Raw genomic sequence first — 60,948 nt, forward strand, 5'->3', positions numbered from 1 at the left:
GGATGGAGTGCCATCACTCCAAAGATCCGCTACCCAGTGCTTGGGGCTACCCCACTAAGTGACACGTGACATTTGGCGTGGTGATCTAAGGCTCGTGTCCAGCTGCTCCAGAGCTTATTTCTGTCTCATCTCTGGGCTTCATGTTTCTGTCCAGGATGGAGTTCGCCGAGCTGATAAAGACCCCGCGGGTGGACAGTGTTGTTCTCCACCGTCCTTTTTTGCCCACAGTGGAGGGCACTCTGTGTCTCACTGGACACCACCTCATCCTCTCCTCCCGACAGGACAACACAGAGGAGCTCTGGCTGCTCCATTCCAACATAGACGCCATTGAAAAGAGGTTTACTGTCACATGAAATATGTGGCATATTTGCTTTCTCTTTACAAATATGTAACTGAGTAAATGTAAGTACCGAATGCCACCCACATACAGGCATAGGCAGTAACTCATTGCACTTGCTCATTTACATGTGCACTCTGGGGAAAACTGTGGAGAAGCCCATTTGTTTTAAGAATCGTTTGGTGATAAATCAAATGAACTTAATTAATCACTGACCCCCGATGCAATCCCTCGGCCAACGCATGTTTGATATCTGACATGTGCTTTCTTAGTTTCCAGCGGCAGATGTTAGACTAATGTTTTTTTTTGGCAATGACATGCTGATTTTCTGATTTTCTGCTGATTTTCTTGGCATTGTAACATATATGACTGTTTATAATGAAGAGTAAATGAGCAGAATGTGGCAGTTTGTTTGTGTTGTAAAATGTTAAACCAGAAGATTTGTAGTTTTAGGCAACCCAAACAGTTTTGTTTAACGCTGTTAAAGAAAGCGAAAGTAGAAGTAAAAAAAATATAGAATTAATTACAAATTATACAAATTAATTATACAAAACTCCTCTGTTTTAGGTTTGTTGGCTCTCTTGGCACAATTATTGTGAAATGCAAGGACCTGCGAATTATTCAGCTGGACATCCCTGGCATGGAAGAGTGCCTTAACATCGCCAGCTCCATTGAGGTGGGTTTTAATATTTGCTTAGGATAACTGTGGTCAGATTTGTCACTTTATTAATCGCCCAGACTGTTTAATCATTAATGTGGTCCGAGACCGTGACCTCTTTTCATTCTGTGAAAGTAGAGTTTATGTTTACACAAGGTGAACAGGTTAGTGCTTTTATCCCAAACTGGGGAACCAGCACTGAATAGAGTGAAAATCAGCATGTCATTAAAAAAACCTGACATGACAATACGACAAAGACATATTATCTGCTGTTTGAAATGTCTTTAAGATGATGTATCCTCACAGTGCATCAAAAATAGGAACTTGGCATGTGGCAAATAATACAACGTTATTTGTGGTGCTCCACATCAGACTGCAGCCTGGTGCCCATTTCTAGTGTAAACAGCTCAACTTGTGAATGCTTTTATGGGTTTTCAATATTGTGAAAATATTGTATTTGTATAAAAATATTGTATTTTATGAGTTTTTTTTTGTGCTATTGTTGTTTTCTTTGCTAGATATGCTTCCTGTTAGAACATAAAATATGTGAAGATCTGTGGGTTGTTATTGATTAGGCAAAAGCTTTATTTATTAGTCTTTTCCCCAAATTATTAACTGAATAAGTTAAGTAACTGGTATAGTACTAGATAACTAATATAATTAGTAATGACTGTCGTAGCAGGGATGCTAAGCCAAGATGTGGTTGTATTATTTATATATATATATATATATATATATATATATATATATATATATATATATACACACATATACACACACACAAAAAAGGATTGCCATTCCCTGATCTAACTTCAAGCCTTTTTTCTTGTTCTTTCTCTGTTTAGGCGTTGTCTACACTCGACTCTGTCTCCCTTATGTATCCGTTTTTCTACCGCCCAATGTTTGAGGTCATTGAAGATGGGTGGCACTTGTTCTCACCAGAGGAGGCTTTCAAAGACTTGGAGTCTATGGTACAGTTTTATACCATCTAAGGGTTTGTGCTCACAATTACTGCTTTTTTTTCTGAGGTTGGTTTTCTAGACCTGGATTAAGCCTCATCATGGAGTAATCAACAGTGCATTCACCCAAATAAATTCAATGTACTGTAGGCTTAGGCTCTATTGAGTCTCTGTTTGGTTCCTGAATGCACTTTTTCCCTTTTTTTCTGTTGACAGACAGATGAGTGGAGACTTAGTGAAATTAATAAAGACTTCGCCATTTGCCCCTCCTATCCATCACTGGTGACTGTGCCCAAGGACATAGATGATGACACTCTTTGCAAAGCTGCAGCATTTCGCCATGGGGGACGTTTCCCTGTGCTCAGCTACTACCACAAAAAGAACGGCATGGTCAGCTAAGAAAATTGTTTACTATAGTTTAGTTTGAGGTCTAATCAAGAACACACATGTATGTACAATATCCTCTCATTTGTCTTCAGGTGATGATGCGAGCAGGGCAGCCTCTCACAGGAACCAACGGACGCCGTTGTAAGGAGGATGAGAAACTAATCAATGCTACACTTCGTCCAGGAAAGCGTGGGTACATCATCGACACCCGCACCATTGCAGTAGCACAACAGGCTAAGGCCCGTGGAGGCGGATTTGAACAGGAGGCCAATTACCCACAGTGGAGAAGAATCCACAAAGCTATTGAGAGGTGAGTTAACACTATGTTTACTAGAAGGATAGTAAGCACAGAAGAAAGAAGGGTGTGGTTGCTTCAGAGAACTCTGCGCCACGGCTCAGTGCTGGGGGCTTAATACCCCTCTAGCCCACGCCTACCATTAGGCATGGTTCCAACAGGTTAATGTTTCTGCTCCTCTGAGTCCTATTCTATTGGTAGTGCTTCTCTACTGGGACTAGACAGGCAGTGTGTGCATTTTCACATCTGTGTCAGCAATAGGTGCAACTTTGGTGAATGGTGAATGTGCAGATATCCCAATACTTTTGGACATAGTGGATACGTGATTACACAGAAATCATACCAGCGCAGTTTCTTTAAAAAAAAAAAGGCTGATGTTTACGTTTAGCTGATACTTCAAACTGTTTAGCGAAGAATGTATTGGAGATATTGTGCTATTACAATAAAATGTCCATCTGGGTGATCCTATTCTTTATTTCCACATTTTATGAAATTTGTGCAACTGTCGGCATTGACAGGTATGTACAATATTATAATTGCCCCAGTATCGGTTAATCCCGTCCATACAGTGAAATGGGTTTGGGCAGGGGTCGTTTGGGCACCCCTGATTAAAATTTCTGTTCTTGTGAATATTTAAGTAAGTTAAATGAACTGATCTGCAAAAGGCATTATGTAATAGATGAAACATGATTTACAACATTTTAACCAAGATTAATTAATGTATTAGTTAAAGTAGAAAAAGGCTATAAGGAGACAGAAAGGTGTTTTCAAGTAGCCATTTCCTCAGTTTGTGATGTAATAAAAAAGGGACGTTAATAGGAAAACTGCTTCATATGATTGCTAAAACAAACAAAACCCCCAATTTATTTGCAAAAGAACTTCAGGAAGGTTTAGAAGTTTTACATTATATAGACATTATTTAACCTACATGGAAGAGAGTGGAAAGTTGGAATGAAGGACTGGAAGGACCTTTTTGTGTTTGTGAACTCTGTTTAGTCTGTAGATTTAACATAACCTATATACATTTGTTGTAATGTTGTAATCCTGTGGTCTTTCATAGGTCCAATATTCTACAGGAGAGCCTGATTAAGCTGGTGGAAGCCTGTAACGATCAGTCTAACAGCATGGATCGCTGGCTTAGCAAGCTGGAAGCATCCAACTGGCAGAGCCATGTAAAAGAGATCCTCACCACTGCCTGCCTGGCTGCTCAGTGCATAGACAGGTAAGTGTTTGGCCAGTCTTTGTATCTTGCATTCCCCCATTCACTTGCCCTCTCTTCCCTCTTTTCCCACTGTTCTGTTTTTTTTTTTTTTTTTTTTTTTTTTTTTTTAAGGATCTGCAGCACATCTGGACAGTCTGGAAATGTATGACTTTTAGAAGTGCAGATACAATTTTCAGATCTCGAAAAGTACAGAGCTTCCGATTGTTTTGGAGAAACATAATATGGTCCAAAGTCCACTTTAAAAAAATAATATTCAAAACTAATAAAAAAAAATCTAAATATTATACAAAACAATAAATATGTAGCATTGGACACTGAACAAAAACACATTAAAAATCTAACAAAAAAATGTAGAACTAATATCAAGAACAATAAAATAAACCAGGAAAAATACCACTGCAAAATAAGAGCTGAATTAAGTTGGAGATTAATTATGAGGAAAGGCAATCTGGAAGAGCCGAAAAGAACACACTCATGAATGTTAAGGGATTGTGTTCCAAAGTTTCAGACTTGCCAGTCTGAATATTAAATCCATCTATATGGACAGATATCTGTCACAAGTTACCCTCAGGCATTGTTTCGCTGTTTCACCTTAAGACTCATTTCAGAAGATACGTGTAACTAGTTTATGACTGTGTTAATTATTGTTTTCTCACTGGTTGTTCTATTCTAAGCTAATTACTAAGTCTGTTATTGCCTTGTTTCATGCTGCATTTGTTGCAAAGTGATAATTGCTAGCTGTTGTCTAGCCTGCAATCATCATTAAGTTCATGGAACCCTGGTACTGCTGTGCTCCATGCTGCTTTTGGCACACAGCTCATTACTGTGCTTTATGCTGCTGGGTCTTTAGATATGGGGTAATTTCTGTGCTTTGTCATGACTTTGAGCTAATTTAGGTTGTTTTTTCGTGCACATGTCCTTGTATATTTTCGTAACCTTTCCACGGAAGAGCTGGAGGTTGTTTTTTTGCTCCATGAGAAGTCTACAGATGTTTTATCTGTAACTTGGAGATATTACTGGTTCAATAAAGCCCTACTTTAACTGTTAGCTTTCTTTTCTGTGATATGAATAAGCTCTTATGAGCTTTTATCAAATTGCACATTTAGGGTTTATAAAAATGAATTCACTAAGATAAACATCTGGTTCTCTCTTTTCTAGGTCTTTGTTATTTAATAAATGTTTTGTTTATGTTCCCCAGTTGGCCCGTGTTAAGGAGGAGAAGGTTGTGGTGCCCAGTGATAGAAATGTTAAAGGCGAAAACCGTGTCCTTTCAGTTATTGACTTTGCTTATGTTTGTCCCTCTGGCTGTGTCCTCAGAGAGGGTGCGTCAGTGCTGGTCCATGGGACAGAGGGCACCGACTCCACACTGCAGGTGACCTCTCTAGCCCAGATCATCCTTGAGCCAGTCTGCAGAACTATCCGTGGCTTCCAGGCCTTGGTGGAGCGCGAGTGGCTCCAGGTGAGGGAAAACCTGGTTGGGTATTTCACGGTTCAAACATTCTTTGCTGAGCTGGACGATAAATGCCTTTAAGCTACAACAATTAACACAACTGAGGAAACTCAGATACAGATAAACACAGATAAAACCTTACTCATAATTGAGGAACTAGTATATACAGTGCATATACAGCATCATTTAATAGTTTTCATTTTGTTGTCATAATTATGATTGAGGTGTTTTTAAAAAATAAATATCTCCTCATCCTCAGTGTACATGTACCATGTTTGACATGCCTTCTGCATATTCATTTTATTAAATTTATTCTTTAATGTTTTACAGCTTTTGCAGTAGAATATGAGAATCTAAGAAGATATTGAGAATATTCAGTATCATGTAATACTTATGATTATATTTCTTATGTATTATGTTTTTATATATTGTGTTATTAGATTTTGATTTTGCTTTTATTTTATTGAACACATTGTTTCCTAGGTTTAAAACAGTGATTTTTAAACTTCAGCACCTGGGTTTTACATTCTCTTAATCACATTTCATCTTATTAATATCTGAGTGACCTCTGACTTCTAACATTTGACTGCAGGCTGGTCACCCATTCCAGCAGCGCTGCGCCCAGGCCGCTTATTCCAACGGAAAGCCACGGAGCGAGGCGCCAGTATTCCTGCTCTTCCTGGACTGCGTGTGGCAGATACTGCGCCAGTTCCCCTGCTCCTTCGAGTTCAACGAGCACTTCCTGGTCACGCTTTTCGAACATGCTTATGCTTCCCAGTTTGGCACATTTCTGGGAAACAGCGCCGCTGAGAGGTCAGTGTCTCTATCCCACACACACATCTGGTCGTATTTGGTCTCAGAAAAGTGACATCCTGTTTCCTATTCTTTCCCCCCCCCCCATTTTTACTGCTGCCCCTCCCTATGAAACTGTGTTAAATACAAGTGACCATGTATCACCCTGCTGTCATAGCAGCACTCAAACCTTTTAGGTGTTTAAACCACCTTTGAAGACAGGAGGTTTTCAGTATGCACTTTCAACAATAGTTTAGACTGTTATCTGTAAGGTGTGAGTAAATTATTTATTATTTATTGACACAATGGTGAGCAACAGGGTGGAAAAAAAAATCTTCATGTGTACAGTGGGGCAAAAAAGTATTTAGTCACCCACTGATTGTGCAAGTTCTCCTACATAGAAAGATGACGGAGGTCTGTAATTTTCATCATAGGCACACTTCAACTATGAGAGACCAAAAAAAAAAAATATCCAGGAAATCACATTGTAGGATTTTTAAAGAATTTATTCGTAAATTATGGTGAAAAATAAGTATTTGGTCAATAACAAAAGTTCAACTCAATACTTTGTTATATATCCTTTGTTGGCAATGACAGAGGTCAAACATTTCCTATAAGTCTTCACCAGGTTTGCACACACCGTTGCTGGTATGTTGGCCCATTCCTCCATGCAGATCTCCTCTAGAGCAGTGATGTTTTGGGGTTGTCGCTGGGCAACACAGACTTTAAACTCCCTCCACAAATTTTCTATGGCGTTGAGGTTTGGAGACTGGCTAGGCCACTCAGCACCTTGAAATGCTTTTTACAGAGCCACTCTTTCGTTGCCAGAGCAGTGTGTTTGGGATCATCGTCATGCTGGAAGACCCAGCCACGTTTCATCTTTAATGCTGTCACTGATGGAAGTAGGTTTTGGCTTAAAATCTCATGATACATGGCCCATTCATTCTTCCCTTAACACGGATCAGTCGTCCTGTCCCCTTTGCAAAAAAACAGCCCCAAAGCGTGATGTTTCCACCCCCATGCTTCACAGTAGGTATGGTGTCTTGGGATGCAACTCAGCATTCTTCTTCCTCCAAACACATTGAGTTGAGTTTTTACCAAAAAGTTCTATTGTGGTTTCATCTGACCACATGATATCCTCCCAATCCTCTTCTGGATCATCCATATGCTCTCTGGCAAACTTCAGACTGGCCTGGACATGTACTGGCTTAAGCAGGGGGACATGCCTGGCACTGCAGGATTTGAGTCCCTCTCGGCTTAGTGTGTTACTGATGGTAACTTTTCTTACTTTGGTGCCAGCTCTCTGCAGGTCATTCATCAGGTCCCTCTGTGTAGTTCTGTTTTTTTTTTTTTTTGTTTACTGCTCTCATCATTTTGACCCCACGGGATGAGATCTTGCATGGAGCCCCAGATCGAGGGAGTTTATCAATGGTCTTGTATGTCTTCCATTTTCTTACAATTGCTCTCACGGTAGATTTCTTCACACCAACCTGCTTGCCTATTGTAGATTCACTCTTCCCAGCCTGGTACAGGTCTATAATTTTCTTCCTGGTGTCCTTCGACAGCTATTTAGTCTTGGCCATGGTTAAGTTTGGAGTGTGACTGTTTGAGGCTGTGGACAGATGTTTTTTATACAGATAACGAGGTCAAGCAGGTGCCATTAATACAGGTAACGAGTGGAAGACAGAAGAGCTTCTTGAAGAAGTTGTTACAGGTCTGTGAGAGCCAGCAATCTTGCTTGTTTGTGGGTGACAATACTTATTTCCCACCATAATTTAAAAATAAATTCTTTAAAAATCCTACAATGGGATTTCCTGGATTTGTTTTGTCTCTCATAGTTGAAGTGTATCTATGATAAAAATTACAGAACTCTCATCATTCTAAGTAGGAGAACTTGCAAAATCAGTGGCTGACTAAATACTTTTATAAATTAATAAATGTAATATCACAGTCATAAATTTAATATCACAGTGCTTCAAGACATTTTTAATGATATACAGCATGTCTGAGTGTACATTTTAAGGAACTGGAATGGACTGAAAATAACACATAAAAGACACTTATAACTATTAAAAGCACAACTTTTGTTCTACATTGTACACACGGAACTAAACCCTGTTAAACAGCACTAATTACGCCCCCCCTTGTTAGTTTTTCATTGTGGTCATTGTGGGTACTGACGATATCCGTGATATACTATTGAAAAACATATTGTTAGTGATGTCATTTGTCATGATTACGGTAAATATCACGTTATCCAGCTCTAAATTGTAAGCTACAGTGAATGTATTTGTATTTGTAGTAATAAGTACACGTGTGCAATCTGTTCTGCCGTGCCAGGGTGAAGCTGAAGCTGTCTCGGAAGACGGTGTCTCTGTGGTCGTGGGTGAACAGGCCTCAGGAACTGGAACGTTTTGTTAACCCACTCTATGAGCCCAACAGCCTGGTGATCTGGCCTTCTGTAGCCCCGCAGAGTCTGCTGCTGTGGGAGGGTGAGAATCAGACTCATCTACTCTTAACACCTAACCCACATAGTCCTGCTGGCTAGCACTGCAGATACATCTTAATGTCTGACGGTGTCCCTGCTCCATCTGTTCTTAAACTTAATACTTATTCATACTGAAATTGGTTTATATGGATAGGTGCTGTAATTTTAAGTGCTTACTGATCTGCAGTGTGTATCATTTTTCTCAGGGATTATGGTTTTGCATTTCCTAACAGCGGGAAGACGTTATGTAAATTATGTGTCTGGATCATCTATGAAACCCAACTATCATATTAGACTGATATTGGCTGATGTATGTTGAATACATGGATTGTATTAAGGTGGGGCAAGCAAACTGGAAGTAGGGGTGGGCGATATGAGAATAATATTATATTACAATATTTAAAGACAATTTCACAATACACAATGTTTATGCCAATATTTTGCAAACAACATGCATCAGTAGATTGTTAAAAACTACTGTTCAAATACTCTCACGTACTCAGGTGATTTATATTCAAAATCTGTTACACTTAATTGAATTAAACCGCACTAATCACACTCTGTTATAATGTGCAGGTGGTCAGTGCTCTTTTAGCACGGAAATATCTATGGTATACTAATGTCATATGTTATATCACAATAACAACATTTGGCACAATTTCAAAAAAAATATATTAGATATGTATTATATTTATATATTAATAATTATATAATATCTTTGAATATTGGAATACTATTTTTTTTCCTCAAATCATTTAAGTCCTCATGATTTGTTAGGAGCGACAAAAATACTATATTGTGATGGTTGTGGACTTTTATGATGTACAATATGTATCAGTAGTTTTTATGCTCAGATAAAATGTACTGGTATTGTGATTCTAAAACAATCAAAAACTGCTCTTGTCCATAATTGGACTAATTATGCTTTTCTAATACAGCTGAAGGAATGTTATAAGCGGTTTGTTTTTTTGTTTGTTTTTTTGTTTTTGTTTCTCCCCCAATCCCCCAAATATACAGCTTGCTGACTTTTATAATTTACTGACCTTGTCTTAACATGTCAGTCATTTCTCTGGTTTAACCAACAGGGGGCAGCAGTGCATTTGTACAGGGCACTTATAGTGCAGATGGTCCCCTATGTGGTCTTTAATGTACTATAAATGCAAGGTGCGCAATTACTGTATGCTGACTACAATTACAGGAATTGCTACATTAAAAAACAAATGACTCTTATAATGAGAAATGAGTTTTAGGGTGAGCTGTTAAAGCCTCTTTTGAAGCTCATAAAGGTTTTTTATGTCACAGTTGACTGCTAAATGCTTTTTGTTTGTTTTTGTTTTTGGCAACACATGCTCTGTATGTTGTGTGTTCGAATGAGCCTTTTTTCTTTGTGTATACAGTACTGTCGGTTGCAACTCTTATTAATCAGGGTTACTTCAGGTTGTTCATATGGTGACAAATCCAGGAAGTAGAACTAGATTGGTTAGTATTCGTTGTCATTTTAAGCCCACAGTCAGCTCACAGACAGTTTGGTGTCCATTGTGTTGAGTGAAGAATACTGCAGTGTTTTTGGACAGTGTTAAAGCAAATTCTGGAAGAAACCTGTTAGAAGAGCAGTGAACAGTATTAGAGTCACTGCAATATATCATAAAGAAAACAGCACACGTTGTGACATGAAGTATTAGCTTAGCCACAACGCTCTTCAAACCCAAACCTTTTTTTTGGCCTTGCTAAGCAGGTTTAAAGGTATATTCAGAGATTAGTTTGTTTGTGTAGTGATAAGATATGAATTGATGCGTTGAGTGATTTTGCTTTCAGTTTAATTTCTGTTTAATTTTGATTCTCAGGATGAAATGTAACTTTAGTGTCTGTTCCTGTCTGTCCTCGATTCTCACAGTGAATGTCAGTGTGCTCATTTTCAACGGTCACTGAGTTTAAGGGGTATTTGGGCGGTCACTGGAGCAGTTTGCAACCCACTGGCAGATGAGTTTAAACCTGGATCCTACAACTTCCTCCATGAAAATTCCTCATGCTTCTCTAAATAGATGGCACACACATTTGGCACTTTGAGGCAGAGAGGAACCGTAAACATAAAGTTTATCACACAGGTACTATGTGGGAGGAATAATGAGGAAGTGTATGCATCATTGTGCTATCCTCCTCTGATCTTTAAGTCACTGGAGCATTTGTTCCTAGGCATCTCAGAAGTTCACAAGAGATCATGTACTTTAATTCTACAAAGAGATTCATGTTCTGGACCATTTAAACACATTTTTAAAAAGAGGGTATTTGTACTGGACACTTAAGAACATGTGGTGTTGTCTGTTCTTGAAGAGCAGGAAAAGTAATATGATACATTTTCCTCTTGGTGTCAGTGGAAACAGTGGTGTAATGAGTTGAGCAACTGGTAATGCCAATCAGGCAGCGCATTTCTTCTGTTACTCAAAAGGCATGACAGGTTTTGCAGGTCATTCACAAGACCCTAGTTACCATGGGACTGAGTAGTCATGTGCTTTGTGCCTCTGTCATTTTATTGCATGAATCTTTTTGCCTTGTCATAGTATCTGTTTGTTTGTCTCACGCAGCGTTCAATTGTGGCCTTGAATTGTGGATTGTGTCCAGTCTGAGTTTATCTACTGTTTATCTTCTAAAATGTCTTTTTATAGAATTAATTCTGAAGTAAACTCACTTTATTATAAGTATCAGTTTCTATAATGAGACATTGTAGACTGATTGATTTAATTTAGTAGAGTTTTCTTTAAATGACAGTTTTATAGTGTGTTTAATATCTTATAATAATGTGTGTGTGTTTTGGACTGACATCTGTTGTTGGTCTACTGGTGTGAAATTACCAGTAGACCAACAAATAAAATGGTTTATTGTGGTTGAGTGTGCTGTGATTAGGGTTTCTATAGCAGATGGGTGTATTAGCATTAGCGTTAGCCTCCACTCGGTTCTGAACGCTCTCTTCAGTGCTGGTTTAAAAACAGAGAAAGGTGAGCGGTTCTCCAGCCAGTAAAACAGAGCTTTTCAGTGATAGTTTCAGATATTATGGTATAGTTTCATGTTCCACTGTAAAATAGCTTCATACTGCAAACTATACACTCTTTTATTTACCTTCTGAAAACGTCGGCTGAGCTGTAATGGCTGTTAATGGCCAGATGACGCTCTGAAGACCATTGTTAAAACATAGTCTCTGAACTGTTTTGAGACTAAAATAGCCAATACCCAATCCATTACAATAGCCTGCATGAGATTGTGGCATCCCCTTTACAATTGTTACTTAAAAATAGACTTGGGTTCAGGTGTCACTTTGGAAATTTACATCTCAGGAGTAGAATACAGGACAGTTTTACGATGAGCATTTCATTTAAACAGTAAAACTATATAAACTACTTTCAACTGAAAACTTCATTTGGTCTTTTCCCTTCTCTTTATAGGTGTATTTTTACGTTGGAATCGCTCAACCAAGTGTCTGGATGAGGCCTATGAAGAAATGGTCCATATTATTGAATACAACAAGGAGCTACAGAATAAAGTGAACAGCTTGAGAAGACAGCTTGCTCAGCTGGAGACGGAAGACGGCCCTCTACAGTCTCCCTAAGACATATAGCGCCATCATTCAAAGCAGTTTCAACAAAGTGGTACTCTTGGGAGTTCCTCTTCAGCACTACTGAGATTACTCTTTCTAATGCATGTATGTCTACACATACAAACACACATATATACACACACACAAACACACGCTACCCTCTTTAATGTTTGCTACTACTTTTTTAGAATCTAATGCTACCCATGTGCTGCTTGTAAGGCCTAGCTATAGTCTTGTCTGTTTTACCTCTACTTTTTGCTCTTGCCCTTGGCCTATATTGTGCTCAGACTAATTGATTAGCTCTGGTAATGTGCCACTGCTGTGACTGATTCATTCTCGCACACACACTATACTAACACTATCTTATGTATTCATGCCTCTTGAGCACCTTTCACACACTAAGTGTTATTGCTGATAGAAAACTGGCTTGAGTGTAGTCACTACTTGCTTGAGATGTCCAGTGAGTAGTGGTTGTCTATGTGGCTGTCCTACACTAAACTGTTTTCAGCTTTTCAGAAACAGGGAGTCACTGACGGTGAATGATTGCTTCATTCTCTGAAATTGTGGCAAACCTTTTGTTGTCTTACAGTAGTGGATGACTTGAGAGTGAAATGTCTTTTAAAATGGAAAAAATTAGGACTTTGAGTTTAGGTGACCTCTACAAGCATGTCTATTGGTTTTACATGCCTTGGTTTAAAAGCTGCTTTTTTTTTTTTTTTTTTTTTTTTTTTTTTTAAACCAAAACAAAATGTTGTATAAATATACATTTGGGTCCATAAGTACAGTATTTAGATTAGGTAACAGGTTTTGTCATTTTGCCTCTGTACACCTCCACAATAGATTTGGATTGAAGTCATCAAGATGTGACTGAAGTGTACAATTTTCTTGTAAATGGTTACACAAAATTACACAAACCATTTAGGAATTACAGCCATCGTTGTAAACAGTGAATTTTAGTTTTTACTGTCTCAGAAATAACTAGTTAATTCACTGATAAGTGGCCTGTTCATGACAAATGAAGGAGGTCCATAGTCTGGAGTTGATTCCAAGTGCTGATTTTATATTTGGTAGCTGTTTATGGAAAGATCAGCAACCCCACACAACCTGGAAGAGCACTGAAGACAACTAAAGTAGATTGACAGCCATTATTCTTAGTCAAGGAAAGAAATCTGCAGTCACCTGACCTCAACTCAGTTGAACAGCTTTTCACTTTCTGAAGACACACCAACAAGCAGGAACTGAAGGTGGCTGCAGTAAAGAGCTGGTAAAGGACTCTCAGCAATTGATGTCTGTGGGTTCCAGTCTTCTGGGGAAATGGCTATAATCCCTAAATAGTTATTGCAACATTACTTAATTTAACATTACCTAATTAAACAAAAATCAATTGAGGCGATATACATTGACAATGTCACTGTCCAAATATTTATGGACATACTGTAAGGATTACTCCATACAGATTACTTACTGTTAGCAACTTTTTATTCCCCTCAAAAAACACTTCTCAACATACTGGTATGTGCTGACTGCAGTTAGATAACACAATGTGCTTTGCCTTCTGCTGACATGTCCATCACACACCAGTTTAAAGTGCCAGTTGATAAAGTAGATCTTTTACAATATAGTATGCATTTCATTTTACGAAATATGCTTAGAATATGCTCCTCTCTTAATCTGTAGATAGGATGTGTCCTTTCAGTACGTTATGATGTGTTTCTTGATGTTTTGAAGTGTCATACCTCAGTCTGGAATGACCTAAACCCACAAGAAGATGATTATAGTATCTGCTGTGTGTGAATGCCAGAATTCTCTCCTTCTCTCTCTGTACCTCCAAGAGCAGAATGAGAAGGAAAATCTTCAAGTTTGCACTGTAATGCTGATGAGTTATGTTTGATGTTCTTATTAATAGTATATTACTGATTTGTCTGCCTTTCTTTCAGACAGCTGTGAATTCCCTCAGATAGGCTAGAACCTATAGTTAAGGACAGAATTACATGTCCACCTGTAGCTGGGTAAGGCAAAACCTCTTTGATCAATATACACACATTCTGCAGGCCTAAGGCTCAGTGTCTTGGCTGGTTTTTCATAGTTGCGTTATTGCCAAACGGTAAACAGATAAAGCTTTTCACATTCTTATAAATGTGTTGGAATATATTTTGGGTGTTAAGCATAAACTGCCTAGTGCTGGTTTTAAGTCACATTTCCAAAATGCAATTGATGTTGCGGTCATGCTTTAACAAAAACTCAGTAGAGTTGCTGGGCAGTAACTACTGTTTTTCATACATTTATACCGTCTCTATGCCAGCGGTATGTGTGGTGTAAGACCCCACTAATCCGTGAACTCCCTGTAACCATAAAATGTAAATGCAACCTTAATTTGATAGTAATAATTTTAAGACACCATCTTAATTGTTATATACCACCTAATTACCAATATACTGCCCAACCCAAAGAAAAACCCTTAAAGCCTCTGTGTTTTTCACGAACATGGCCATATGGCCAGTTTCAGGACACTGATTTATTAAATATGTAATGAATAAATAAACTATTGATCTATGTACTTATTTACACTAATAAAATAAAGCAGAAATCACTCAAACAGAGCCCTTAGGAATCTGAACTCCTCAGAAAGGCCCTTGGGTCAGTTGTGTGGTTTAATGATTCAAAAATATCCTCATTCTGTTACATTTGCTCAGCTTATCATTTTAAATTGACATTTTACCCAACATGTGGAGTGCAACTGTAGTGGTAGCATCACAGCTGTAATTAGCCAAGATGACTCCCAGGAAAGCATGTTAACCAAATATTATGTGATGTACTGTATGTGTGCACTGTTCACTCAGAAAATACTTTATTTTAAATAGTAGAGACAGTTCTTCAGGTGTTCCTGGCAGGCTTGCCAGTTGTCACTTTATGATTGTTGTGAAGTCTGCTTAGTGTAAAGCATTTTTTGAGAAAGTGAAAATCTGTTGTTGTTTTTTTTGTACCTTTTTTGTTTTTTGGTCATAATGCAAATTTATAGATTTTTTTTTATAGATGTACAAATATAGGTATTGACGTACACTCACAAGCACTTTATTTTGAACACTGTACCGATATTAACTAGAGGCTTCTTTCAAAATGTTGGGCACGTTCCCTTAAGATCCTGGTCCATGTTGACATGGTTGTGTCACACAATTTCTGTAGATATTTCAGGAATTGTATTGACTTTCATGCAATGAGTCTTATTGTCATGTTTATGAAAACCACTTTTGCTTTGTGACTCAGTGCATTATCATGCTGATGTAGCCGTTAGCAGATAGTAAACTGTGGCCATGAAGGGATGCGCATGGTCAGCAACAAAACATTCCCCACACGATTACACCACCTCCACCTGCCTGGACTGGTTGTATTTGTGGATTCTTTCAGCTGACATCAAATGCTGACCTTACCGTCTTATAATTTATCACACTAGGCACGTTGTCCCAGTTTTCCACAATGCAGTTCTGGTGAGTCGGTGCCCTCTGCAGCCTCAGCTTTCTGTTCTTGGCTGACAGAAGTGGAACCTCACGTGGTCTACTGCTGTTGTATCTTATTCACCTCAAGGTTGGACGTGTTGTGCATTTTGAGATCCTTTCCTCTCACCACAGTTATATGGAGTGGTTATCTGAGTTGCAGAAGAGTTTTTTTTCCCAGTTTGGGAATTCTTTTTTGGCCTCTCTAATCAACAAGGCATTTTCATCTGCAGAACTGCCGAGGCTATTGTGCTGAAAATCCCAAACTGGCCGGTCCTGCAAAATCAGTCAAATCACTGATCATAATTTTTCCTCATTCTGATGGTTGATGTGAACGTTACCTAAAGCTGGCCCGCATTTTTATGATTATTTTTGCATTGCACTGCTGTCACACGATTGGCTGATTAGAGTTGCATAAATGAATAGGTGTACAGGTACAGTTCCTAATGAAGTGCTCAGTGAGTGTATGCTATGCTTTAGTATTTTATGTTCTGTGGGCATTAAAAATGAATGACTGTAAATGTTGTTTATTCACCCTTTACTTTAACAAGCCGTTAATAAAGACCAGTTACCACAACACTGTTTAAGGCAGTTTTAAGTGCAGTGGCTCTGACACACAAAGTGCACCGTCTTCTGAACAGAATTCTCCTGAAAGATGTATAAACCTCTGTCATTGAGTATATGTGAATTCTGTTTGCAGATTTGAGGTGAAACTATGACTAAAGGGATAACTGAATACTGAGTCCATGGTTTAGATAAGTAGCTCACCACGGGAGCACTTTGACTATTGTGTATTTGGCAGCTTCCTCATTTCGTGAAGAGAGGCTTTCAGTTTTCCTTGGGGGAGGGGATCCAGCAGTACAAGGAACCATTTAGAGGAGTGCAAGTGTGCACGTTTCACTTGGTCTGACGCCCTATCTCCCACGTGTCCCTGCTCCTAGCGCAAGTTTATCTCATCAGGGTGTCTGAATATTCAGTCATGTACTTCAGTTTTCACAGACAAAACTTTTTTTTAACAACATCAAAGTAAATTACATATTTCTTCATGTAGTCCAAGAACTATAAAATAATAAACTTGGCAAAAATAGGTAGAATTTCTTTCAGTGGGATTGAAAGTTTCAGCTGTCAAGTAGTTTTGCAATATAAGCGTGCTAAAAACATCCCCCCCCCCCCCCCCCCCCCCCATATACTGTGCCGTAAATGACGTGTGTTGGTGTCAGAGTGAATTGACCAATAGTAACCTGCTGTCGTAGCCCCATGTGCCAAAATGTGTCATTGTGAGAGACATTACCCAGTTTGTATTTTTGGGACGTCATTAACAGTAACTGGGTAGTCGGAATAGGTTCTCAAACTAAAACGTTAAAACATTTTTGGGACCCTACCTGAATCTACATCTATCCTAAAACCTAGCACAAAATCAGCCAGATTAGGTTAAAAGTAATGCCATGCTAGTTACACTGTACAGTGCCTATAAAAATATACACCCCTTTAGGATATTTACCCCATACATATATATATAATTTGGCTTTTCTACCAAAAAATTACAAAAGCTGTTTGGGTTAGACATAATTTACAATTTACATAATTTACTTCTTGCATGGTCACTCAGTTTGTGAGGACGGCCTGTTCTAGGCTGATTTACACACTTGTCCTATTTCTTCCATTTCTTAATAATGGATTTAGCTGCTCTCCATGGGGATGATCAGTTTACTGGGATTTTTTTATCCATCCCCTGACTTATACTCCCTAATAACCTTTTCTTGGAGTTTTGCAGTGTTTTGTCTTCACAGTGTATATGTAGCCAGAAATACTGATTAACCAGTGATAGGACCAGTCTACTACAATCACTTGAGACACACTCACTGCACTCAGGTGATCTCCATTTCATCTGTAGAAATCTGTTTTCAAGTTAATGTTAAAAATGTCTTTTGTAAATGCCATTTGCCACGATTCAATTCAATAACAGCAATAAAGGGGTGAATACTGTATATGCGATTGGGTGAGAATGATGAGGTGATGGGTGAGTGACCTGGACAAGGGTCAAATAGTCTAGAATAGACAACTGATTCCGAACATCTCCAAAACATCAGTCAGGTCTTGTGTGGTCTTTCTGATATTTTCAGTACCCAACAAAAGTGCTCATGGAGGTCATGGACGCCCAAGGCTCACAGATGCGACCCATGGAGGCCCCACCTCACAACTTACAGGACTTACTAACATATTTGTGCCAGATACCACAGAACACCTTCAGAGGTCTTGTGGAGTCCGTGCCTTGACTTGTACAGTATAAATGAGACAACAAATATTTGGTTTTAATGTTATGGGTGATATGCCATTACGCCATTTAGCGTTCATTGTTCTGATCATCTCTCTCAGATCTTGGAGTCTGAGTGCTACCGGTTGTCGCACATATCGACAGCTTTCTCTCTACACAAGGGCGTAAAGACAGTACAGTAAGTACAGTATTTCCTCATTGCTTCTAAGCGTCTATGTTTGTTGTATCTACTCTTATATGGATGCTTGAAAGTTCACTTTTCCACTTCCACTTCAACACATTCACATATGTCCTTGTCATTCACTCGGTCCTATTCCAGTCTCGTTCAGCAGGGCTGAAGTCATGCTTCAGTACTGTCTCGAGCCCTCAGCAGATCTGTCATGACGTGTATGTGTGGAGGCTCAACGGTAGACTGCGCCGTGTACGTGTGAGCGGGTGTGTGTGTGTGTGTGAGAGAGAGAGAGAGAGAGATTGAGCACATGTGGGGCCTGAGCGGTTTCTGTCGTGGCGCTGCGCTGCATTCCAGTGACGTCAAGGAGGCGTGGTCCGGGCCGCTGACCGCACCTCCGCGCGGCGACCAATCAGAGCGAGAACCGGCTTCTCTTGAAAGCAGCTGGCCCCTGATATATAACCTCCCGTAAGAGCTGATGCAATTGAGGAAGGAGATAATCCAGTCTCTGGGCCTGAGCCTAATTAAAGAAGCGGCAAAGAAGAGACGACAGTCAGTCAGTCAGTCAGTCAGTCAGTCATTCAGAGTGTTGTTAGCATCTGTTGGTAAGTCACGTTTACTGACATCTGTAGTTCTTTACACCGCGACGCCATCCGTTTGGGAGGGTGTGTGAGATAAGCTGCATGAGCTGTAGATAAGGGTGGAACGGTACCCTCGCTTTTTCTTTCCCAGCTCCATCTTTACTGCTGGTGGTTCCTCGCAGCCTTGACTGGGAACAATGGACTCTCTCGTGCTTCACTTAAAATACATTAGATTTTACCTCAACGAGCAGATTTGTCGAAAGGCGTCGAAGAAATGCTTGTCTGTGAGGTGGCACGGTGGGTGTAACCTCACTAAGAGGGCCGAAAAAACCCACGTCACCCATGAACGTATGCATGGGAGTCTCTGTGCACGGAGCTAAGCACGAGCTGACTGAGTGTGCACACGGGTTGACGAGGAATGCCTGGTCATATATCTTAAAAAAGTTGCAAGCTTGGCCACCCCAGTTTTATCCCACTATAGGGAACACAGCTAGTACAATGTCCAGCATATATCAGCTTAGTCGTGTTGTGTATAATCAAGCCTGGCTTAAAACTAGCTTCCAGTTGCATAGTAGGATTTGGGTGTAGGATCTAGGGGTGGTGGTTGTACTGCGGAGCTGAGCAATAAGCTGATACCCTCTATGCAAATGTGACCTCAAGCTTTAGAAAGAAAAATGCATACATTTCCATAGGTTATATCTGACTCACATTTCGGTTCTTTTCTGCTGTTAGTTGCACCTGGACGTATTTGCTGTTATTTGCTCTCATTTTCTTGTTTAACAATTTGATTTGCACCAGAAAATCGACAGAGAAGTTCTACGCTAGCAGATGCGAAATGCACTTGCTCCGATGTGTTGTTTTGTTTTAGGGGCTGTTTCACTTCTGTCGTTTCCTTATTCTGCTGGATGTAGCTACCGCACTGAACCCTCCGTGCTTCGAGCGCCTCTACCCACAGCTGAACGTGAAAGTCGTTGCCTTGCCAACTCGTGTCCAGTACTGGTTGCTGTGTCGACGCCGCGTTCTGTCCCACTTCCCGCGCGCTGATTGGCTGTTAGCGAAGGCAGGGCAGTATAAATACTCTCAAATTACACCCTCGCTCATTTTCTCCTAACTGTAGGGTGAGAGTCAGCACAGAGCTATTTTTGAGGCACATTTCAGAATAGCGGGTAGTTCTAGCTTTACATCTCCATTTTTTTTGCCAGCTTCCAGTTGCCTTCACCTTCGGTCTGTATAGTAAATGTGGGGATAGGGGGGAGAGTGAGGTTACCTTGAACACGTGAACCTCGAGAGGAGTCTTCCAGTGTTTCCTAAGCCATGTTAAAGACTAGCTTTCTCCATTTCCCCCCACTGCCTCAGCATGAAGAGCACCACCTCTTTCTTTTGTCTTTATCGTATGTACTTTATGAGATTTATGTCATTGTATGAACAACTATATAGAAAATCCACAACTGAGTCCTTGAGAGAAATCACAAATGAAATGGACATGAATGGGTTAAGGTAAAATAAAGCACGGTCACTGAATCCTGTTTGGAAATCCGATCAATAATTTCGGAGTATTTTGTGGTACCGTCATTTAATATAGCACATTGTTTTTGTGGATTTTCTGTTAATCAGTTTGTTTTTTCTCCCTTTGCCACCAACTGTATATACAGGTAGCTGAAAATGCCCGTGTTCAGAGCCCTGAGTAAAGTGGCCAAGCAGGCCCTCCAGGCCCCCGGTTGTGGATGTCAGTCTTTGGCAGTGGCTGTGCGCAACATCAGCTTCTCCCCCCGCCAGGTCACCCCTGGCTCTGACGCCAGTTTTCACTCAGTGTCCTTCTCGGAGACGGATCACCCCAAAGTCCTTATCACAGGTATGATGAACATTTGCCACGTTCACTGTTACCTAACATCGCTGGCTCACACTCAGATATGCGTTGTATACACACGCTCCCTATGACACAATCTGAGAGTGTTTCTTTTAAATCAGCATGGTCTGATCTGCTCTGGATATTAGCTTACCCTGAAAATTGCACAACCCTGATGTAGCCTAATGTGATTCACAGTTTCTGCTTTCTTCATTGTTTCCTCATTCCTTCTGCTTTTTCATTTACTTGCAGGAGGCCTTGGGCAACTAGGGGTGGGCCTTGCTAAACTGTTGAGGTAAGGGCATCAGTGGGAGATTTCTGTTTGCTCAGTGTGCAACAGGTGTATCATACAGCTGGTCAATATTTAGCACACATTTTCCTCAGTTTCGAGAAAAGAGAAGTTTTTAACTTGACGTTCGCCTTCTTGATTTACAGGAAGCGATATGGAAAGAACAATGTGATCCTTTCAGATATCAGGAAACCGCCCAGCAGTGTCTTTCACAGTGGTGAGTGCTCTCTTTGGTCTGTTTCATTCATGTAACCTCAGACCTGGTCTCAGAGCTTTGGGTACAGGTACAGTCCTTCACTGCCTTACCAGTGCACACAAAGCAGCCCTCGTAGTAGACATAGTTCTTGATGTGTTTCTTAGCTTTTGAAATTCAGCATTTAAATTTTGTGTTGTAAAATTGTTATCGACTATTGTAATATCACCCAGATTAATTAGTTAATTATCAACATTTTGTTTTCTCCATTACTTGTGATTTACATGTTTATAACCTCCTTAAAATTGAGGTTTGTGCAGGTTGTACTTTTACCAAGAGATCCAAATGACCATAATTAAGGCAGGAAAAGTACTGTACTGGTAACTGTTTGGCGCTGTATGGGTTAGATAAGAGGTTGACAGTGTAAACACACAACAACTGTCGAAAGGCATGAGTAATGCTCTTCATGGGGTTACTGTCTGTCTTAAATTTCACACAGGTCCCTTTATCTACTCTGATATTCTGGACTACAAGAACTTGCGAGAGATTGTCGTCAACAACCGCATCACCTGGTTGGTGCATTACAGTGCCCTTCTCAGTGCTGTGGGAGAAGCCAACGTGGCCTTGGCCCGTGCCGTCAACATAACCGGTGCGTCTGCATGAAATTGATAGCATTTCTTTTCTGATAAGAGCCTTGCCATTCATTTTACCACACACATTATGCAACATAAATGAACCGCCTGAACTACAGAAGCTTGTATGTGGGCCCACACTTTATTTTCTCCATATACATAACAAGACACATAACACACAAGTTAGTTTAACAGCAGTTACTAGATAACTTATAGTTATTACTGAATAACTATACTCAATGACTGAGTAACATGCCTGTATTGATTATTAATAGTAAAAATAATAATATTAATAATATAGCTTAGTGGTAATCATTAATTCACTGAATGATTTTGTCCATAAAAATCTTAGTGTGCAGGTAACACTGAACACTGAACATGATGTGTGTTTATGTACTCAGGTCTTCACAACATCCTGGACATAGCTGCAGAGCATGGGCTTCGCCTCTTTGTTCCCAGCACCATCGGTGCCTTTGGCCCCACATCCCCCCGGAATCCCACTCCTGACCTCTGTGTGCAGCGACCTCGCACCATATACGGAGTCTCAAAGGTCCATGCTGAGCTAATGGGCGAGGTCAGTCCTGCATACACCCTCATCTGTACAACCATGACCATAGCTTAGGATATCAGAGACCTCTAATTTCACTTGTCTTCTCGTCTTTTTCTCACTACAGTACTACCATCACCGGTATGGCCTTGACTTCCGTTGTCTCCGGTACCCTGGCATCATCTCCGCAGACTCCCAGCCTGGCGGTGGCACGACAGGTACAGTATTCCCAGCCACTCTTACACACCTAAAAATAAAGATGCCTAAAATGGTTCTTTGGAGCGATGCCATGAAAGAACCACTGTCAGTTCCTTGAAGAACCTTTCAGTGAATGGTTCTTTAAAAAGCTGTAAATGAGACGTGCAGCCGCCTGGTTTTAATTCATTAGTTGAATTCGTCTCAGCCTTGACTGCCGTTTGAGGTGCAGTACAGGGCAGCCAGTCAGATTTCACAATTGTATACACATACCAGTATTTAAGAAGGCCCTGAAGGCCTGTTTGTGGGCCCTTATTTTACCTATTTGTCCTCAAATAGAGAGTCATGTATCAGTTTGCATTTTATGGTTTCATAGCATTGCTTAATAATTTATAGTAGTTATTAAATTAATACTATGTAATTGCTGAATAATAGTACAAGCTCTAAAAAGAGTTCTTGAATTTAAAAGGGGTATTAACCTTGCTATGATAATAGAACCCTTTTTGATTCTTAATGGACCCAAACCAAGGGTTTCCACCAATGTGAAGAACCATTTAAGCATTCAAGTGGTTCTTTGAGTAGTCACAGTTCTGTATAGAGCCATTACCTTTACTAAAAAAAACGGGAAAAGGGTGCAGTACGGGACGGTATGTTTTCAGCTCATGGCTAGGTCACTTGTGAAGCAATTATATAACTGTGATGTACGACAGACTGCCTACTGGTCTGCACAAGTATTTTTAGCTGTAGTGATAACATGCGTCACATGGCAAATTCAGTTCATACTGTCTTGTTTGTGCTCCTTCATGTACAGCATACATACTGCTCATGAAGGATAGGAATTCCATGGTATAGGTTACAGTTTGTACATTTAAATGATCTTAAACAGTAATCATCTACTTTTGCTCTGTAGATTACGCCGTGCAGATATTCCATGATGCAGCCAAATCAGGCAAGTTCGAGTGCAACTTGAAACCAGACACACGGCTACCCATGATGTACATTGACGACTGTTTGCGTGCTACGCTGGAGGTGATGGAGGCTCCAGCTGAGACGCTGTCCATGCGTACTTACAACATCAATGCCATGAGCTTCACACCCGAAGAGCTCGCTCAGGAGGTCAGGAAACAACTCCCTGACTTGCAGGTCACCTACGAAATCGACCACGTGCGGCAAGCCATAGGTAAGAGTCATGCCCCGTTAAAGTAATTCGACAGTTCACACCGTTATTAAATGATCGTGTTTAATTCTGGGCCCGGTGTCTTGTTTCCACAGCTGACAGCTGGCCCATGAACTTTGATGACTCCAACGCCCGAAATGACTGGGGCTGGAAGCATGACTATGACCTGCCAGAGCTGGTTCAGACAATGTTTAACTTCATCGGCTCTGAGTCACGGCTCGCCCAAGCCAACTGAGTCTGGTCCAGGAGAACAGGAGCTTGTACATACATGTTGTAAAGACTGATTGCTTTGGAGAAGGGAGACCCATGATGTGTAAATAGTTGTTTGCTCTCTCTGTCTCTAATGTCTTGTTTGGAAAGATCCTGCTTGGCTAGAGCTCACTGCCAAGAGAAGAATATGAAAATCTTTGGTCATGTTTGGTCTTCCATGAGAAGGGAAAGTTGTCTGTGTTTGGGCAGTCTACTGTATCAGTGATCTGCAGCTCAGTGTGGGGCGAGGTGTGGACCCCCCTGTGGTTGGTGTTTTTTTTCTAGCCTATATTCTTTAGGCAAAATGAACTTATCAAATGTTCAAATGAATGACCGCAGTTGATTCTTGAGTACTCAGCAACTAAATTCCCATAAATGTCATTGTTAGTTTACCTCTTTCCAAACTACATGATATACAGTATATAAATCACCAGTTTATGCCAAAGGACTGTGGTCAGGCCCCTCCATCAGAAGATAAGGAGCTAAGAAACTTGTTGAATTAATTTCCTTCAGTAAAGGAAATGAAGCAGGAAATGACTGGAGCATATTGTGTGCATGTAAAAGGGTGGGTTTGAAAAGGGAAACAGAAGTCGCTATGATAAGTGATGCTATCGTCCTCTCAACTGCTTTTTTCCATGTGCACTTCTTATTTAGCTTGCTAACAAGCCAATGAATATCATTTCTCTTTCGTATTGCACCATGCCTTTGTAATGATTTTTTTCTTAAATTATTTGTTTTCCATGAATGAGCTTATCTCTTATGTAGAAGGCACGTCTTTTATTAGAAACATGTTAGAAAAAAAAGCATTTTTATTTGCTCATATTTAGATTTTACTAAACATAAAATAAAGTCTTTTTTCATGATGGTGGACTAAATGGTGTTGTCTGAAGTTAATGAAATGTATAATCAGTTTTTTTATTTTATTTTTATTTTCATATAAGGTTAAATAGTAAGAATGTGTATTTGCAGTAAATATAATATTCAGAACAATAATAAAGAATATTTTGTTACCCAATGGTTTAGGTAGTGGTTATTTTCATAACCTAAATTAATTGTTGCTTTTAAGAATTCACCTGTTGAGAATCAAAAAAGACCACAATCTTATTCTGTTTAAAATTAGTTTAGTTTTTGGTAGTAAAACATTTGGTTGGGAAGGAAATGGAAGACTGTTAAATGGAGTGGCCCCTAATTTGGAGAGGTCCTCTTTAGATAAAATCACTCATCAGGCTCTTGATAACATATCAGTGATGTAGCCGTGCACATTTAAGAGAAATTCACTGAAGACTTCTGCTATATTCAGCTGTTCTTCACATTATTTGGAGAGTCTTGAGTTCAGATGTGTAGATGTATACCTGAGGAATTGGGTCTTAACTGGACTTGGCTGAGACTAAGGGGCCAGAGTTAGGGTTAGGATTAGGTTTTGGGTTGAAGTTAGGATTAGGACCAAGGTTAGGGTTAGGTTTTGGTGTAAGGTTAGAATTAGGGTTAGGTTTTGGGTTAAAGTTAGGATTAGGCCCAGGGTTAGGGTTCGGTTTTGGGTTAACGTTAGGGTTAGGTTTTGGGTTAATGTTAGGATTAGGACCAAGGTTAGGGTTAGGTTTTGGGGTAAGGTTAGAATTAGGGTTAGGTTTTGGGTTAAAGTTAGGATTAGGACCAGGGTTAGGTTTTGGGTTAATGCTAGGATTAGGGCCAGGGTTAGGGTTATATTTTGGGTAAGGCTGGGGTAGGTTTTGGGTTAAGGTTAGGATTAGGATCAGATTTTGGGGTAGGTTTTGTTTAATGGAAGTAACATATTAAATCTTGATGCACTTGATGTTTCAGATCAACAATAAATCTACTTAATGTCAGAAATGCATCAACAGATCAGTGTGTTCAGGTGCTTCGCTGCTGCTTCTGCACTGATATGGCACGTTATTTGACCACTCTAAATAATGTATTACCATGCAGACTCACAATAAAACAATATTTTTGATACCTTCAAACTGCCACTGTTGGGCCCTCGAGCAAGGGCCTTCACCCTCTCTGCTTTCCGGGCGCCACAACAATGGCTGCCCACCACTCCGGGCTTGTGGGCTGACTGTCCACAGTGTGTGTTTCACTGGTGTGTATGTGTGTGTTCACAGTATAGATGGGATAAAAGCAGAAGCCAAATTCCGCCATTTGTCCGTCACAAATGGTCAATATGGTTCTCTTGTCTTGTCAAATCCCAAATTCCACCTGTTACTCTGTCTTTCATAAACTAAATGTAAAAAAAAAGAAAAGAAATACATTTAAAAATAATAATACGGTTATTAGTGTGGCAAGGGCAAAGGTTTGGACACCTTAAGTATTACAACGGCTCTAATTTATTTATTTATTTATTTATTTTGGACAGGGTCACAGATTCTGAATAACAAATCAGGCCATGAAAACAACACCTTGCCAACTGTGAATCGTGGAGGTGTAACTGTCATGATTTATGGTTGCTTTTCCAGTGCCCAAACGTTTGCACAGCCCACCTTGATGCTTCTTTTTATCTTGCTATGAAAGAGTTTCTGTTCATTACAATGAAAATAAATAAAATATTGTGTTTTATGTTTGATTAGTTTAATGACATAATGTTAGGTTAAGTCATTTAATCCTGTGGCTTCAGTGTCCACATCAACCATCAGAACAGGGAAATCTCAGTGATTCTGAGCATGGCACGATTGTTGGTGCCAGATGGACTTGTTTGAGTATTTTCTAGAACTGCTGATCTCCTGGGATTTCCCGCACACGTCTCTAGAGTTTACTTGTATAGTGTATTAAAGATAAAACATCCAGTGAGCGGCAGTTCCACAGACTGAAGGGTCAGTCTAGAATGAACAGGCTGGTTCTCAGAACGCTCAACACGATCAATCTTTAAGCAGATGGGCCACAACAGCAGAAGATCACATTGGGATCCACTTCTGTCAGCCGAGAACAGAAACAGAGGCTGCAGTGGGCGCAGACTCACCAAACCTGGAAAATTGAAGACTGAAAATAAGTAGCTTGGTCTGATGAATCTTGATTATTGCTGATATACAGACTGTGAAGATTGTATGATGGTCAGAATTCCGTAGAGCAACCCTGTCTTTTGTTAACAGGCCAGGGTGGTGGCCTTGTTTTGCAACCAAAATCTCAACAGAATGTTTCCAAGATCTTGTGAAATCCATGCTATGAAGAATTTGGGCTTTTTTGAGAGCAAAATGAGGCCCTGCCCTGTATTAGTAGTTGTTTCTCAAGGTTAAGGGCTCTGGGGTGTGCAGATAGCTTTGTATTCTTGTGCAGATAGCGATGATCGAGTTTGCAGTAAATGAATGCAAAGATTTGGCCTTTTCTTCATTGTGCAAGCCAAGATTAATATAGATCCTCAGATTAGAACCACATTCCTGTGGTGGTTATGTAAGTATCTCATAACCTGCCAAACTGAATGTGACTCATCGTGTGGTTTGATGAGGTCAGGTTACACACAGACTAGCTTACATGATCTACAAAAACAAAATCTGTTTTCTAGTCCTCTGTTTTCTAGTCTAATCATGAGTCACGACTCTTTAGACTGTTCTGTTGGCTTGTTCTTGTGAGTCAGTTTAAATGGTGAGAAAGGACAGGTCAGCGTTCTACTTGCTGGATAGGGAGACCATTTGGCACAGCCTCGAAAGAACCTCTTTGGCATGTGTAATGTGAAACAGATAAGGCAGACAGGTTTCAGTCTGGCACAACTTTTACTGTCGAATGTTCAGGTCAAATGAAACACTAGCTCATATCAACACATGAGCCTGTAATCAGCAAACGCAAATAGTCTTGTTTGTCATTAGAGTTGCTGAAGGTGAGCAGCGATGGGATGTGTACTTGTTTTATTCAAGATCATGAGAGGAGGCGTTTGGAAACCCTGGAGTCTTATTTCTCTGAAAATGAAGCTGTATAGGAATGTAGAAACAGGCTAGTCAGTAACACGTAGTTTAACAGATGTGAAGAGCTTTGTTTAACATCACTAACCTCTGAAAGCTCTATATGAGATCATGTAGTGATATATGTAGACCATAGGAAGTAGCGTTTGAAAGTTTTCATCAATATCTGCAGGTCCTTGCATTGAATTATAACATTGGGAATTCAGCTTACAAGCACTACATGGTGATTTTCTAGTGTACGTCAACACCATAAAGCATAAAACCATAAAGGAGGAAACTCCTGGTAGAGATTATCTTCTGTTAATCTACATAGCTTTACTCTTTCATTGTTCTTTCAAAGTATTGCATCTGTCACATGAATAATTAAGACATCCCATGCCCACAACCTTTGTTTCTGACCTATTTGAAAATATAGACATTTGATCTTCATTTTAAATAAATAGAACCGAGAAAACATCATTTGTAAAATGTAATTAATAAAGAATACTCTTTTCCTATGAGAAAAAAACACCTTACATTTATTACTACTTATAAAAGGCCAAAATTAGCTACGCCAGAACAACCTTAGAGGGGATGGATCCACCGTTAATTAATTTACAAGAATAATAATTAACAGCTGCCATCATGGCCAGGCCAGTTGTTCAGCCCAACAGCAAAGCACAAAATGCATATAGACATCTCCAACAATTTATAGGCATACAGTTAATATCAGTAAAGCGCTGCATCTATCATCAGAAAGAGAAGGTGTTCAAGGAGGAAACCCTAGTTTGCTTAGGTGTGTAAATTTATAAAGTACTATATATACATATATTAAATCATTTTGTCAAATTAGGTGCTGTAAAGTGATGACTCCAAGCTAGGTAGGCTCTGTAGTATGCACACATATATCGCAGAACATGGTACTCTCCTTGACCCTTTTGTGGGTGCAATACAAATCAGCATCCAGTCAATAGAAAGCAATGAGTGTGTTTTTGAGAGAAGCCATAAGTCTTTCTAGACAGCCTGCCTAATGTGACATGCACACAGATCCACACAGTCATGCCTCATCTACTCTGATTAGTTCTGTGTTGCTGTAAGAGCTGCTCTCTGTTTGACCTTGGTGTGTCTGGCCCGGGAAACAAAAGATGGGTAGTGCCTTACATGAGAAACACATAAAGCGCCACATCATTGTGACTGACTGGCCATATTATATATATATACAGTGAGTCCAAGAAGTATTTGATCCCTTGCTGATTTTCTTTGTTTGCCCACTAATAAAGACACTATCCTTCTGCACTTTTAATGGTAGATATATTCTAACATGGAGAGACAGAATATCAAGACAAAAATCCAGAATATAATTTTAAAGAATATATTTTAATTAATTTGTATTTCAATGAGGAAAATAAGTATTTGATCCCTCTTGCCAAACACACTCAATACTTAGTGGCAAAGCCTTTGTTTGCAAGCACAGCGGTGAGACGTTTGTTGTAGTTAACCACAAGTTTAGCACACACACCAGGGGGAATTTTGGCCCACTCTTCTTTGCAGATCCTCTCTAAATCATGAAGGTTGGTGGGCTGTCGCTTGGCAACTCTGACCTTCAGCTCCCTCCATAGATTTTCGATCGGATTGAGGTCTGGCGACTGGCTGGGCCACTCCATGACCTTAATGTGATTTTTCTTGAGCCAATCCTTTGTTGCCTTTGCTGTATGTTTAGGGTCGTTATCATGTTGGAAGACCCAACCACGGCCCATTTTCAGATCCCTGGCAGAGGGGAGGAGGTTGTCCCTCAGGATTGTGCGGTACATGGCTCCATCCATCTTCCCAGTGATGCGGTGAAGTAGCCCTGTACCCTTGGCAGAGAAACACCCCCAAAACATTATGCTTCCACCTCCATGCTTGACGGTGGGCACAGTGTTCTTGGGGTCATAGGCAGCATTTTTCTTCCTCCACACATGGCGGGTGGAGTTGAGGCCAAAAAGTTCAATTTTGGTCTCGTCTGACCACAAAACCTTCTCCCAATAACTTGGTTCATCTTTCAAATGATCATTGGCATACTTGAGGCGCGCCTCCACATGTGCTCTCTTCAGCAGGGGTACCTTTCGGGCACTGCAGGATGTGAATCCATTGTTGCGCAAAGTGTTGCCAATTGTTTCCTTGCAAACTGTGGTCCCAGCTGCCTTCAGGTCATTTGCTAACTCCTGCCGAGTGGTTGCAGGACGATTTCTGACTGTTCTCAGCATCATTGCCACCCCACGAGGCGAAATCTTCTTTGGAGCACCGGGCCGAGGTCTGTTGATTGTCATGTTATACTCTTTAAACTTTCTGATAATTGCACCAATAGTTGTTACTTTCACATCCAACACCTTACTAATCTTTTTGTAGCCCATTCCAGCTTTGTGAAGGTCAACAATTCTGACTCTGAGGTCCTGTGACAGCTCTTTGGTTTTACCCATGTTGGAGACTTGAAATCTGTGTGATCTGTCTGATTCTGTGGACAGGTGTTTTTCACACAAGTGATTAGTGAGAACAGGTGGCTTCAGGTCAGGTAACAAGTTGATTGGGAGTGTCTAACTGGTCTGTAAAAGCCAGAACTGCTAATGAATACTAAGGGATCAAATACTTATTTCACTCCATGAAATACAAATCAATTAATATATATTCCTTAGATTTATTTTCTGGATTTTCTTTTTAATATTCTGTCTCTCCATGTAAGAATACATCTACCATTAAAAGTATAGAATGATCATGTCTTTATTAGTGGGCCAACGAAGAAAATCAGCAAGGGATCAAATACTTCTTGGACTCACTGTATATATATATAAACCTGTGTCTGTGCGAGTCCTACCTGCAGCACTCACCTCCTGTCTCTAGCACCTCTGTTTTATTGTACACAAAAATGGCAAATCTCAGACAAAAGGTGACCAAAAAAAATGACCTTTCTTGGTCTCCTTTAAGAGAACACCTACATGTAAAAACATCACTACTGTAAAATGACAGTAATTTACTGCAGCATTCCTTCCACTCTTTTTTCCCTCATCCTGTATTACATAACAGCAATACTTTACTTCCAAGTACTGTTGATTACTGTGGTTTTCTTCCTATACCCCTATATTTCTAAAGTACAGCTCGCACATGTATGAATGTCTGAGAATAGTCCTGAGGAGCATCCTGCAGGTTTTGCTACATGTGGCACAACATGTCAAGACAGGCAGATGTTAGCAATCTATTTAGCTTGCTTCTGGTTACAAATGCCTGAATGCTCGTGCATACTGTAACACAGCTAAGGAATGGGATGCTATTTTTCTCAGCAGTATAGTTATGTTGATCAATCACACCATTAACATTACATCACAGCACTTACATTTACGGCACATTGGATTTACACTGGTGGTTAAGAGTGTAAAGTTTTCAGTAGCAAAATATCTGTGCAGCTCTGATACTATAAGAAAACATAGCACCATCTTGGTTAAAAAAAAAAAAAAAAGAGGACCACACCCTGGTGAGGTGAAATGGGAGGACGGACTCAAAAGTGTTTTTGGTCAGGAGTCCGGGTCAGCCTGGCCACTCTGTTGGAGTGGTGGTCCGAAGAAGAGGGAGGAGACGGGCGCAAAGTTTGTTTGGATGGGATAGACTGTGAGCTGTGGATATATACAAAGGGGATGAAGACGTAGAGGAGGGGTTACGGCGTGGTACTTCTCCCAAAATATAGGGTAAACCCCACTATTTTAGCTTATTTGGCAAGAGTTTGACCTGTATGCCCACTGTATGGCAGGACAATAGGACTTCTTTACAGTGGTAGCTGTGCCTAGATGCACAATGCAGATACAAGACTCACTTCCTACTTGTCCAAATTAATTTAAATTAATTTACAGTTTCCAAGTCACTCTTGGCTTGGATGCACTCATGCATCTCACTTCACTCCACCAAAATTCATTGAAAGATTCTTTAGGGAAAAGTGTTTTTCTGTGTCAGGGTTCGGGAACAGTTCTAAAAGGCCAGCTTCCAGTACAGTTTTGTGATGTTCCTGCTCAAGCACACTTGATTGTTCTACTCACAGTAGTTCATTGACAGGTTCTTTGTATTAGAGCAAGAACATGACCAAACTGCGCTTGACTCAGTTTGGTCGCCCACCCCTGCTCCATGGCATCGCTTCCAAGAACCCTTTTGGCTGCTTTTAAAAGTGTAAGAGCAATGCAGACACAGTGTCACCTTTGCATGACAGCTTTGCGTGACTCGAGCTAATGTTCATTTGTTTTTCTGTGTTCTGCATAAGCTCCAAAGGGAGTGCTTACACAACCTTGATTTACATACCCGCCCAACCACCGTACCTGTTACGTGATGCCTTGTATAAATTTTTTACAGATAGGATTCCCCGGCTCCTAATTTAAGGAACCATCCTGGCTTTCTTGGAACTGTCTTGGAGAGCGTAAACAGTGTCCCCTTGTCCACGTGGACAAGGCAGAAGGTGTTTTCGAGTAGCAGTCAGTCAAGAAAGCACTAGGCCTGTGTTTCCTGGTTCAGCATGTAGTGTTATGTAAGGTCTCATTGTGTGCACACACACCTCTCAGCTTTCTGACCAATAGGCGAGGCTGAGAATACAAGCCCCCTGTGATGCAGCATGGATTGAATGTCAGGCCGTGCTGTAGTGCAGTAAATCAGGTGGCTTCCTTGAGTTAATGTTAATATGAACATTTGATATTCTAAATGCTTGCTTGAGGCACCAAAGGACTGGTCTTTCTGGACTGTTTCAGTGATATAGACAGACCCAATCTCTATTTGCTGATGCAACCCTTTTGGTGTCCTTTGGGAAATGGCTCTTCTGTGAGGTAGAGCAGAATCAATAGACCTCAGGTTTGGATTTCAATAAAGCATCAAAAAAACTTTTTATGGTGGCAGTGCTTGACTGTCTCTGACTCATCTGTCTCAGCATGTATCGTATAGCACTCCTGAGAGAGGACGAAGCCTTTAACCTTTCGTTGGCACTCTCAAATGATATAGTGGGTTTACTGAAAAATGTACATAAATGTGTTCAGCATAGACGCTGATAGCAAGGCAATAATAATAAAGGAAAGCATGACCTCAAAGTTTATAATCAACAAGATCTTCTTATTCTCAGTCTTAATCATTTGCTTTAAGTCTGAAACTCTAAATTTCACTAATTACTGTATATTCTAGTGATTGTTCCAGACAGACGGCTGTATAACGGTCGTATAATGCAAAGTACTAGCATTCATTTACTAAATGAGTATCATGAAGCACTGTGTTCAGCACTGTATTAAGCGTAGCTGGACTGTAGTGAGATTGGTTCAGCAAAAACAGCGCCAAAACTTATTTTCATATCTAGGCCGAGCAAGTGCCCAGATAACAGGAGAGATTGCTTGATGATAGTGTACTGATATTAAAGCAAACTTAACACACAATCGCACTTATCACACTTTCGTTTCTTTTCTATCCAAATGTTTTCTGTGTAAATGTTTGTCAAAGACCCACAGTAGCAGATAGCAGCTATATCTGACGGAGCAAAATTTTCTAGACACAGGGCAGACAGACCTTATCATCGCACATTTCCTTCTCAGGTCTGGTGTAAGGATATTCAAGGTTACTTGTAGACGTGTGCCGTACCAGATCTCGGTAAAGAATCTGGCACACGGGGTCCGGGAGAAAGAGTTGGTTCCACCTGTTCTACCCAACTGTTGCCTAAGCTTCTTTTCAGTAATAAAAGCAATAAAAAACTATTCAAGATTCAAGTTTATTGTCATGCGCACAGCAGAAACAAGTAGTTCCTCCATTTACTTATACACAACATATATATATATGTATATATATATACACACACACACATATATATATATATATATATACACTAAGTACACTAAAATAAGTCAGTAAAGAAAGAGTACAGTACAGTACAGTACAGATTAAACCTCACACTTAAACCTCAAACTGTGGGATTTAGATGGCAGATTGGTGAATAGCTCAAAGGTAAAATCAGAAGGATATTGTTTAGCTTCTTAAATTTGATATGCCTGTTAAAAACATCATGAACGTATTTGCCCCAGATGGGATGTTTTCCCCCAGTACCATCCAGCAAAGCTAAACCAGCAGCAGGACAAGTTAGCCTACTTAGGTTTGTTTTAAGGAACTATATGTAATATACAATATTTTTTTATCTTTAAAGTAGGGGTGGCCACTACTACTGACCCTGACATTTCAGTGCTACCTTTTGAGAATGAATCCTCACATTTAAGCCACACAGACACTATATGGACAAAAATATTGGGACACCTCAAAAATCAAGCGTATTAAAAAGGGTTAATCCTGCTTTTGTTGGAGAAACTGTTTCTACTATCCAGGATTTTGGAGCATTGCTGTGAGGATTTGATTGTATTCAGCCATGTTGGATGATTGTGGTGATGTTAATTATTGATTTAATATTAGGTTGTCTTGCCTTGCCACAAAAACAGAAGAAATGTTTTATATTTATCATACCATTTTAAACAGTGTGGTTTTAATACTTTTAAGAATTATAGTCTATTCTTTGGTCTTATGAACGTTTTTGATCTTTTTCAGCAGTACGGAAATAATTTCCGTTGGATTTTTATCCAGGTAAATATCAGATTTCTTCACTTAAGACCAAACAGGACAAAGATGACCTTGCCATTGCAGTGCAGTAGGCAGATGGGTGCTGTAATGGGTGCTCTAATCGTTCACTGGACTCTGCCATGCTGTTCCTTTTGCTGTGTCCCCCAGCCAGCTGTTTTCTTCAGCACCATCTTCACCATCAGCCTGCAACATCAGTGTAGCATCAGCCAACGAGATGACATCGTGAATTTGGCATTTGGCACTTCCTCAGCAGCTGCGGGGATTGCATAACACCGCCCAGGTCTTCAGGCTGTCAGAGGCAGACGCCACAGTGTTGCTGATTTTAGCATGTACTTGGTATGGAAAGTGTAAAATGAGGTATATCGTCTGTGCCACCCAAACTACATAGCTATGTTTCTCTCTTTTTTATATAGACTCACCAGCAACGAACAGGCTTTTTTTTAATTTTAAGGGAATAAAAACAACAGTCAGATATAGTTAGTTAGTCTGTCCATACTAACTATAGTTAGACAAATTGAGAGACGTGCACAAAATCGTTCAAAAAATGAAGGTAAAATATCAAAACTACCAAGGATTCAGAAAGTCAAACGCTACGTGTTCGCCCTCTAGCGGCACCACGTTCATCATCAATTACAAAAGGTATTTAAACTGTCCGAGTAATACGATCACCTCCTTATTTAAAACACATAAATACAAAAATATCTATAAATCTGTATAATGTAAAGGGATGAATCATTCTTTTTTCATATCGGTCGGCAGAGATGTAATAAAAATGTTGCGATTACAACCAGGCATAGGGAGGAGAGCCTGGCGGCTTCGTCCACGTGTTCCAGGACCCCACGATGTCCATGCTTGCTGAACGTGAGTTAATAGTTTGTTGTACTTTATTTGTGGTTCTTCGTTGTTTTTGTGGTTTGATTATCGATGTAATCACAGAATACATGATATAAGCCAATACTTGCGATGTCAGGCTTTGATCGAGACGTTTTCATTGGTTTTAAAGCTGGTCACGAAGACTCTGTCGGTGTGTCCGGGATAGCATATGCTAGTTAGCAGTATGGTAGTGGCTCTGGTTCTGGAGCATTTACAGTATCACAGACTTTATACACACACACACACACACTCACTCACACTGCTGTACTAATCGTGCATTAGATCTTAGTTGTCAAACTACTGGGTGGCCTTAAGACTCAATATGCCTAGATAAACACATTACTTTCGTTAATTGATTAATCTGTTGTTGACAAGGGGTGGGGTAGGGAGTGAAGTTTTCACAGCTCACCTTTTAGACCATATGTAGTCCTGGATAGTCTGGTGATTTTCTTGCTGAGACACATCAGATCAAATTCTTTTAGCAAATGACCATGATGAATGGGTGTGTTTTTAAGCATGAAACTCAACATTGGTTATCACTGCCTTTACCTTGAGGGGGCTCTCTGTTAAACTGTTATGATGTTTTTTGGACTAATTACATCTCCTTCATTTCCTGCTATAGTCAGTCCTTATTGATACATACCTGTTTACCAGTTACATAAAGGTTAGTTGACTGAGACTGCTGGTGTTTTATTAGCTCGCCGAAGGCAGAAGTGGTCTGTGGACCCGAGGAACAGTGCATGGAGCAAAGATGAGTCCAAGTTCGGCCAGAAGATGCTGGAGCGAATGGGCTGGTCTAAGGGAAAGGTAATAAAGTGCTTACATTGTCACCTTAATTTATGCAGTAATAGCCAATTCTGAACACTCTGCATTATACACTATATGCCTGCACTTGTTGATTCAGGTTAATAACTGGTTATGTAATGCGTGGCTAAAACCCTGCACCTATCAATGTAAAGACGAATAAATTAAGCAGTTGGTCCCAATTTCAACATCATAATTCAGTTAACCAAGAAATTTAAGTATAATAGATAACAGTTTTTTGGTATTAGCTTTGCTAAAGAACCCTACTTAATGTCCAGTGCTTTATTTTAATGAGCACAGACTTTTACTTAGGTTACCCACATATGGATATTGTTCATTAATGGCAGGATCGTCCGTGCTGTTATTAGAGGGCAGTTGTCCTGTGCAGTTTGGTCAATTTAAATTCATCAGTTAATTAGCAGGTTAGGTATGTCTCTGACTGTCCACTGTCCTCAGCTCTTCTCTTATTGGATTCAGTTAAACCTGCTTTTAAGGGGTATCAGTAAACTGGCAACAGAGGTGCACCCCCTACTGGTCTGGCACCCATTAGCAGTTACCTTTTTTTACCTGTAAATGGCCTGACACACTTATTTTTTTATTTTTTAGACCATTCAGTCATCTTTTAAATCTTTCTTCTTTTTATTTTTTAAACAGTAGTGTATTTAACATGCAGTTTAATTGAAATGTCTAAGGATGTAAGTGAATTGGAGTTAATCATTGAGCGACTGAGAGGTTGGAATGCTTTCCCCTCTTGCTCTGAGTTTGTATATACCTTTTTCTTGCCTTGACATACTGATTTATGCAGTTTATATGACCAGAAAACTGACCCTTGCTTGATATGCCCTGATGAGGATTATTAATATCAGTGACCTAATATTGCTGCTTTGTTTTGTGCCTATATTAGGGTCTTGGCAAAAGTGAACAGGGTGCTACAGACCACATTAAAGTTAAAGTGAAGAACAACAGTTTGGGTTTAGGAGCTGCAGTCTATAACGAGGTGAGCTCTTGTATGAATCTTGTGTGAATCCTAATTCTTGTGGTCCGTCCTACGATTTTTACTCAGTAATGTTGATGGTTGAGTAATGAGTCTGATTGTGTCTTGTAGGATAACTGGATTGCCCATCAGGATGATTTTAATCAGCTTCTTGCTGACCTCAACAACTGTCATGGTCAGAGCAACACTGAAGGTAACTCCTTGATAAAGGAGCATCTTTTGGCTCTGACTGTTGTACCCATGGGCAAGGCATGCTTAACCCCTCTGTGCGTCTGAAATAGGGCTGCATCTTTAATAATGAATATATGTAAATGTGGTACTTAATCAGTAGTTGGTTATGTTTTCCCAGCAGTGCCACTTGGTGGTGCTATTGTAACACAGTGTCACAGTGGACAGGCTGTTGTATCACAGTGTGTAGTGTGACTGTGTAGTTTTCTGTTTCATAGTAAATTAAAATCAGTTGTTATACCATGCGTTATGGAAAGGAATTGAAAACACCAGCCTTAATTATCATGCATGTTATCATTTAGCCTGCTATATAATTTTTTTTTTTTTCTTCTGGGTTCTGGGCAACTGTGGTTATGAATAATGTTAAATACATGTGTTTGACACAGTCAACATTTGTGGATCCAACCTGAATTGTCATTTATTTTTGCGTACAGATGCCACCCAGGAACAGACGCAAGGTTTCAGTTTAGAGGAGAAATCAAAGACCTCCAGAAAAAGGGTCCATTACATGAAATTCACCAAAGGTAAGACACTGATTACATGCATTATTGGGTTCATTTGTCCTGTATAAAAAAAAAAAAAAAACACAGTTTTTTCTAGCTTAATTTCTTGTAAGTTTTTTTTGTTGTTTTTATTTCAGTATTTTTTTGGTTTTTACTTTTAACTGCTGATTTTTATTATTCAAGCTTTAATTTATATATTCTAACACAACAATAACAATTACTTGCTTGGTAAATGCTTGCATATACACACACAGACTGGTTCTCTGGCACATATTAGTTAAAGGGTGTGTTCACACACTGCTTTGTGGTCCATTGGGTTAATGTAAACTGATAACACTATTGGTAAATCAGCCTAATGTTCATGTTTTGGAGAAAGAACTTTAAAAGGTAAAGCTACTTCACATCACTTTAGTAGCTGATAAGTTAAATCATGCTTTGAATCATATGGAATGTTTTGCTCAGGCTTATTCAGTTTTATAATGGACCCCTCTATCTGTGCTTAATATAAGCCTGTGTTAAAGATGCCATAAAACCCTGAACTAGTCGCTGAAATCTACTTGTGCAGTTATCGACATACCCCATCTTCCTGCCTCCTTGGTTTTAGAGGGGTTGAAACTGGAGTTATTTGGCAGCAGTAGGAGCAGCAGCGCACGGGTCAATGCTGCAGTAGATCAGCTTGCCAGGACAGTGCGGTCAGCTTAACCGGAGAGCGGCCTCGAGATCAGGGAGTGGCTTACGTTGCACCTTGACAGTTAGCCAGCAACGTGCCAGGAGCTTTAAACCTTAACCAGGTTGACTTGTACAGCGTTAAACATGCACATGTTTTTACGTTGATTGGAATGTGCGAAACCACCAGGGTCAGTGACCCTAATGTGGGTCTCTCTTCATGACCTTTTCGGTGGTTGTATTTTTAGTGACTCTTGATGGTTTTGGTTTTTTGAAAAATCCCAGGAATGTGGGGAAAAGGGCTCTCATCTCTTATCACCTGACAAGTTACCGTTGCACACGGCTTAAAAGCATGACTTCCTGTTTCCTGCGAGGAGTGCTGGCCGATGCATTTACAGCTTAAAATGGCCTCAATCAGTGCCTGATGAGTCTTGCAGATAATGCTGAGTGTGGGAGTTCGATGCTGTTGTCGTCTTCACTGTGATTTCAGGCCCTTTATTTAGCTGTGAGACGGAAGGTTGCTGTCCCTATAGACAGGGTGAGCGTGGATGTGCTCAGAAATAGATAACTCATAAGGGAGAGTTCCTGTCCTCAGAAAAACTTTATTCCCGTACCTCTGCCTTGACTAACCTTTTAACCTTGTGCACTAGGGCTTCATGATGTGGATATAAAATGCAGTGTTCAATGAAGCTGTTAGATATCGTAATGACGCCGCCGTAGGGGATTAATTCTGATAAATACTGCATCTCTAGGTTACAACATGTAATCAAACCCCTCTTTTCAGCCAACAGCAAAAAAAAAAAGGCAGATTTGGAAATTCTATTCATTACGGAGATACAAGATCTTTTAAAATCTGTAATTAGATGTAAATAGAAAAGTAATATTCTCATGAAGCAAAGTCGTTAGAACACTCTATGCCATTAGCTGGTATTTTCCCCTCTTGGTTAAAAAAATCTTCTTCCAGTCTCTGACATCAACTGGGAGAAAGTGTCTCCCACTCCTCCATGCAGAATTCTTTTAGCCTCAGTTTTTAGACAGATAACTGTTAACTGTTAATAACTGTCTCATTTTTCTCAAGTGTCCTCTGATTCAATAAAGAATTTCTAGTGGATTCTATGTTTGAGAGCTTTCCAGACCCTCCTGCAGAAAAGCAACCCCCCCCAAAACCATGACATTTCCAACACAATGCTCCACAGATTAATTGATATGGGTTCTTGTGCTTAAAAGATGTCTCTGGTTTACACCAAGCATGTCCTCTGTGTCCAAATAATTCAGCTTTAGATTCATTTCTCCAAAGCACACTGTTCAAGATGTCCTAGTGTTAGTCTAGATGTTCTCTGGAAACCTTAATCTTGCTCAGATGTTGGGTTGGGTTTCTTCCTTGCACACCTCCCATGAACATCAAATGTCTTTGATCTCTTTCTAATAGTAGATGCTGTACTTTAGCTGTGGTAAGAGCTACCTGTAGATCCTGTGATGACATTTTAGGATTGTTGGAGATGTCTTTATGCATGTTGTGGTCTACTGTTGGACTGAACCTGCTAGGACGGCCTGACCTGGTCATGTTGGTCAGTTGTTGCACTTGTAAATGATTTAGCGGACAGTGGAACGGCTGACTTCTGAGATCTTTCTAAATCCCTTCCCAGACTCGTCTGCGTCTGCCACCTTCTTTCTGAAGACTTCAGAAAGCTCTTTCGGTCTCACCATGGTCATAACACTCACTTGAATTAGATAGGCTCCTCCAAAATCTCTTCTAACGATGTCCTAAACATCTGCAGCTGATGTGGTGCACCTGATTCTAAGTTTAGGCATTTGAAGTGGTAAAAAATGTGGATTTCTTTCTTTCTTTTCATGGGATATCCTATTTTTTTCACATGACTACATGACCTTCAAATATCCCAATATGAAAATATTTTATTGAATCACAATAAATTAAAGGATAAAAGGATAAAGGTGCACGTATTCGTCACTGTACAGCGTGGACTGTACAGCGAAATGTGTCCTCCGCATTTAACCCATCTGGTAGTGAACACACACTCACACACACACATGTGTTAGGGGCAGTGAGTACACACATACACCCAGAGCGGTGGGCAGCCAACTCCAGCGCCCGGGGAGCAGAGAGGGTAAAGGGCCTTGCTCAAGGGCCCAACAGTGGCAGCTTGCCGAGCCCGGGAATCGAACCCACAACCCTGTTATCGATATCCCGGCGCTCTAACCGCTGAGCCACCACTGCCCCACAATTGTTATTGTGGTAAACAATATGCCTTTATTAGTATATTGTCAGTGCTTAAAGAGCACTGATTAACTGCACGTTTCACTACAAAGTGTTTAATCAGTATTAATTTAGTGAAGTGCAGCATATTCTGATGAAAAATATGGTATGGGAAAGTATTTGGGTAGCAGTTTTTAAATTTTTTTACCCTGAATGTTGTTTGTGACAAAATATTGTGATAAATGTCATATATTATAAAAATGATATTTGTTTTTTTTCCATATCGCCCAGTTTTAATCCCAGTTTAGAAAGCCAGGGTCAAAGCGCAGGGTCAGCTATACTATGGCACCCCTGGAGGCAGAGAGGTGAACAGTGAACCCAGATATCATATCCAAACCCTGTGATCAATAACCCAACACTCTAACCACTGAATCGCCACTGCCCATGAATCGTTTCTGCCCAGTTAAGCTAGGACTTGGCTAGAGCTAACAGCTAAGAAAAGGCTAAAAGTACACCGGGGCAAAAATAGGGGGGAGAAACAGCCAAGTAAACCAGGAACAGAGAAAGCCGGAGGAAGAGCACAGGTGGTGCTGTGCTTCGTGGAGGGGAATTCAGAACAGTTGAGTATTCTATTGCTTTTAGGGGAAGACAAGCCACAGGTGTCAGTAAGCTACTTGTGGGCTGTTGAGGCTGAGGCCATCCTGTCAAGGGGCACCTTTCAAATCTGTTGTCTTGAATGCTTTTTTTTCCACCTCTCACTTAGTTTGACGTCGTAACTGTTAATAACTGATAAAGTTCATCCAGTGCATCTCGATAGAGGTAGTACTCGTGTGTCTGGTTGCCTTCGTTGCCCCCGTCTCTGGTGACATGTCGGCCCCTTTCACCTGCTGTTGGGATTAAAACTAGCAAGCAGAACCAGAACTTCAACTTTTGTCGCTTGGTTACCAGAGGAAATGCACAGATGCTAATGCGGTTCCTTAGCATTAACTGTCCAACACAAAGTGAAATACCTGGCTAATTATCATGTGTGATGTGTAAGTCCACCTCCGCAGTCTAAGGCTTACGTGTTCCTTGAAATAGGGAGAGTAACATTAGCTACGGGGCCTATGACTCATCAGATATGGTTTCTCTTGGATTTGACCTTTTTTTTTTTTTTAAAGGCACCATGATCGTGTCCCTGGCTCTTGGTATGGTGCTGTCTGCCGTGTGACCTGCTGAAATCCACGGTGAGAGTTTGTTGCCAGGTGTACCTCGTTTCACACTCTGCCAGGTAAAGGATTTAGCGGAGATAAACCAGTTACATATGTAGTCGAAGGCACCCTGTACTCAGCAGGTACTTATGCAGTGCTATATCTGCTGAGAGGCTGAGAGGGGCTATACGATGCATAGACGTGTAAGCTATTTCAGGTTGACACAAACAGGGACGCAAAGGAGGAGGACGATGACCAATAAGCTCTCTCGGGCCGTCCTAATTCATAGCCAGAGTAGCGTGCTGATAGTCTGAGCTGTATCTGTCTGGGCCAATATGAAGGAAGGCTTGTGAAGTGGCAAGATTCACCTGTGTGTCAGAATGCATCACAGATTGGTCATTATTGAATAAAGCTGGTGTCTCCTGCCCTGCTCTGTCTGGCTTTCACCCATGCGACTACCCATGCATTTCAGTGCTGGGGGGAAAGGCACTGGTGTCTCCGCTGCCCACCCCAGGCACTGGCAATGTAAACCAGTAACCCAGATTTAATTGGGTGCCCATTTATCAACAGGTCCAGAAGTTCTTGATGTGCATTGAACTGCAGTACTTCGTCTATCTGGCTGAGTAGGCCAATCCATTATATGCTGGATGCATAAACCGTTTTTGGCCAAATAATTGGCCTTTTTTATTTTTTTAAGAGCTTAGTGCGTCCTTATCATATCTGGGGAATGTTAGTTACACTGTTGTTGACTGCTCGTACAGTTCCTTCAGTTAAAGGAACACCCTGCCCCTTTACCGGGATCGTTTTCTGTCAGCGGAGAAAGCACCGCCATACTAAGAAGAAAGATTTGCGTTTGCGAGAGCATTTTTTTTTTGTTTGTTTTCTTTTCTTTGAAACGCGAGAGCACAGCTTTGATCCTATCCGGGTGTCTTTTAAGGCAGTCAATTAGTTTGCTGGTTGTCAGATTAGCAAGTCGATCCAAAAAAGCCTCTGTGATTGCTAATCTGGTTTGGCTGGAGTTCCACGGCACTCATCGCCATCTCAACGGTGACCTTGACGACTGTTCCCAACAGGATTTCCATAGCACCTCAACTGCACCAGCATACCAACACATCCTGCCAGCGGCCCACAGCCATGTTGGAAAAAAATCCTGAAAAACAAAAAAAAAAGTAAAGCCTCAAAGCCACTCTGTGTCACTGGCATATTACCCCAGTCCCCCCAGCCCCCCCCCCCAAAGCCTGAGCAAGGCTGCTGGATGCTTGTACAACATTGAAGAGGCCAAATTTGGATGACATTTGGTTTCCACTGGATCAATAGATGGCCTATGTGAGCTGGCCTTTTGTTTAGCCTCCTTACAGGATAACTTAGTTACAGGGAGGCAAGGTCTCCCCTTTGAAAGGCAGAGAGAAAAAGCGCTTACAGCAATAAATAACCCGCCGTTATCAGGGGCTGCTTGGAGGAAAAGGATGCAGCTGGACGAACAGGCCTGCAGGCCGAGACGGGCGCCCGGGCTCTCCTGGAGCCTTTGAGCCGCTGGAAAGCGGGAGGCGTGAGGCGGGGCCGCCCCTGCATCGTTTGTTTTTCTTCGGCCGTTTCATCCCCTGTGACCACGCAGCGCGCCCTCTTTTGCCTTTAAAACCTTTCCTCTCGGCAGGAGTTCAAAACTGTCCTGCGACCCTTATCCATTTAAATCAATAATTTACAGAGTTCGAACCCCCCATAGAAAAATATTCATTTGTCAACAGGTCGCAGCCGGAGACGTTTTCTTTTCATGTTGCAGAAAGCTCAGGTCTGATAAACAATGACTCCTTTTAACTACAGGAGGTTGATATTGAGCAAGAGCTCTACCAGCACTCCTGTCCATGCTCACCTCAAAATTTTCAGTGTGTGCTTTTTGTAATATGTTAACTAACGAGAAGGCTTGTATCAAAACGTAAAAAGCAATTTACTTCTGTAATTAGGTCTGCATCAGTTATCACAGACTATGTGATACATTTAAGGTCTTTTTCAAGTTCTTAAGATCTCTCTTAACCTTTTCTCACAGGAAAGGACCTCTCCAATCGCAGTGAGACAGACCTTGCTTGCATCTTTGGGAAAAGATCGAAAAAGACCAGAGATCAGGATGAGGTAAGATGGTTTTGCTTCCTGTAATCATTTCTCAAAGAATTGTTTGGACTGTCTCTTTCGTTTTTAAGTTGCCTTCCAGCACCAAGAACCACAGCTCAAATCTTTAGTCCTTTAGACCCGAGGGAATAGTAATCAAGAAGGATACAAATTTTTCACCGTGTTCTGAGTTTGAGCGATGGCTCGGCAATATTCCTGATACCACTTCACTCCAGTTTAGTCTACCTGTAAGCACCACTGACCTGCTCTGGGTCACGTGAGCCGCCCGCGGCAGGCCGTGGGCCGGTGATTAGCCATGTCATGGCGTGCAGTTGGACTCCACTCAAGGAAAGCGCACAAATCCCATTAACGGATTAACACCCCCACTCTCCCTGTCCACTCCCCCCCCCCCCCCCCCCCCCCCCCGCCTCCACCACGGTCACATCAGGTACTGCTCTTCAGTTGGCGTGCTATCCGTTACCATCCCTGGACGTTTGTTGCCTACTGTCCTTTAGGGCATGGGAACTGATGAAATGAGCAAAAGGAATTTCTGATGACTCCTTCAAATCCCTGGAAAGTTAGTTTAAAGTTTGGGGAAAGGGGGGGGTGGTTTACTCTTCCAAGTTGTGTATTTGGCTTATGTGGCTTTTTGCCTCAGTAGAGTTAACTTGGTTTAGTGGTGGCGATTCATCACATAACCAACAGGGGTCCTTATGTGTCTCAGTGTTTTTTTGCTTTGTTTTGTTTTTTTTTGTTCCTTGTCTTTAGATGGTGGTCTGCTTGATTTTACGTTCTATGTTCAGCTTGTGGCATCAAGCTCTTCTTCCTCAGGCCTTGTTTTGGGTAAATTCTTGAGCTTAAACAGTGATTTTGTTATTATTTCTTAATTAAATGAATTCCTTGACACGCAGACCGTTTGGCACTGAACCTGCAACAGACAGTTGCCAGGCTGTGAGGAATGAAGTCTATTGAAATCTCTGCTCTGTCGCTGGTTACAGGTGCTCTCCGACATTGGCTTCTGTTTTGATTTCAGCAGTGCCGTTGCTAAGCACCAATGTTTACTTGGGCGGGGGAAAAAATGAAAAAATTGCCTATAGGCAGGCTCATAAATCTTTATTTTTTTTAAATTATTTTTTTATTTTTTTGTAGTTTGCAATGTATATAGTTACTTGGCTAATCCAGCCATGCAGATCAGCTGATTGTTGCGGGTGGATATTTGCTCATTGATTGCGGTGAAGAAAGATGGCTGTGGACTGTTCGCCAAAGTACATCTGACGATGTTAAATGTGGGGAATTTATCATGCTAATGAAGGTGAAGGTAAATGAGGTTTGCAGTAAAATCCAATACATAATAATAATAACCACCAAGCAACTGGAAGAAATTGATGTTTCAAATCCTTAGTTTGCACTAAACATCCTGTTCCTCCTCCTTACCCAGCAAACACCACACAATAGCCACCGTTCCTGCTCTGCCCAAAATTGGAAATGTTAGCAATGTGTGTTTTTTTTTGTTTGTTTTTTTTTTTTTTTCTCACTCCCAGTAATCGTTTTGTTCCGGTTTGTTATTGTGCTGTTCAGAAGGGACTTCATTGACCGGATCGAAAACCAATCTGAGCAGAATCACAATGGCATCCCAGGAGGCTGTGCGGCAAGGGCTGGTGGCAAGCCCAGGAAAAGAGCGGGCAGTTAGGCCTGCAGAGGAAGCATGTGTGAGGTGGAGGTTGTATTATGTTGTGTATGTGTGTGCTCGCGAGGCATTGAGGCCAAATTATGTTTTTTTTATGTGGTACACGGGAACTGTATCTTTGACTAAGCCGCACGTACCCCTAGGCTAGTATCTCATACGAAGCAGTAGCGGGAAAGAGTTCTCGTGGCAGTGAATCACATTTTTGACTAGTGTCTGACGGGACGCGTAAAATGTTGTGGTACAATGTTTGCATAACGCTCATAATGTCAGAATACTGAGTCATTATTCTCTGTTTTAGTGTAGAGCAGGTAGAGAGTGAGGTGTTCTGCGCCGAGAGCCGTTTGTTTAGGCTCGGCTAGAAGATTGCTCGCTCCAGGTTCTGGCAGCGTTCTCGCCCACCTCTTGCACCAGGGGTTTTCCTCTCTCTTCGCTCAGCTTCCTGCCAGCCCCTTATCTCTTGTCACAGTGCTCCCTGACACACACACTCTCACACACTCACACACACACACACCATATGCACGCACATGCTCACACTCACAAAAGGCTGTCTTAACTCACCCCTGCTCCGCCGGCCACCCCGTTACTTTGAGTGCCAGTAAAGAAAGGAGCAGTGCTCAAGGAAATCATGGTTCATGTTAAGGCCTGGCCGATAATATCAGGTGGACAATAACACTGCCAGTTCTGACTTCCCACAGATTTATCATATCATTTATCCTTCATTTGATTATTACTTACTTATTTCATATCGACATGAAGAAAATGGACAGAAACCATTGACTTTTGTGGAGTTAGTGGTTTCTGTCTATCACGGCAATGCAGGTTGACCTGGTAAATGGGATTGATAAAATGTCATAGTCAAGAGTCACAGCAAAAGTTAATTAACCAAAAATGACAAAAACCTGAGAAGCTCCAACCACCTCAGGCTGCATTATTTAGGTATGTGTATTACAGAGAAGTCAGGATGTTTAAATAATTGTAAAAGTACATTTAAATGATCTTTAAAAAGATTTAAATGAACCATTCAAATTAATGTATACATAAATAGTAAATTAAGGTTCATATGCAGATTAGGTTTGAAGAACTGTGAGATCATCTAAACTCCACAATGCAGTGTAGAATCTTTCTTACATTTTGGCCAGAGGTCCTTATCTCTGTGGTCTAAAGAAGGAAGCAATGAAGGGCTACAGCAGCTAGCTAAAGGCCACCATGCTCTGGAGGAAAAGCTCTGCATTGTGCCATGCTGCCAGTATCTACGTACTGGTGAAGCTGTAAATGTAGGAAGGTGGGTCAGTCTTCTTGGTTTCAGCATCATTTAGTAAACCTATCATTTGTTCTTAGCAAACTGACTTTTCCCAAACTCACTGCAGCTGTGAAATATGATGTCTAGATTCGTCAGGCTGAGGTGAAAACAGATGATTAGCGTGTATCTGTTTTTCTTGTTGACTTTAGATTTACTGCCCCTCTCCATGTACATTTTGAGCCTCCTCTCCTATGGGTTTGTGATCCGCGTGTAAGAACTTCTCGTATTGGTTGGGCCCTGGTTCAGGAAGCACTGAGTCTGCCTTTGTTTCGTCACAGGGTTGATTTTAATGATACTTAATCTTGCCTGTCCTCAGACGGTGGGAAGAATTAAACTTGGTGCATGACAATTTTGCAAACATGGAATCTCTTAATCATAGTTCCTTGAGTAAAGCACAGGCAGACATGCTGCCTCTGTGGTGAGCTTGGATGGCCTGGCTAGGCATTAGAGGCGTCAGTGTACGCTGGGTGCAGAGACCATGTGACTGCACGAATATAACAACTGTCCATCTGCAGGCCACACTGGGAACCCTGTGGGAATCCTGCTCCAGCCCCTGCTCAGTTTTGTGCTTTTTCAGCGTAGGCACCACTTGTTCAACTCACTAATTATTAGCCAGATTTAGTAGGTGTTTTACAGAAGGGAGATCAGCAAGTTGTTTGAGTCCAGCTCTCAGTTCCCCAAATCTGTTCTGATGACTTCCAGCATGATAATGCACGATGTCACAAAACAAAAGCCATCTCAAACTGGTTTCCTGAACATGACAATAGTGAACAGTCAAGTGAGTAGATAATAAACTGGTCTCCAAACGGCATGTGGTTGACATTCTGTTTCAAAAGCAACCTCATGTAAAAATGTGGGCACCCCAAGAAATCTCAGGTGATCTTTATCAAGATCTCAGACCTTAATTAGCTTGTTATGGGTATAACTTGTTTCTTTATTAGGAAAGGTCAGGTGACTCCTCAAACTTTTGTTTCTCTGCAAAATATTTAGCAGATTTAGAGTGATGGAGCGCTGTTCTACTGTGCAGTGACACCTGCAAAAGTATTCACGAAGGAGACACTACAGATAAAGAAAATACTGCATCATCCTCCAGATGTTTTTAAAGGAAAATCTAAGCAAGCCTAATACATTTAGGAAAGTCATGTAGAACCAGTAAAGTTAAAATGGAACTGTTCGGTTGCAGTGAGCAATGTTATGTCTGCGACATGGCGGACTGATCTTGGTTTGGGCTTGTATTGCAGCCAGTGGCATGGGGATCATTTCACTCCTAGTTGGAATCAATGCTTTTTGTGCACACAAACAACTTGTCTAGCTTGTCTAGAATTATTGCCAATAGATTAGGATTCTCTGGAGCAGAAAAACATGAGGCTATTGGCACCATGCTGCCTAATGCCAGGTGTGGGCTAGAGGAGTTTAAAGCCCACCCCCCCAAGCATTGATCCTGTGGATCAGTGGAAGAACTGTGTTCTCTGGAATGACGATGCTCTATTTAATACTTTTGGGACGAGTTGGGGTGGTGATCCGTCAACATCCTGAACTTACTAATATTCTCGCTGAGTGCAGTCAGATCCTCACAGCAATGCTCCAACATCTAGTAGAAAGCCTTCTCTGGACAGACTTTTGATTTCATAAGAAACAATAAATGAGCAGATGTCCCAATACTTGTGTCCACATAGTTTGTGTACTACAAATATTGGTCATCTCCCAATGCAAAGCCTGTGCATTTCACTGATGCGTTGAATTCCAGAAGGAGCAATGCTTCAGCAACCATTATTTGCGAGGATGTCTTAGGAGGTGTTACGAGAGAGTTTTGGAGGGTGTGAATGAGTGAGGAAAGGTAGTGGCTGCCTCCTGTTTGTGATCTCTGTATTTCTTGCTGTGTTTTAGTCTCTTTCTTTTAAGATCCATCTCTCTCTCTCTCGCTCTCGCTCTCCTATCCACCCCCCCCCCCCCCCCCCCATTTCCTAGCCCTTGGGGGTTTGAGTTAGGCTGCAGGGTGGGGTGTAGGTGTGGGTTTGATTTATCTCTTGTGCCCCCTCTGCAGCCCCCTCTACTCTAGCAGGCCTGAAAGAAAGAGCAGAGTTTGCTTGAACGTAGCTTGGTTAGCCAAGCCCCAGCATTAGCTGAAATAAACCCTCCTGCCGCTGGTGAAAAATGTCCTGTGATTGGCTAATTAATCAGTCAAAAGGAGAGCGTCGCGGCCTGTGACTTGAGGGACCCTAGCGGGCGACCACTGAGGGCCTGCTGATAAATGGACTCCCGCCTGCTTCATACATCAACCAAACTTAGTCATTTTTTACCACTGCTGCACGCGTCAAAGGTGGATCATCGAGGCCTACACTTTTGGTTTTTTTTGCCAATAATTTTTTTTCTATTCGTGGAATTTTTTTGACACTATGTTTGTGCATTTGGAGTAGGTTTTAGGTTTTATTGCATAACTGAACATAAACGATTATTCTATTTTTTAATATTATTATTATTTTTCTTTGGGGCTAAAAAACTAAATTAATTGCCTGTTTTTTCATTGAGATTTGAAGCCACTAAAATCCAGGAAATACACCTAAAACTTTGTAGAATTATATTGTGAAAAATATTGTAACTCTGCCCTTACCTTAGCTTAATTCAGCTCATAATTGTAGAAGTGATGACAAGTGTTTGTTTGTTTGTTTATTTATTTATTTATTTATTGATTTATTTGGCAACTTGTTGCTAGATTCTTGATCAAAATCTATTGTGACTCTCAACTAAAGTGATTTAAAGATTTATTATTATTAATATTATTATTATTATTGTTATTTACTCATTTACAAATTAGCTGAACATACCAATATAATTAGTTTATAAAAATCTTAACACTAATTAGTTTAGATATTTTAATAACTAGTTAAAAATGCTTTATTAGGAGAAACACTGACCAGGTCAGAGTTTCGTACCTCACCTCGGATCTCTTACGTTTGCTAGCAGGGGTCGTTGTAACCCTCTGCGCCTCTCTCACTCCCACACTCGTGCTGTCACAAAGCCACAGGATCAGCGGGTGGCACTTGTAGCCACTCGGAGTCCACCCACGCCCGCCCTCATGAAGAATCACCCGACGGCTTGTTCGCACGTTCCCTCGATGAGGCCTCGTCCCCAAATGAGGAGATATCGAATCAGCCTGCCCGTTTGGCAGATGTGGCAAAGGGACAGGGGGGCAGCACAGTCATGGGACACCAGGGAGACCCCCGTGGGCAGGGCAGAATACTGAATCGTTGCTGACGATGCAGAACTTTATTTCCTCCTAAAGCAAAAGTCGCCGGTGCTCTTAAAGCATCACCAAGAAATTCCTGCGTTTAGGGCATCACTGTACATAGAGTGTGAGAAATCTGATGTAGTGATTGCACTGATTTTACTAAATTTAACAAAGCATAATTTTATGTGATGTAATGATAATTAAGTATTAGAAGTATATGCATAGATTTGTCATTTTACTTTGAGAAATCGTTCATTTTTGTCAAATGAACAGTTTTAAGTGATAATTGTGGATAAATTTACTCTTATTCAGAGACCTTTCTTTAAACACATGCATGTAGTTTTATACTTCCAGAATCAAAAATGAAGGTGCTACAAAGAGTTGTTTGAAAGATGACATAGACGAACCATTTTTGTAGAGATGAGCTTGTGAAGAACCCTCAAATTGGTGAAGACATTTTAAATGCATTTTTTTTTAAGTGGTTCTTCTATGCCATCACTCTACATACCCTTTGTTTCACCTTTGTTTTTACCAGTGTAAAAAATGGGTTTTTATATACTTTAGTCTGGATTTACAATCATTTACCTTGACTATTGTGCTTCCTATGTTCTCGCAGAAAGGCTGACCCATGAGGCTAAATGTATGACATACAGTTATTAGCAAAATTGGCAGTGTTTTTTTTTTTTTTTTTTTTTTTCCTTTCCCCTTCCCCATCCGAGTTTTGCATTGTGCAGACACACTGTGTCTGCAGTCATTTCTTGCTTGCGTCTTCGTTTTTCCCCAGACCTATTTATTTTATGTTGTGTAAATAAAGGGTACCATGTAATTGCCATTATCTGGCCTGTAGAAAAAAATTGATGACCAATCAAGTCTTTGACCGTAATGGGGTGTTTGTGAGCTCATGAGTGGGCGGTAAGGTAAATGTGCGCGAACATGTGATCCAGCGTGTTTAGCTTGTGTGGCAATGCGGTAACCGACCACTTGCACTCAAAAGGCATGTTTTGTTTGAAGTCAGGGAGCCTTAATTCGCTATCAGATAACATCTAATTGCCTCAAACAAAAGCGAGGCCTCCCTCATGCTGTTGACAGGGTGCTGTTGCTGCCGCCACGGAATAATAGAGAAACGGGCCAAAGTGAGAACCGCCCTGACCTCCCCTCCCCTTCCCTCCTCTACCCTCTACCCACCTCCCCCCTCCCCTGCCCCCTGCCTCCAATAGCTCACTCTGTGGCTGTCTGACTGTGCCAGCCTGCTGACACATATGGATTAGTGCTGTTGAAGAAAAAGAGAAGAAGGGGGTTTAAAAAAAGGGAAAAAAAGGAAAAGAAAGAGGCAGAACTGTAACAGAAACTGCCGTGTGGTGCGATAGCTGCAGGCCCGGGCAGGACTGCCCTGCCAGGGTGATTACAGCGCAGTGGAGGAAGCTAACTGCCTGCCGCTCCTCAGAGCCGCTGCTGTTGCGGAGGCCCCGGCTCGTGTTTAATCACTGCCCTTTTTAATCGAATAAATCACGGCCGGCGTGGAGAGTAAACGGCGCCTCCTCCATCTTGGGGCTGACACATCAGCTCCTCGGGGGGCATGGAAAGGCAAGCACTTTACAATGTAAAGCAAGCAGAGTTTAGCGATGATGCCCTATGCAGAGTGTTGTCGCCATTTGTTTCTGGTGATAAGCAATGCAAGCAGCTTCAGCAGAGGCCTGCCTCGCGAAGACACAGACAGTGTGCTTTATTTTCCCCCCCTTTATTTATTTATTTTTTCAGCTTTCCTTTCCTTTTTTTTTTTTTATAACCATTTTTCAGATTAATTGGCTGTGTTAATGAGCCTGTATTAAAGTTAAGGTAATATGTAATTTATGTTTTCATAAAAACATACAAAGCTCCTCTTGTTGAGCTGTCGTCATGTCATTTTAATGTAAACCGAAATCGCTTTCTGTGCATTATCCTCACCATTGTTGGATGGCACCCTGAAGAGCTTGTCCCACATTATTCTTCTCTTTCAAATCCTTCATTTACCTCCTTTTCCTGAGAATGGCCCTTTTTACATATGCTTAATCAGAAAATATTAGATCATTTTTGGGCTGTCTGTGACCGTGATGGAACTTGGGATTCCTCTGAGGAAGGTCAAAATCACACAGGGTAATTGACTCCGTTGGTTTGGTTCCATCTGATAATTTCATGGTCATTTAGTATCTTGTAATATCAGATGTTAAGGTCCCAATTAGACCGGGCGGAGCACTGTATTGCGTGGGAGCCACCTGTTTTGCTGTCCACCCACGTGAGTGGTATGAAGGATGGCGCGGCAGCCCCCTCTCCTCATCAGGGAGGGGCAGCTGGGCAATCTTGCACCCGATCCATACACCCAGGCCACTGCCAAATTTATAATAGTGGCAGGACAATGAAAACACACTCGCACAGTCAGCCCTCTACCCAATATTGGCCCAATATTAGCGATCAGCCGGTGCCAGTAATGGGCCCCGGTTCAGATTTGTTTAGCATACGCCTATCGTAGCTCAGAACCCTCAAAGGACGCTTAATGCCGACATCCTGCTATGTTTTTCACATAGTTGGTGATTGATTGGACTTGAACCACAGAGTGAAAAAGTGGGACGCATTTATCTACTGCCTTTCCCCCTCTAAAGCTCAGGGAGCTAACATGTCTTTGCATGTTATATCAAGCTCATCTCTTTCTCATTTACACATGTATAGCGGGTCCTAGCCCGTCGACTAGACCAGTGAAGTTCCGCACAAGACTTTGAGAAGTACTCTGCAGATAAAGCATAATAGATGAATGGAAGGGCTGTGAGGAGGGAGCATATCGTTGCGGTTGCAGAAACATTTTCTTTTCATTTTTGTTTGTTTTTCTTGTCACTTTTGGACATATGTGCAGGTTGTGCCAAGAATAATGATGAATGGACCAATAGAAATGCACCAAAAAAACTTACTTGGAGTACAATCTTTTTACATTGAGTTCAAGATTTTTTTAATCCTTTTTGGCAAAGTTCTTTGCATGACATTGGTGATTTGAAGACCTATTAAGATGGTATCAAAAACATGGAAAAGCACACACCTTTACCACAAATGGCTTGACTTTCCTTTTTTTAATAATATTAACACACCCTCTGTAGCTTCACAACATAAAAAAACATAGAAATAAATAATTAGTAATTCTGTGCAAAAGTTGGACCACCTTAGAAAGTCAGGACATGTCATTGTCTACTGACAAGATTTCTATCATGTTTAAGGACTGTGGGGGTCCCTCCCAGAAGCTTTAGGTGGTCAGTGGTAGACTTTGAGGTGTATTTCCTGCATTATCCTGTTGTAGAAGCCACCCTCTTTTCAGCTTTAGCCTTTGAACAGATTATTTTGTGTATTCCATTCTTCCCTCAATGCGTGCAACATCTGAACCCCTAAACATGATGGATCCACCCTATGCTGGCAAGTTGTTCTTTTCATGAAACACGGTTCCTATTTTTTCTCCAAGTGTACCATTGCCGGTTGTGGTCAAAATGTTCTATTTTAAAATAGTCAGTCTACATCCTTTGTATCCTTGTTTAAAATGTGAGGACCTCTCTCTCTTTCTCCCTCACCTGGTGATGCTCTTAAATATAGCACTGTATCTTTGCACTAGTTCTCCACCATATGCAGTCTTTAGTCCCCGGACACTAGAAGTTCTCATTGCTGACACAGCATTCGCAATGCTAAACTAGCATAGTCTTTATGCAGCGAGGAATATTGCTTCTCTTTCATAAATTAGGGAGACGCTGTGACATAGCACAGAGTTGGAGAAATTTGTTGCCGTTTTCAGCAGCAAATTACAGAGCACTACTAATTTTTTTTTTTTTTTGTGTGTGTGTGTGTGTGTAAAAAAACACAGCCAGTCGCATTTCATCATAAAAGTGCTTGCCTTCCTCTGCTGCCGCTTGTTGGCAGTGGTTGGTGTGGTCCTGTTTTCGGCCTTTAAATTGTCCCTCCGTTCCTCCTTTTTGGCTGTCCCAAGTCCCAGAGCTGCTCCTTTGGAAACCCCCCCCCCTCCCACAAACACCCCCTGAAAGGCCTGTGCCTGGGGATCGGCGAGCAGGAAAGAGCCGGTGGCCTGCACTGCTGGGGCCTTATCTTAGCCTTGCACACGGCAGTGGGGAACGTATCCTCTTCCTGGGGCCTCCCCAGCTGCCAGGAGTAGCGTGAAAGTGAGGGACAGGGAGGAGAAATGGAGAGAAGGAACCAAAAGAAGAAGCAGAAGACTGAGTGGACAGTGGGCAGAAGTGAAAGGTAGATGGGCTCTGTGGAGGTTTCTTGTTGTTTGTTTGTCAATGGGGACCTCTTAGTCACTTAAGCACAGTCATGTAAGCGGGGGTGGGGGTGGGGGGGGGGGGTGGTTTACACCGCCTGTGTGTCAGCGTGCCTGCACGTTCCATGCTTTTGTTTGTTTGCACAGCGTGTGTGTGTGTGTGTGTGTGTGTGTGTGTGTGTGTGTGTGTGTGTGTGTGTGTGTGTGTGTGTGTGTGTGTGTGTGGCACAAGCTGGTCCCTGCTCAGCAATGCTGAGGGAGCGCTACCAACAGCACTCCTTTCGCCACATTAGAGAGATAAGGCTAATGGAGGTCCCCAGGCGGGGCCCAACGCGCAACCACACACACACTCTCGCGCACACACACAGCATCACCATGGCTCTCTGATGAAGAGGATTTCCCCGCTCACTTCATCTCTCTTCATCTCTTCCCTCTCTTCCTCCTTTTCCCCTCCTGAGAGTAATTTCACAGTTCACTCTTAAAATGCCCCCCAGACGTTCCACTAAGCCCCAGCTACATGCTGCTTGCCTAGCCCATCACTTCTACACCTCACTCTCACTCTCTGCCACTGCCCAAACCAGAGGGAATGCTATTGTGCAAGAACTGGGAATTATAGATTTTTTTTTTTCTTTTCTGGAGGAAAAAGTGGAAAAGTTTTCTTCTAATGAGCCTACATCTGCAGTTCTCCACTTCCAGCCCTTGCAACTGGACAACTTTCAAGGCAAGGTCTGAAGCAGCAGCTTTTAATGGAGATGACTCCAGTGTTCAGCACACAAATTATGTTGAACCGTGCAATACAAGTGTTTCGTATGTTCTCTAGCCTGGCTGTCCTCATAATTGGCCAGCAGATCAAGCTTGGTTAAAAATACAGCAAAGAATTCACATACAATTTAATGCAAAAGTTTGGGTATAGTAAACATGGCCTCTGTAGCTTTATACCGTTTTTAAAAAAAAAACAAAAAAACAAAACAAAAGAAATGATAAATGCGAAAGTCAGGGGACAGTGAGGGTCATAGCAGAAGTCTCACTTTGTGTCTATTCAGGTAGTCCATGGTGGACTTTGAGGTGTATTTTGATCCTTGTCCTGTTGAAGAAGCCACACTCTTTTCAGCTTCAGCCTTTTAACTAAGAGTTTTGTGGCATTCATTTTTCTCTCCATCCATGCCGCTGGCTGCAACTCAACCCCAAAGCATGATGGATCCACCCTATGCTTCACAGTTGGCAAGTTGATCTTGTCATGAAACTATATATATATATATATATATATATATATATATATATATATATATATATATTTTTTTTTTTTTTTTTTTTTTTTTTTTTCCTCCAAATGTACCATTGGCCAAAATGTTCTATTCATAGAATAGAAGTTCTATTAGGAATTTTACAGACGATCTGGATCATTTTTAAATATTGAATTTTGTGATCAGTAAGGTTTGTGTTCTATGAATTTTATACAAGCGACGGTGCACAGCGTCTTAGCTAAACCTTTGTACAGCTTGTTTTCTCTCATGCAGGGGTTTTGATTTGCTTGTCTTTCCAACATGCAAGTCATTTTCTCTGAATTCTTTATGGTCTCCCATCTTGACCTCCGAAGTTCCCCTGAACAATCAGTTCTTAGTTACATTCTGCACTGTAGAAAGCACAAGCTGGAAACGCATGTTCAGAGTAACTGTAAAAATACAGTATTTTATCCTTTAAGCAATGATCTAGAAGAGCTTCTTTTGGTTCTCTAAAGCAGTGGTCTTCAAACTGGTCCTCAGGGACTGCAAATGTCCAGACGCTCTATTTCAATGTGTGGCGCAATGGACCATATGTGGATGGTGGCCCCTCAGGGCTGGTTTGAGAACCACTACCCTAACCACCACCTTTTAAAAGGACCGTTATGTGTTCATGTGAGTAATGGTTTTAGTAGATTGTTTTTCGTAGATGAACATTTGTGCATGATGGATCCGGCTACAGCGCTGTGTGTAGTGCTGTGTAAGTCTCTAAGATTGAATAAGGCATAGAAAAGTGTTATTTGTTACACACTGGCTGTTCCAGTTTTTTTCCTAAGGTCCCGTGATGGGACTTTTGAAAAATGCCATTTTCTTGGCTGCCTGTGACATAATGTAGAGCTGGGCTGTTGTTTAGCACAGGCTTCAGAGTGGGTATTCTTCACCCCAAATCATTATGCATTGAGCAGCCCATTAGCGAAATGAAGACGAATGGGCCAGAGGTGCTGCAGTGACTAAGTGCTGGCTGGGCTCACTGTAGTCCAAAGTGCGCCTCTGTGGTCTTCTCAACATAGTCAGCGTATACCGCCTTGTGGCCCGCTGTGATTGGGCAGGGTTTTGTTCTTCACGAATAATCACATGCGTCTGCACCACCGAAATACTGACGCACACTCATCCGTCAAATTTCTCTCTACAATCATTACAATATGAGCTATTTACACACCTGTGTAGTGCGTACACACTTGCCAGATATTCTAGCAATGGACTTAGCAGACAAGAAAGAAAGCATAAAAGCTTTCAAATGAACATTATGTAAATTACCTGTGAAGGCTATACAAACTACCTGAGAGATTATGTAATGTAATGTAATTAATAAAGCAAAACTACATTTAATAAAGGGGCTAATTGAGAAGAATGTATTGAAAGTGTCTGTCTGAATTTTTCTAGGGAGAGAGGTCATTAAATCTGTGGCTCACGAGCAAACCCAGCATGCTTACACGCTTGATTGTGTTCAGGATCATTTTAAATTTTACCCTCAAAGAAATGAGTAGTCAGAAGTCATTGCAGGTGAAATGTATTAATTCTCCTTTTTTTGGTAAGTGCTCTGTACTAGTTGCAGATATTTGGGCGATCCTTTTTAAAGTTATGCTTTCTGTCTAAATAAATAAAGATTGATTTACATTTTGAATGTATATATATTTTGTGACTGTGAGTGTATATATTGCTGCTGTTGTAGTACAGTCTAGAATGTACACTGTAAGATCCTAGATATGATCAAGGATGGCTGTATTCACTGATATGGCCTGGTGGCAGGGTGCACGAAGAGAGTGATGGTACAGTATACTATAGCCACAAAACTGTAGCCCCTCATGTCTTTTCCAGTGCAATGCAACTGTACTGTACCTAAGTACCCATGCTAATTTTGGTTACCTCTCATTCCCCCTCTCCATCCTACGTGGGTTTACCAGTTAGCTGTGTAGCTACTGCTAGTCTTGGAACACTTCTACATCATTAAACCTGTTTTAGCGCTGTGCACACTCTGTGTCTCCCTGGATGCTAAAACCAGCTTGGCTAAATGATGAATGATGGTTGTTGTATGGGGGTAAAGAAGTCGATCCCCCCGACACAATGGCTCTCAAAGCAGCGGGAGAGAACCCGTTTCTAGTTTCATGGGTACTGTTTTATAATGCATTGTATCGCCCTTCCCAGTGGGAAAAACACTATCCTTGCGGTACCTTGCTAAAACTACATAGACATGGTTATCTTGGCAGACATTTTAATTATTAATAATGTAAATCATTTAATGTGTCATGCCATAAACCTTGTATCTCCATGTTTCCCCATTTTGACACATGGCGGCAGTTCTTTCCATAATGCCAACACTTTTTGTAATGAATGGGCCAATAGAAATAATCCAAAATGACTTGGAATAAAAACCTTTAATGTAACTGAATGTAAAAGTTAAAGTTTTTCCCTTCTTCTGTAAAGTTGTCATTTTGGAAAAGGTTCTTATGATTTCATAGCTGCAAGTCTTCTAAAGAGAGATTGCTACTTAATTTATTGCACGTCCTCTTTGGGAGTGGTAGGGTGTGGGTGTGTATGGGGCAGGTTAAGCTCAGTGCTGCCATGTCTGCATTTGGTTGCATTGTCCACTTTGATGTATTTTTTTTACTTCTCTTCTGTAAGTGAGGATTTTGTGATGTAGTCTCCACATATAACCTGTCTGGTTCTGTGTGTGCGTTTTTATCCTAAAAGACATTATATCGACTGTCTGTCTGTGTCACAAACCACACATTACCAAGCTACTAGTATGTCAGATGAGTACACCACCTCTTATTACAGGTGCTGTGCCTGTTTTGAAAATGTCTCGTCATTCTAAAACGTTTGTCTGTTTTGACTTCTGCAGGGAAGCAGTGGTCCTGATTCTCAAGAAGAGAAAGAACAAGACAACAATGAAGAGGACAAAGACCAGCCCTCCAACACGGAGCTGGAACTCAACACTGTGACCAGCACACTGACCATGCAGGAATACTTTGCACAGCGGATGGCTCAGTTAAAGAAAGGCCAGTCTGCCGCCTACTCTCCGGCAGCCAGCAGCAAACCGCAGTCTCCATCAGCTCCGTCTGCATCCACAGAGGATTCTCCCAACACCAGCGATGTGGAACAGAGTAGGAAGAAGAAGAAGAAAAAGAAGAGAAAGGATGACGGACAGGAGGATGAGGAAAAGGTAAAAGAAACTGAGGAACTCCATTTGACAGAGGTTGTTGATACAGAGCAGGATCCTTCAGAGAGGAAGAAGAAAAAGAAGAAGAAACGAGAAGCTAGAGAGGATACAGCAGAGGAATGCAGCGTCCCTACAGCAGTAGACAACTCGTCTGGAGATATAGCGGCCCTCTCTACGCATAAGAAGAAGAAAAATAAGAAGAATAAACTGAAAGGCAAAGAAGAACCTACTCAAACACCTACAGATTCAGCCAATGAACATGATGCAACTGAAAATGTAATGGACACTGAGCTTTCTGATAAAAAGAAGAAGAAGAGGAAGCGGAGAGAACATTTAGAACAGTTGGATGAGCAGGCAGAAGAAGTAGTTGAGAAAAAGAAACCCAAAAAGGACAAGAAAAGGAAGAAATCGGATAATTAAGGCATTAAACTGATAACTCAATGTTTGCGTCTCCATGAATTTTAAGTGGCGCTTAAATCTCTAAAAATGAGCAGCAATTATGCTCACATGATTTAATATTTTTTTAGAACCCCCTGTGTACTTTATACCATCAATAACATTCTCTATTAAAATGTCCCTCAAAAGTCAAGTCTGGTTAACTTTGTATGGTGCCTGTACTGGTAGAAATGACGCGCCGGCACATTTAGTAAGATTTTGCCTGTAAGCACTTGAAAGTTCTAGAAAAATAAATCACTGCCTTCTTTAACGTGAAGCTTCTGTTTGGATGTCTATATACGTAAAGGAAGATTTATAGAGAGTCTGGGGCTTCGTTTGATAGTCAGAGTTTTAGTAATACAGAAAATGTGACTTAGCAGTGTGGTAAGCTGTTAAAAGGGTGATACTTCTTGCTTACACAGATTGCTCTTCCTGGTGTTATGTTTAAGGCATTGTATCCCACACCTCCAAAACTCACCATTACATTAAAAACAAGTCATTTTTTGACACGCGTCCTTTGTGCAATGCTGTCAAACCTGCTCTGGAACAGTGAATACACAGTGAAAAACCCAGAACTGCTGTTCAAATAGATGGGGGATTTTTTTTTTTCCCTGAGCATAAAATTCTCTGTTAAATGAATAGATCTAAATGATAATCAATGTAGTTATAGTGTTCAATCTATTTCCCCATTAACATCTGGATTGAATCACTTATTTTTCAAATTCATAATTCAGATCTTGCAGATCTTTCTAGTGAGAAAATCTATATTATCTATTTTAATCTCTATTAAAATATATTAACCCCCATTGGCCTATTTAAGTCCTTTTCAATATCAACTCTGTTTTCACTTATGATTTCAGTTTACACTCAGTTTTGACTGACTTGTTCCTGCCGGATATGTCCTTTGGCAAACCAATCACCCTGCTGTCTTTTGTTCGAGTGATTTGTAAGTATGCTATGGATCTCAAACATAGCCATTGTACAATAACTCTCATCAGAATTGCAAAATAAACAGTTTCTTTGGAGGATTGATGGTACAGTGCAGAGTGTTTGCCTTGGTGGACTGTGCTGTGTGGCTTAGCGAAATGTTTTCAGTGAGATTGTATAGCTTACCTGACAAAGAATATGTCATGTGTCTAAAGTCTTTCTGGCTAAATATAGATGGAGTCTTATTTAGCGCAGGATGGCTAGTAACAAAAACGGTGTGGCAGCTTGACGACGTTGCCGAATGGTCAATATTGGTCCTCCAGTTTTCCTGTATACAAGAGGATGTCCTATTTTATGAGCTTAATCAAATTCAAGGGAACCATGGCTTTTAGCTGTAAGAGTTATTCATTACCATTCATCTTATGAGACTTTGTGAAAAGGAGCTTGTCCTGAGCCTAGACAAATGTGTGCGTTTTTTCGCGTTTCTTCTTCTTCTTCTTTCTGGAGTAAATAATGTAGGCCTAGACTTGACAACATTTGTGCAAGATGGGATATATGACAAAGTCACTCAAGAAGACAACAGAAATCCCAGCAAGATAATCTTGTTTACAGTTTGAGTGGGTGTCTTTCATTGAAAATAGGGAAAAGGAAGCACACACTGCTTATATTACTGAAAATAATGATGCATGCAACACACACTGCAGAGCAGCGGCTTAGTCGGTTTGTCACCATCGCCTCTGACAATGATATTT

At 41.0% G+C, this 60,948-nt stretch overlaps 3 protein-coding genes across 3 annotated transcripts in view; all 3 read left to right on the top strand.

The window, feature by feature from the left end:
- Positions 1-16,245, top strand: part of mtmr9 (myotubularin related protein 9) — a 17,123-nt gene extending 878 nt beyond the window's left edge. The window contains exons 2-11 of the mRNA XM_072682714.1: positions 155-337; positions 905-1,013; positions 1,841-1,966; positions 2,171-2,344; positions 2,434-2,651; positions 3,697-3,858; positions 5,176-5,317; positions 5,901-6,121; positions 8,441-8,592; positions 12,026-16,245. Coding sequence (XP_072538815.1) covers positions 156-337; positions 905-1,013; positions 1,841-1,966; positions 2,171-2,344; positions 2,434-2,651; positions 3,697-3,858; positions 5,176-5,317; positions 5,901-6,121; positions 8,441-8,592; positions 12,026-12,189 — 1,650 coding nt within the window. The 5' untranslated portion in view covers position 155 and the 3' untranslated portion in view covers positions 12,190-16,245. The remainder of the gene's footprint in view (positions 1-154; positions 338-904; positions 1,014-1,840; positions 1,967-2,170; positions 2,345-2,433; positions 2,652-3,696; positions 3,859-5,175; positions 5,318-5,900; positions 6,122-8,440; positions 8,593-12,025) is intronic.
- A 2,343-nt stretch (positions 16,246-18,588) lies between these two features.
- tdh (L-threonine dehydrogenase) lies at positions 18,589-24,696 on the top strand. The gene is made up of 9 exons (XM_072696438.1): positions 18,589-18,717; positions 20,346-20,545; positions 20,792-20,834; positions 20,975-21,045; positions 21,521-21,670; positions 22,055-22,227; positions 22,328-22,418; positions 23,306-23,575; positions 23,668-24,696. Exons 2-9 carry the CDS (start codon positions 20,356-20,358, stop codon positions 23,805-23,807), a joined length of 1,128 nt encoding a protein of 375 aa, XP_072552539.1. The 5' UTR covers positions 18,589-18,717; positions 20,346-20,355; the 3' UTR covers positions 23,808-24,696.
- Positions 24,697-35,147: 10,451 nt separating this feature from the next.
- Positions 35,148-59,776, top strand: pinx1 (PIN2 (TERF1) interacting telomerase inhibitor 1). The gene is made up of 7 exons (XM_072696463.1): positions 35,148-35,178; positions 35,888-35,997; positions 36,899-36,991; positions 37,100-37,181; positions 37,651-37,740; positions 43,835-43,917; positions 58,517-59,776. Exons 1-7 carry the CDS (start codon positions 35,160-35,162, stop codon positions 59,252-59,254), a joined length of 1,215 nt encoding a protein of 404 aa, XP_072552564.1. The 5' UTR covers positions 35,148-35,159; the 3' UTR covers positions 59,255-59,776.
- The last annotated feature ends 1,172 nt before the right edge of the window (positions 59,777-60,948 follow it).

The sequence above is a fragment of the Salminus brasiliensis genome, chromosome 1 (genome assembly GCF_030463535.1).
Source record: "Salminus brasiliensis chromosome 1, fSalBra1.hap2, whole genome shotgun sequence".
NCBI lineage: Eukaryota > Metazoa > Chordata > Actinopteri > Characiformes > Bryconidae > Salminus > Salminus brasiliensis.

Bases quoted from the DNA above. Each gene is read 5' to 3' on its own strand.
- pinx1 (XM_072696463.1), top strand. The intron at 37,182-37,650 runs GTAACTCCTTGA...TTTTGCGTACAG, and splicing joins TGGTCAGAGCAACACTGAAG to ATGCCACCCAGGAACAGACG. The intron at 43,918-58,516 runs GTAAGATGGTTT...TGACTTCTGCAG, and splicing joins AGACCAGAGATCAGGATGAG to GGAAGCAGTGGTCCTGATTC.
- tdh (XM_072696438.1), top strand. From the start codon at position 20,356: ATGCCCGTGTTCAGAGCCCTGAGTAAAGTGGCCAAGCAGGCCCTCCAG. The intron at 20,546-20,791 runs GTATGATGAACA...ATTTACTTGCAG, and splicing joins CCCCAAAGTCCTTATCACAG to GAGGCCTTGGGCAACTAGGG. The intron at 22,228-22,327 runs GTCAGTCCTGCA...TTCTCACTACAG, and splicing joins ATGCTGAGCTAATGGGCGAG to TACTACCATCACCGGTATGG.